Source organism: Macaca fascicularis, chromosome 19 (genome assembly GCF_037993035.2).
Source record: "Macaca fascicularis isolate 582-1 chromosome 19, T2T-MFA8v1.1".
Lineage (NCBI taxonomy): Eukaryota > Metazoa > Chordata > Mammalia > Primates > Cercopithecidae > Macaca > Macaca fascicularis.
This window is the reverse complement of record NC_088393.1, coordinates 46,053,623-46,124,329: the sequence shown is the minus strand read 5'-3', so window position 1 is coordinate 46,124,329 and position 70,707 is coordinate 46,053,623. Positions and strand designations below refer to the sequence as shown.

Here is a 70,707-nt window from a genome sequence, read left to right as displayed (position 1 = left end):
TTACAACTGTGAGAAATACATTTCTGTTGAGTTTAAACCTCCCAGTTTATGGTATTTTGTTACAGCAGCCTGAACAGACTAAGACGGGAACCCAATCCCTGGAACCTATAAATGTTATGTTATACAAAAGAAGCGTCTTTGCAGATGTGAGAAAGTTAATGATTTTTTTTTTTTTTTTTTTTTTTTTTTTGAGATGGAGTCTTGCTCTGTCACCCAGGATAGAATGCAGTGGCGCAATCTCAGCTCACAGCAACCTCCGCCTCCTAGGTTCCAGCAATTCTCCTGCCTCAGCCTCCTAAGTAGCTGGGATTACAGGCGCATGCCACCATGCCTGGCTAATTTTTGTATTTTTAGTAGAAACAGGGATTTGCTGTGTTGGCCAGGCTGGTCTCGAACTCCTGATCTCAGGTGATCTGCCCACCTTGGCCTACCAAAGTGCTGGGATTACAGGTGTGAGCCACTGCACCCGGCCAAGTTAATGATTTTGAGATGAGATTATCCTGAACTACCTGTTAAGCCATATATGCCATCACAAGTGTCCTTATAAATGAGAGGCAGAAGGAGGTTGCACACAGAAGAGGAGAAGGCAAAATCACTCCAGCGGCAGAGATTGGAGTGATGCAGCCACAAGCCAAGGAATGCTGGCAGCCTCCAGAAGCCAGGAGAGGCAATGAATGGCTCCCCCTTGCCTCCAGAAGGCAGGCAGTCCTGCCACTCCTTTGACTCCAACCCAATGAAACTGATTTTAGACTCTGGCCTCCAGAGCAGCAAGAGAATAAATGCCTGTGTTTGAAGCCATGAAGTTTGTGATAATTTGTTACAGCAGCAATGGGAAACTAATACAGGACTCCAGCAGAGAGGCTGAGCTGACCAGCCCTCCTGGAGCCTGCATACAGTTAACAAGTCACAGTGACAGGGAAGGTGGCCATGACCAGTGGCTGGATGAGTGGGACGGTGAGAGGGAGCTGTGAAGTCTATGGAAGGTTTCTGAGAAAATCAGAGTAGGCAAAGGGGGTAAAAGGGGCAGGGTGGTGGCCAGGTGTGGTGGCTCACACCTGCAATCCCAGCACTTTGGGAGACTGAGGTGGGAGGATCACTTGAGGCCAGGAGTTTGAGACCAGACTGACAACATAGTGAGACCCCCATCTCCATAAAAAATTACAATTATAGGTGCTGTGTGTGCACCTATAGTCTCAGCTCCTTGGGAGGTTGAAGTAGGAGGAATTGCTTGAGCCTAGGAGTTCAAGGTTGCAGTGAGCCACGATCACGCCACTGCACTCCAGCCTGGGCAACATGACTAGACCCTGTCTCAAAAAATAAAAATAAAAATAAAACACTAGGAGTTCAAGAAAAGGCAGGGTGGTTAAAGTATTAAAGGCAGTGGTCAGGGGAAGCCTGACTGGGAAGGCAATATTTGAGCAAACTTTGGAAGGAGGGTAGGGAGTGACCCACAGGGAGGGACAGCCAAGCAAAGGCCCTGTGGTGGGAACAGAATAATAAGCAGCGGCCGGGCTGGGTGAGCAAGGAGCCCATGGGAGGCCACAGAGTCAGAGCAGGGCGGGGCAGATCATGTGAGACCTGGTGGGCCCTGGGAAGGACTTTGCCCTTTACTCGGGGCAGGATGGCACCCCAGGCGGATTCTGGGCAGAGGAGTGACACAGGTGTTCACAGGCTCCCTATGGCTGTGGAACAGATTGCAAGGGTGGGGTGGGGAGGAGCAGGGAGTCTGTGGATGGGAGTGATGGTCCAGATGGAGACAAGGGTGGACGGATCCAGGGTGGTGGCCATGGTTGGGGGAGAAGGAGCAGGTGCTACGCTGGTTTTGTGCAGCTGGAGCTGCCTGGGTTTGCTGAAAGGTTGGGTGTGGGCATGAGAGATGGACTCGGCCTGGGCACCGCAGGATGGAGCTGCCTGGTACTGCCCAGGGCACAGGCCACAATGAGGCTGCCTGTGCCAGCCCTGTGGGGGCCGTGCTGCCTTCTGGTTCCAGATTGTGAGCCAGGATGCAGCATGGTGTCCTGGGTGTGGACCGGCTGAAGATGACTGTTTGCCACTGTCCCCAGGTGGATGGCAATTTCCCAGCCTCTCCCACAGGCCTTTGTATGGGGACCAAGCAGGACCGGCGGCACCTGGGCTGGGTGGGGCTGTGGCCAGCTGGGTTACAGCAAGGCACAGAGGCAGGAATGGATGGGAATGAGTCCTGTGGCCCCTTGGGGGCAGGCAGGAAGCCCCCAGTGCCCTGACTCCTAGAAGGAGGAGGGAAGTGGGCAGAGGGAGGCTCGGAAAAGCCTGGCCTGGGGCAGGAAGGGTTTAAGGTGGTTCTGTGAGCCTAAAGTGGGCTTGGGCTCAGAGCACACTAAAATCTGCCTCCTCCTCTGTCTAACGCCTTGGCAAGGTCTTTCTAAGCCTCCCTTTGTTCCCCCTAAACAGGATCAAAATGCCCATTGTTGTTGAGACTAAATGAAGTCATTTATGAAAATGTTTAGTATCATCAATGCTTTACAACCTCATGTGGAATTGGGGCAGGCAACACCTGGGGGTTATGAGGGAAATGGTTTCACATCCTTGCTCTGTGCTTCTGGGCTTTCCTGAGCCTCATTTTCCCCAAAATTAAGCCCCGATTTTCCTTTTCCTTCCCCTAATCCTGCCCCATTCCCCTTCCCAGTAAATGGCAACATGGCTGGAAATCTTGGAGAACTCCCGAGTCTGGAAATGCTGGACTTCGCTGTTTCTCTCACACCCACCAGGAACATCGTTGGACCAGGCAAGTGGGGGTCCTGCACTGTGTGGTACTTTCCTCTAAGTCCCTCTCCAGTAGCTGGCGCCAGCCAAGCGACAGTGCTCTCAGGGCAGGGCACGCCCAGTTCAGACCAGGACCTGTGCAGGCCCGTCCCGTTTCTCCCCTTTAGGGTGCTCTGCAGAGATCTAGTGCCACCTCCACCACCGCCCCTGTGGGCATAGGCTGGAAGCCGCCAGGAACTCTAGGACTCTTGCTCTGTGGCTGGACCCCAGTTCCAGGACTGCTGCCTGGCAAGCACATGGCGCCCCCTGGTGGCCACCAGACTGGTGCCGCCACGAAGATTCTGGACGTCCCTGGGCACAGGACACATTCAGGGCATTGGGTCATCAATGGTCTATGACCATCTCTTAGAGTGGAGCCAGGTAGATGGGTCTATGTATCAACTTTCTTTTTTCTTTTTTTGAGACAGAGTGTTACTCTGTCACTCAGGCTGGAGTGCAGTGATGCGATCTCGGCTCACTGCAACCTCTGCCTCCCAGGTTCAAGCGATTTTCCTGCCTCAGCCTCCCAAGTAGTTGGGATTACAGCTGCGTGCCACCACGCCCAGCTAATTTTTGTATTTTTAGTAGAGATGGGTTTTTGCCATATTGGCCAGGCTGATCCCGAACTCCTGGCTTCCAGCAATCCACCTGCCTCGACCTCCCAAAGTGCTGGGATTACAGGCATGAGCCACCATGCCCAGCTAAAATACAGATTATATACACATAGGATGTCTTCTGGTACTTCATATTTAAATAGCCTATTATCTCAGAATTGTACTTTCCCCAGTGTTTAGACTGAGGCTAGTTACTTCGTAAACTTTGGATTTACAATAAGGCAATGCCCCTATTTTATTTTATTTTATTTTATATTTTATTTTATTTTTTATTTTTTATTATTATTTCTTTTGAGACAGAGTCTCACTTTGTTGCCCAGGTTGGAGTGCAGTGGCATGATCTCCACCAACTGCAACCTCCGCCTCCCGGGCTCAAGCAGTCCTCCTGCCTCATTCTCCCCAGTAGCTGGGATCACAGACGGGTGCCACCGTGCGCAGCTAATTTTTGTATTTTTCTGTAAAGACAGGATTTTTGCCATGTTGCCCAGGCCAGTCTTGAACTCCTGAGCTCAAGCGATCTGCTTGCCTTGGCCTCCCAAAGTGCTGGGATTACAGGCGTGAGCCACCGTCCCTGGCAGGCAATGTCCTTTTAGAAAGGAGCTATTTTATTTCCTTGCTATCTGCGAAGATTCCTTCGTTTCTCCCGCAGAAACTGGTATTCATGGCCTGTAACTCCTGCTGCCGGGAAGAAAGACATCAGGCTCTTGAAGAACTGGCCAGTTTCTTCTCCATAATGGGCAAATTGTGCCTCTCCCCTCCCCTGGGCCAGATGCTGTCCGGTCAGTCACAGCTGGGCTCCAGGAGGGACAGACACGTGGTCACTGTATCTGCTTTGCTTATTCTCACAGGTTGAAGGGGTATTGAAGGCTAAGACAAGGTCCGTGTTGAAGGACTCTAGTGGCCAGGCACGATGGCTCACGCCTGTAATTCCAACACTTTGGGAGGCTGAGGCAGGAGGATCGCTTGAGCCTAAGAGTTCGAGATCAGCCTGGGTGACATACTGAGACCTCAGCTCTAAAAATAAAATTGTAAAAAGTTTTTAAAATCTTGGCTGAGTGCAGTGTCTCCCGCCTGTAATCACAGCACTTTGGGAGGCCGAGGCAGGCGGATCACTTGAGGTTGGGAGTTTGAGGCCAGCCTGGGCAACATGGGGAAACGCCATCCCTACTGAAAATACAGAAAAATTAGCCAGGCGTGGTGGCGTGCACCTGTAGTCTCAGATACTCAGGAGGCTGAGGTGAAAGAATCACTTGAACCTGGGAGACTGAGGTTTAGGTGAACTGAGATCGCTCCGCCTGGGCGACAGAGTGAGACTCTGTCTAAAAAAAAAAAAAAAAAAAAAAAAAAAAAAACTTTATGAATGCAGGGATGATGGCCTAAGGACAGACTTGGGTGGAAGGTGTGTGGTTCTACATTTCTATCAGGAAATTCCAAATATGGTCATTTAACATGACCAGAAATTTCTTGCTCACATTACTCTGGTTAAAACTTTTTGGGGCCACGTATGGTGGCTCACATCTGTAATCCCAGCAGTTTGGGAGGCCGAGGTGGGCAGACCACGAGGTCAAGAGTTCAAGACCAACCTGGCCAACATGGTGAAATCCCATCTCTACTAAGAATACAAAAATTAGCTGGGCGTGGTGGTACGTGCCTGTAATCCCAGCTACTCAGGAGGCTGAGTCAGGAGAATCACTTGAACCTGGGAGGCGGAGGTTGCAGTGAGCCGAGATCACGCCACTGCACTCCAGCCTGGGCGACAGAGCAAGACTCTGTCTCAGAAAACAAACAAACAAACAAACAAACAAAAAACTTGCGTTACGCTGGGTGCAGTGGCTCATGCCTGTAATCCCAGTACTTTGGGAGGCAGAGGTTGGAGGATTGCTTGAGGCCAGAAGTTCGAGGCCAGCCTGGGCAACATAACAAGACCTCGCCTCTGCTTAAAACATCTTTTTAAAATTTTTAAAAGATGCTGAGGCAGGAGAATCGCTTGAACCCGGGAGGCGGAGGTTGCAGTGAGCCAAGATCGTGCCACTGCACCCTAGTCTGGGTGACAGAGTAAAATTCCATCTCAAAAAAAAAAAAAAAATTTTAAGAGACTTGCATTTTATCCTTTTGTAGTTCGTAAACTCGATGATTGGGTTTTCACACTCTTATGTGAGATGCGTGAAATGGTTTGGCTGTGTCCTCACCCAAATCTCATCTTGAATTGTAGCTCCCGTGATTCCCATGTGTTGTGGGAGGGATCCAGTGGGAGATGACGGAATCATCCAGATGGTTTCTCCCATACTGTTCTCATGGTATTGCATAAGTTTCACGAGATCTGATGGTTTTGTAAGAGTTTTTCCCCTTTCACTTGGTTCTTATTCTCTCTCTTCTCTGCTGCCATGTAAGACATGCCCTTTGCCTTCCACCATGATTGTGAGGCCTCCCCAACCACGTGGAACTGTGAGACCATTAAACCTCTTTTTCTTTATAAATTACCCAGTCTCAGGTATGTTTTTATCAGCAGCGTGAAAACGGAGTAATACAATGTGCCTCCCTTTTAAACCCTGTTATGACATTGGCACATTACTGTCTGACAAGAAGAATAAAGATTGGCATTGGCGTTTGTGTTCGTCATCCACCCAGCCCAGGAAATCCTCTGACAAAGTCGCCAGAAGCCGGTACTCATGGATGTCACAACAGATGAAGCAGCCTCCTGAGGCAGTGTCATGAGGAACGATGTGACCAGTGTTAAACAGATAGCCGTACAGATCAGCAGAGGTGGCCAGGGGCAGTGGCTCATTCCTGTCATCCCAGCACTTTGGGAGGCTGAGGTGGACAGATCACCTGAGGTCAGGAGTTCGAGACCATCCTGGCCAACATGGTGAAACCCCATCTCTACTAAAAATACAAAAATTAGCTGGGCGTGGTGGCACTTGCCTGTAGTCCCAGCTACTCGGGAGGCTGAGGCAGGAGAATCACTTGAACCCAGGAGGCAGAGGTTGCAGTGAGCCAAGATTGGACCACAGCACTCCAACCTGGGGACAGAGCAAGACTCCATCTAAAAAAAGAAAAATAGGCATAGATAAATAAAAAATAAATAAAAATAAAATAAATAAAAAATTAAAAAATCAGCATAGGGAAGGATGTTGAGTGTAACAGCAATGCTGCCTCTTTTGCATGCTGAGGGATATTAAGTTAGCCCAAAATGACACAGGATGACAAAAAAGGAATATGAGGAGATGGTACCTGGACACTCTGGAGGATTTCATGGCCATGGGTTCAACAAAAAGTAAGTATCTAAGTATCTCTTCTCTATGCGTTATTCTATGTCATTGATAAATCACTATACCTCACTTGGGTCCATGAATTTGGTAACAAATTTTTCTTTTTTTTTTTAATTTTCCCTTTTTTTAGGGTGCTGGTAATCCCAGCACTTTGGGAGGCCAACGCGGGCAGATCCCAGCAGTTCCAGACTATCCTGGGCAACATGGCTAAACCCTGTCTAGTCAAAAAAGAAAAAGAAATTAAATTGTTTTTTCCTTTTTTTAAAAAAATAGAGATGGGCTCTCTTCGTGTTGCCCAGGCTGGTCTCAAGCTCGTGACCTGAAATGATCCTCCCACCTCATCCTCCCAAAGTGCTGGGATTACAGGCGTGAGTCACCACACCTGGCCACATCTTTCAATCAAATTGTTGCTATAGACAGGGACTTCACAAAAAACATCACCTGATATCCTGAACATGTTCTGTGTGGCCCAGTATCTCATGCCCAATTCTTCAGCAAATGCTCTGGGCACCTTCAAATCTATCCAGAATTAGCCACTTCTCCTGGCGCCTGTGCCCTGGTCCTGGACTGGTCCATCCTTCTGTCTCACCTGTTTCTGAGCAGAGTCCTTCTTTCTCTGTTCCTTACTTCCTCCGGCCCCCACACACAAGAAAAACAAACCTGGTTTCTCCTGCTGCATTCTCACAACACAGAATACTTCAGGGACTCTGGATGTATAGGGGGGTTTTCTCTTCCACACCAAGTAATTCGACAGCAGACACCAGTTGGGTGTCTTCTCATTCAGTTCAGTTCTGACACTCGCTGGGTGTGGTGGCTCATACCTGTAATCCCAGCACTTAGGAAGGCCGAGGAGGGCGGCTCACTTGAGGTCAGGAGTTCGAGACCAGCCTGGGCAACATAGCAAGACCCTGGCTCTACAAAATAATTAGTTAATTAAAAAAATTTCAGGCCGGGTGCTGTGGCTCACTCCTGTAATCCTAGCACTTTGGGAGGCCAAGGCGGGAGGATCAGTTGAGCTCAGGAGTTCAAGACCAGCCTGGGCAAAATAGTGAGAACCTATCTTTGTTGGATTTTGAAGTGAAGGTGAGGGTTAAAGAAAGACACACGCACAGAAGGAGGGTGGCTCGACAGCAAATACAGGCTCTATGTCCAGCATAAAGCCAACAGAAGTGGGGGACCAGCCTAATGCCAGAGCCCATCGCTATTTACAGGCTGGGGCAATTTATAGGTATGGGTGGGAGGGGTCTGGGCAGTCTGGCTTGCTGCCCGGCAGGATATTGTATTGATAATATCTTCCAGTAGGATGTCATCATGGTGTCCTTGGACTTTTGTCCAGCAAGATATGATAAGGATGCTTTTTTTTTTTTTTTTTTTTTGAGACGGAGTCTTGCTCTGTCACCCAGGCTGGAGTACAGAGGCACGATCTCAGCTCACTGAAACCTCTGCCTCCCGGGTTCAAGCAATTCTCCTGCCTCAGCCTCCCAAGTAGCTGGGACTACAGGCATGCATCACCATGTCCAGCTAATTCTTGTATTTTTAGTAGAGACGGAGTTTCACTATGTTGGCCAGGCTGGTCTTGAACTCCTGACCTCAAGTGATCACCCTGCCTTGGCCTCCCAAAGTGCTGGGATTATAGGCATGAGCCACCATGCCCAGCCGACTGTACATACATCTTATTGTAAATCACAATATCACAATGCCTGAATCAGATCATATCCCTCCTTCAAACCCTCCCATGGCTGCATCTCACTCACAGGACAAGTAAGTTCCTACCACAGCCCACAAAGCCCCCACAGTCTGCCCCATCACCTCTCAAAGTGCATTTCCTACCACTCTCCCCTTGGCTCTAGCCCCACGGCCTTCTTGCCCCTTGCTCCTGCCTCATGGCCTTTGCACTTGCTGTTCTCTCTTCTAAAAGCACTCTTTCCCCAGATAGTGATCTTGATGCTGGACAGGAAAGCATCAGAATTGGGGCTTAGCCTGGGAGGGATCTTGTCTTCACTCAGGAAGGAATTCAAGGATGAGCCCGTGGTGTTTGACAGCAATCTTTTAGAGAACACTGCTGCTCCTTGCAGAACAGAGCTAGCTCATAGGCAGTGCACCCAGACTAGACAACTTATAGGCTGTTGGCAACTATTTATACTCACTTCTATCCACTTCAGTGACATGCAAATTAGGGGGCGGGTTAATGCAAATTGAGAGGGTGGGTCATTTAGAACTGTGTGAAATGGGAGATAACTTCCAGGTAGCAAAGGGGCGGTAACTTCCAGGTCGTTGCCATGGCATTTGTAAACTGTCATGCTCTGGTGGGAGTGTCTTAAGCTAATAGACAATGAGAGCAGCTAGGGATTCCTGCCTAGGGGTTGGCTGGTTTCTGCCAGTTTCTTTACTTCATCCCGTCTGGACCAGATCCTGTTTTGGTCAGCAGGGTTGTGACCAGAAAACAAGTCCTGCTGGTCTCCTACCTCAATCTGGCTTAATCCTTTATCCCCTCCAGATCTCAGCTCAAAGGTCAGCTTCTCAGAGAGACCTTCCCTGGGTGCCCTGCCTGAAACTTACAGCTCCCTCCCGCTCTTCCTACCGCCTCCCTGGCTTAGTTTGCTTTCTGCCTCCACAGCACTTACCACCCTCGTAGGTTCTATTTATTTACATCCTTCCTTACTGCCTGTTTTACGCTATAGAACGTCAGTTCCTGGAGGGCAGACATTTTACCCCTCTCTTTCACTGCTGTGTCCCCAGTGCCTAACCCAAAGCCTGGCAAACAGCTGGTGCTCAGCAAATGCTTGCGAAATGTGAGTGAGGATGGCACTTCCTCACGGGGCCATGGTTTCATGTTAACTAGCTTCTGTGTGGGGCTGCCACATGAGGATGGTTACGGGCCATGTCAGGAAATCATTGCGTGGCTATGGGAATAAAGGTGCCAGCCCATGTTTAATTCAGGAAGAAATTTGTTTATTTATTTATTTATTTATTTATTTATTTATTTATTTTGAGATGGAGTCTCACTCTTGTCACCCAGGCTGGAGCGTAGTGGCATGATCTCGGCTTACTGCCACCTCTGCCTCCTGGGTTCAAGCGATTCTCCTGCCTCAGCCTCCCAAGTAGCTGGGATTACAGGCACTTGCCACCACACCTGGCTAAGTTTTGTATTTTAGTAGAGATGGGATCTCACCATGTTGGCCAGGCTGGTCTCAAACTCCTGACCTCAGGTGATCCACCTGCCTCAGCCTCCCAAAGTGCTGGGATTGCAGGAGTGAGCCACTGCACCCAAATTTCTACTTGATTTCTTTTTTTCTTTCTTTTTTTTTTAATGGGGGTCTTGCTATGTTACTGAGGCTGGTCTCGAACTCACAGGCTCAAGTGATCCCCTTGCCTCAGCCTCCCAAGTAGCTGGAATTACAGGCACACACCACCACATCATGCTGCCAGCTGGAAATATCTGATGGGCAGAACTAATGATTCCAAAAGTCCTTATTCCCTTCTGCCTCATCTGTTCTTGCTTCAAAGGTCAGTTCAGCCTTGCTGGGAAGACTCTCTTCTCCCATAAATGATACACATTGGAAAAAAAAAAAAATGATACACATTGGATTATTTTCTCCTTTTTCTACAGATTGTTGTTCCAAAATTATTACACTGTATAGCATTGTTTTATGTGCTTTTTGTTTTGTGTTTTGAGACACAGTCTTGCTCTTTCACCCAGGCACGAGTGCAGTAGCATGATCTTGGCTCACTGCGGCCTCAACCTTCTGGGCTCAAGTAATCCTCTCACCTCTAGCTGAGACTACAGGCACGTGCCACCACACCCAGCTGATTTTTATTTTTATTTTTTGGAGAGAGGGGGTCTTGCTATTTTGCTCAGGCTGGTCTCAAACTCCTGGCCTCAAGCAATCTTCCCTCCTCAGCCTCCCAAAATGCTGGCATTACAGATGTGAGCCACTGTGCCTGGCCAAGGTTGTGGTTTTTGCAGAGTCTTTCGTGATAGTTTTGTGATCAGGCACACAAGTGTGAGAACCCTATCTTCATGGCCTTCCCCAGCTCTGTTTTTCAGGGTTTTCTTAATCTTAGTGACTCCACAGTGACTCTGACAACTTTCACATTTCTCCTTTTTGATTAAGATCTTTCTCCAAAAGCATCACTGATTGATCATCCTGTATTTGGGTTTTGATGTATCTTGGTGCTGTGATGTACCTGTCCCAGTTGCAATTCATGTTGTGGGGAAGTGACTGGTGTCCAGAAGTATCAAAACTGTAGCAATCCCTCCTCCTTTTTTTTTTTTTTTTTTTTTTTGAGACAGAATCTCACTCACTCTGTCACCCAGGCTGGAGTGAAGTGGCGTGATCTCGGCTCACTGCAACCTCCGTCACCCAAGTTCAAGTGATTCTCCTGCCTCAGCCTCCCAAGTAGCTGGGATTACAGGCACACACCACCACACCTGGCTAATTTTTGTAATTTTAGTAGAGATGGGGTTTCACCATGTTGGCCAGGCTGGTCTCGAACTCCTGACCTCAAGTCACCCGCTTCGGCATCCCAAAGTGCTGGGATTATAGACATGAGCCACTGTGCCCAGCCTCAAAACACTTTTAATCTAAAGCCTGAGAAGGAACTGGAAAAAACAATGTATTTGAACAACAAGGGAAGTGTGACGGGAGTGGCTCTCAGACTAAGTCTTCATGGCATCTATTATTAAGTTCAGTTTTATCTGTTCTGTAGTCTTTCATTAACATCTCAAAATGCTGGGCCAACGTTATTTTGTTAGGAGTTGTACTGAATGCAAAAATTTAACAACATACAAAGTTGTTTTGTTTCGTTTTGTGTTTTGTTTTTTAGAGACAGGATCTTGCTTTGTTGCCCAAGCTGGACTGCAGTGGTACAATCCTAGCTCACTGCAGCATCCACCTCCTCGGCCCAGGTGATCCTCCTGCTCGTCTGCCAAGTAGCAAGTGTGGGAAATGTGACTGGGGGCTACATGCATCAGCTAACGGAACAAAAAGTTTTACAATGCTTTTAGAATTTACAGATAACACAAGTAGTTTAGGTCAGGAGTTGATGTTATTATTATTACTTTTTTTAACTCCTAGGGCCAGGTGGTGGTGCCAAGGTTGTCTGGCTATTTATCTTACTTTTGTTTCTTTCTAACTTTTTGCTCTCTCTCTTTCCTCTTGTCTTGTGAACGAAGCAAGGTAGGGGGAGGAGGGCAGCAGGAGTAGCAGTGGTCTCCTTCCTTACTGCCAAATGAAAAGGATAGCATTAAGGGGGTAAAAATCTTATTATGAGTTAGTCTTGTTCCAAATGTCTTGGGAAAAGCCGTCTGCAGTGTGAAAACATCAACTTCTCCCGATTTTCAGTTTGTACGTCTTTGGTCATGATGTCAGACAGTTTGGTGAGCTTTTGTGTGGCCTATACATTGGGCACAAGGTTTGTTCCTTAAAATTGGTCTCATTTCAGTTTATAGAGCTTTGGAAACAGAGCAGCTTTTACTTTATTTATTTATTTGTTTGTTTGTTTGTTTGTTTATTGAGACAGAGTCTTACTCTGTTGCCCAGGCTGGAGTGCAGCAGAGCAATCTCAGCTCACTGCCACCTCCACCTCCCAGGTTCAAGCAATTCTCATGTCCCAGCCTCCCGAGTATCTGGGTCTACAGGTACATGCCACCAAGTGCGGGTAATTTTTGTAATTTTATTAGAATGGGGTTTCACCGTGTTGGCCGGGCTGGTCTCGAACTCCCAACATCAGGTGATCTACCCACCTCAGCCTCCCAAAATGCTGTGATTATAGGCATGAGCCACCTTACCCATCCAGCTGTTGCTTTTAGTTGGAGAGCTGTAGCAATACATTGGAGGAAGTCAGGAGAATTCAGGAACTCATCCAGTCTATAGGTAGATAACAAGAACTTAAAAACAATGCATAGGGCTGCAATCTATTAATAGGTATATTATAGTTTTTCTTTAGAAACGTAAATTTTTCTCTCCACATTTATCATATAGGAATCTCAGATTTAAAAACCTCTTGAGGCTCAGAAGCCAAACCAAGGCAGACTTTAGATTTTACCAATAGGTTCTTAAGGTTCTTAAGGTTCTTGGGCCTGCCAGAAATGGGCCATTTTTACTCATTCACTGTAAGACTGAGAACTCTTGAAGCCAGGCATTTTATGTATATTTTAAAATACAATATTTCAGGCCAGGCATGGTGGCTCACACTTGTAACCCCAGCACTATGGGAGGCCGAGGTGGGTGGATCATCTGAGGTCAGGAGCTCGAGACCAGCCTGGCCAACATGGTGACACCCTGTCTCTACTAAAAATACACACACAAAAAAATTAGCTGGGCATGGGGTGCACACCTGTTATCCTAGCTACTCGGAAGGCTGAGGCAGGAGAATCACTTGAACCTGGGAGGCAGAGGTTGCAGTGAGCCGAGATCACACCACTGCACTCCAGCCTGGGTGACAGAGTGAAACTTGGTCTCAATAAATAAATAAATAAATTAATTAAAATAAAATATGACACTTCAGTCAGAGCCTTGTGATATAGCCAGTGTTTTCTGTTGTATCTTGCTTATAAAGAAAGGGCAGACTTTTTCTGAACTTACATAAATAAAAATAAGAATACTCACAAATGGTTTCCAGATTTTGGAGGAATCAAGTGAGGGGAAAAAGCAAATGCTTTACCTTTGTTTTTTTGGTTTTGTTTGTTTGTTTGTTTGCTTTTTGAGGAGTCTGGCTCTATTACCTGTCACCCAGTCTGGAGTGTAATAGCAAAGTCTCAGCTCACTGCAACCTCCATCTCCTGGGTTCGAGCAATTCTCCTGCCTCAGACTCCCAAGTAGTTGGGATTACAGGTCTGTGCCACTATGCCTGGCTAATTTGTGTATTTTTCGTAGAGACAGGGTTTCACCATTTGGTTAGGCTGATCTCAAATTCCCGATCTCAAGTGATCTGCCTGCCTTGGCCTCCCAAAGTGCTGGGATTACAGCCATGAGCCACCACGCCTGGCCAAGATCTGATGGTTTTATAAGGGGCTTTTCCCCCTTTGCTCAGCACTTCTCTCTCCTGCTGCCCTGTGAAGAAGGGCATGTTGCTTCCCCTTCTGCCATGATTGTAAGTTACTTGAGGCCTCCCTAGCCACGCTGAAGAACTGTGAGTCAATTAAAACTCTTTCCTTTATAAATTATCCAGTCTTGGGTATTTCTTCATAGCAACTTGAGAATGGACTAATACAGTAACCTTAAATTTTAGTGAAAACCTGGGAAGTAAGAAATCTTGAATTGTCTGTCACATATCAGTATTTTATAAATGAAAGTCATTTAATAACTTTACAAACATGTTTTCCCATAATTTTTATATGTATTAATAGACTCCAAAATATTTAGTTTTTATAATTATAAGAAGCCAGCTGGAGCTGGGCATGGTGGCTCATGCCTGTAATGCCAGCACTTTGGGAGGCTGAGGTGGGTGGGTCACTTGAGGTCAGGAGTTCGAGACCACTCTGGCCAACATGGTGAAACCCCATCTCTACTAAAAATACAAAAATTAGCCCAGCATGGTGGTGGGTGCCTATAATCCCAGCTACTTGGGAGGCTGAGGCAGGAAAATCTCTTGAGCCCAAGAGGTGGAGGTTGTAGTAAGCTGAGATCATTCCATTGAACTCCAGCCTGGGAGACAGAGCAAGACTCCATCACAAGAAAAAGAAGAAGAAAAAAAAAAGAAGCTAGCTGGGCACAGTGGCTCATGCCTATATTCTAGCACTTTAGGAGGCCAAAGCAGGCAGAACACTTGAGCCCAGGAGTTCAAGACCATCCTGGGCAACATGGCAAAACTTTGTCTCTACAAAAAATAAAAAATTTAGCTAGGCATGGTGGTGCACACCTATAGTTCCAGGTACTTGGGAGGCTCAGCTGGAGGATCACCTGAGCCCAGGGAGATTGAGGCTGCAGTTAGCTGTGATCATGCCACTACACTTCAGACTGGGTGACAGAGTAAGACCCTGTCTCAAAAAATAAATAAATAAAAATTTAAAAATATAAGAAGCCAAGAACAAACATATATATGTTCAGCAATTTGTTTCTGTTTATCTTATTTAAAAATGACCCAGAAATTTAATGAATATCTATTATTTAATTTACCATAACATAATTTAGAGATTTCAAGTTATATAAAAAGTTCATTTTTAAGCATATATCCCATTTACACTTACCCAAAATTTTTTAACATTTACCTAGATTCCTTAGGAAAATTTAGATATTAGACAAACCTAGCAATCACTTTGTTATTTCTCATTTCACAAAATTTGTAGCCTGTAAATATATGATTATTTTGCCAATATCTCAGAAGACACAGGTATTTTTATTAAACCAACCTTACTTTAAAAAATTACACCAGGATAATTCTATTTTAGACTAGGTTTATAGCTTTATAAACTTTGTGCCAAATCCTGTCATATTATAATATCTAGCAGTGACAAATATAAAACTGACCATTAAACCCAGGAAAAAAAGTTTATACTGACAATTTTGAAGATGTTTATGTTTTTAATTTTACCAATAATTTAAAAACCAGCTTATTTATTAAAGATTTACTTAACTTACATGAAATAAAAGGCATTTGGGTTATTATATATTTTATATTTTGTATTTTATATGAGCACTCTTTTTTTTTTTTTTTTGAGATGGAGTCTCACTCTGTCTCCCAGGGTGGAGTGCAGTGTCATCCCAGCACTGTGGGAGGCCGAGGTGGGTGGATCACTTAAGGTCAGGAGTTCGAGACCAGCCTGGCCAACATGGTGAAACCCCATCTCTACTTAAAAAATACAAAAATTAATTGGACATAGTGGCTCATGCCTGTAATCCCAACTACTCAGGAGGCCGAGGCAGGAGAATTGTTTGAACCCAGGAGGCAGAGGTTCCAGTGAGCCAAGATCAAACCACTGCACTCCAGCCTGGGCAACAGAGCGAGACTCCATCTCAAAAAAAAAAAAAATGTGCACAAGAATAGGCCATAATATGTGCCAGCTGGAAACCGCCCCCCCAACAGAAAACCTGACATGCCTTAATGTTTGAGAATCCCTTTCCACTTCGTATTAATCTTCCAAGAGCAAAGAAAATCCTGTAAATCCTGTCAGGGAACGTCAGGAGTTTAGACAGGTATTTTAGATAATGGTGACCACCCTGGTGGCTGTTAATTAGCCATCACACACCCACCATTTAGAATGTTTATTTTTCACATGCCTATAATCCCAGCTACTTAGGAGGCTGAGGCAGGAGAATCGCTTGAACCTGGGAGGTGGAGGTTGCGGTGAGCCGAGATTGCGCCATTGCACTCCAGCCTGGGCAACAAGAATAAAACTCTGTCTCAAAAAAAAAAAAAAAAAAAGAATTTTTATTTTTGCTCTTGAAAGATTTTTTGGAAACAAGCGAGTGAAGGGTCAAACCAAATCAAAAGAAACCAAGATAAAAGTGTTCACAGAGATGTTAACTGAGGTGTGCAGATCAAACAAAATATGAAACTAGGTGCACAAACCAGAAGAGGCGTGCCTCACAGATAGAACGCAAACTCTGCAGAAACCAAGAGTACGCAATTCACAAAGACACTGCTCTCTATACCGGGAAGGGCTTACCAGAAAAGACAAAAAAGTATTTTATCATTTCAGGAAGGATGTATGGTCCTTTACTAAGGTGGTCTTGTCCAAGCCGGGCACGGTGGCTCACTCCTGTAATCTCAACACTTTGGGAAGCTGAGGCAGGTGGATTACTTGAGGTCAGGAGTTCGACACCAGCCTGGCCAACATGGTGAGACTCCATCTCTACTAAAAATACAAAAATTAGCTGGGCATGGTGGCTCACCTGTAATCCCAGTGACTTGGGAGGTGAAGGCAGGAGAATCACTTGAACCCAGGAGGTAGAGGTTGCAGTGAGCCAAAATCATGCCACTGCACTGCAGCCTGGGTGACAGAGGGAGACTCCATCTCAAAAAAAAAAAAAGGCGGGGGGTCTTATGTAAACCAGATCTCAAATAATATCAAAAAGACTCTAACAAAATAAATCAAAAAGCCTCTTAACAAAAAGAAGGGAGGCTCAGCCTGAGATGGGACTCACCATGGTAGAAAAGAAGAGCCATCCATGTAAGGAGAGAGCTCAGAGAACCCAAGTGAGCTGCACAGCAATTCCAAGAACCACCAATTCCTTCAGATAGTAATCTCATGCAGGTCCCATTTCTGACACCATATATATCAACTTAATCAACAAACAGAAGAGGTTCTATAAAAGAAGAGATGTTTGCCTCAGGCCCGTTGGCTCACACCTGTAATCTCAGCACTTTGGGAGGCTGAGGTGGGCAGATCACCTGAGGTCAGGAGTTCGAGACTAGCTTGACCAACATAGTGAAATCCCATCTCTACTAAAAATACAAAAAAAGTAGCTGGGCGTGGTGGTGGACGCCTGTAATCCTAGCTACTCAGGAAGCCAAGGCAGGAGAATCACTTGAAATGGGGAGGCAAAGGTTGCAGCGAGCCGAGACTGCGCCACTGCACTCCAGCCTGGGCAACAGAGCCAGATTCTGTATCAAAAAAAAAAAAAAAAGAGAGAGAGAGAGAGAGAGGAGAGATGTTTGTTTGGGAATACAGCATTGCAATGAGAATCTGCATGCCATAGTGAACTATGTGCAGATTCAGGCAGGTAAAGGAAGACAAAGGCTCTTACAAGAAAAAATGAGGAGGAGTTTTGAAATAATTATCCTTGGCTACAAAGATCAAGATCAAGGGTGATGCCAATTCGAGGTCAGACAGGCAGTTCTTCCACAGAGGGCTTTGTAGAACCATTTTTTGTGTAAAGTTGTAATGCCCTTAGGGCAAGTTTATGGTTTCTGTAGAGTCTTTTGTAATTGTTTTTGTTATCAGGTGTATAAACGTGAGAACTCTGTCTTCATGGCGTTCCCTGGCTCTATTTGTCAAGGTTTTCTTTTTCTTTCTTTCTTTCTTTTTTTTTTGAGACGGAGTCTGCTCTGTCGCCCAGGCTGGAGTGCAGTATGACGCCATCTCGGCTCACTGCAACCTCCATCTCCTGGGTTCAAGTAATTCTCCTGTCTCAGCCTCCTGAGTAGCTGGGACTACAGGCACACACCACCATGCCCGGCTAATTTTTGTATTTTTAGTAGAGACGGGGTTTCGCCGTGTTGGCCAGGCTGGTCTCGAACTCCTGATCTCAAATGATCCGCCTCCCCCTCAGCCTCCCAAAGTGCTGGGAATAAGGCATGAGCCACTGCGTCCGGCCCACCCAGGAAAAAATTCAAGGGCAATCCAGAGGTAGGAGAAACAGCTTTATTGAAGTGGCAGTGTCACAGCTTGGTGGCCGCTACTGCAGAGCAGGGCTATTCATAGGCAGGCAGTAGCAGCCCAGGGCAGTTCCGCAGTCATATTTATACACACCTTTAATTTTGCATGTAGATTAAGGGGCGGTTCATGCAGAAATTTCTAGGGAAGGGGGAGTCATCATTGGGTCATTGCTACAGAAAGGGGCAGTAACGCTACGGTGTTGCCATGGCAATGGTAAACTGACATGGCATACTGGTGGACCTGTCTCATAGAAAGCTGCTTCCAGCTGAGCGCGCTGGCTCACACCTGTAATCCCAGCACTTTGGGAGGCCAAGGTGGATGGATCACCTGAGGTCTGGAGTTTGAGACCAGCCTGGCCAACATGGTGAAACCCCGTCTCTACTAAAAATACAAAATTAGCCAGGTGTGGTGGCGGGTGCCTGCAATCCTAGCTACTCGGGAGGTTGAGGCAGGAGAATCACTTGAACATGGGAGGCAGAGGTTGGAGTGAGCTGAGCTTGCACCATTGCACTCCAGCCTGGGCGACAGAGCAAGACTCCGTCTCAAAATAATAATAATAATAATAATAATAATAATAATAATAATAAATAAAGCTGGTTGGGTGCAGTGGCTTACACCTGTAACCCCAGCACTTTGGGAGGCTGAGGCAGGTGGATTGCGAGGTCAGGAGATGGAGACCATCCTGGCTAATAGGTGAAACCCCGTCTCTACTGAAAACACAAAAAATTAGCCAAGCATGGTGGCACACTACTGTAGTCCCGGCTACTTGGGAGGCTGGGGCAGAAGAATCGCTTGAACCTGGGAGGCAGAGGTTGCAGTAAGCCAAGATCGCACCACTGCACTCCAGCCTGGCAACAGAGTGAGACTCCATCTCAAATAAATAAACAAATAAATAAAGTAATAAAGCTGCTTCCCACCCTCCCACCCTCCCGCTGTCCCCCACCGCCCTGTTTTACCAAGTCTTCAGTCTGATCTGGTGTCCGAGCCCCACCTCTGGAGTCAAGTCCCGCCTCCTACCTCACTCTAATCTTGTTACAATGGCCTCTAGGGAGAGCTGTAGTCAAGAAAGTCACATTGGTGGAACCTCTAACACCCTTGGAATTATTTGTGCAGCCCACTTCTCTGTACCCGGAGGTCCATGACATTTCTACTTCTGCAAACCGGACCAGCAGGACTTTCCCCAGCTTCCCACCCACACCCCAAGCAGAGAGAGAAGCTTGCAGCCCCTACTCACCTCTTGCTTTGCATCAGTGTTGCTCAGCCTCATCAGAGCCAATGCCCCTGATTTATAGCAAATAATTTCTCATGCCGCCTTTATTACCTTGAAATGAAATACTTAGATAATAAAACCTAGCTCCAAAATGCCCTAACTATAATGTAAAGGGGAAATAAAAGGAGAGAAATTTAAGTTAGCCGGGCGTGGTGGCATGTGCCTGTAATCCCAGCTACTTGGGAGGCTGAAGCAAGAGAACCACTTGAACCCAGGAAGCGGAGGTTGTAGTGAGCCAAGATCGCGCCACTGCACTCCAGCCTGGGCAACAGAACGAGACTCCATCTCAAAAAAAAAAAAAAAAAAAAAGAATACGTGTATCAACATGCAAGGGATGCTTGGCTTGATTCCTGTAAGATTCAGCTACTCAGTGCTTTGTCCTGGAAGCATCAGCTTTGGCATCTTCTGGGAATTTGTCACAAATGTGGACCTGATGATTTGGAATCCCCAAGGGGTTTGGTATAGCTCTAGAACATTTCCCCCTCTGTGTGGAGTCTCTGAAGCAACAGCTCCATAAAACCCACAGCTGGCCCTCCTAAATTAAGAGATTTTCTGGTTTGCTGAACTGAAGAACAACTCTGCTTTATCCATTACAAAGAAGGTAATTTTGAAAGTACCAATCTGTTTTTTTGTTCTCTGTTTCTGCTCTCCTCAGCCCTTTTCTTTCTATAAAGTATAGAGACAAGGCCAGTGTGATGGCTCACACCTGTAATCCCAGCACTTTGGGAGACCAAGGCAGGAGGATTGCTTGAGGCTAAGAGTTTGAGATGAGACTGGACATTGTAGCAAGACCCCATCTCTGCAAAAAATTTTTTTAATTACCCAGACATGGTGGGACTATAGCTGTGCCTATAATCCCAGCTATTCGAGAGGATCACTTGAGGCTGGGAGGTCAAGGCTGCAGTGACCTGACTCATGCCTGCAATCCCAGCACTTTGAGAGGCTGAGGTGGGAGTATGGCTTCAGCCTGGGAGGTCAAGTCTGCAGTGAGCCAGGATCACACCACTGCACTCCAAACTGGGTGACAGAGTGAAACCTCATCTCAAAAGAACTTTTTAAAATTTTTAACAAGTGAAGGGACAGGTGAAACTTTCCATCCACCATCTCTGAAGGCTTGATCATTTGAGTCTCTGAAATAAACTTGACAGTAGACAAATTAACCAGAGAAAAGGCACACAAATCCATTATGTGCACACACAGAGAAACCCCACAAAGTATGAGATTCAAAGACAGGCCAGATGGTTGAAGCTTAAATAGCATTTTGAGATACAGAAATAGATAGGGGCTAGGAGGCTTCTGGACCATGGCGGTGATAAGCTAAGGTAGGGTGAGGGGCAGAACTGCACTGAGAACAAAGGTCATCTTATTTGCAGATAAAGTCTCTCAGGTAGCAGTCCTTAGAGGGATCGGTGAAAGTCTGTCTGGGTGTGGTGTCTTTGGGGTGGAGTCCAAAAGTCTTGCCCTTGGGAGGAGAATTGGGGACTGGAAAAAGACACTGACTTTTCAGTATCTGCCCTTTTGACCTACTTGGATTTTTTTTTTTTTTTTTTTTTTTTTTGAAATGGAATCTTGCCCTGTTGCCCAGGCTAGAGTGCAGTGGCGCAATTTCAGCTTACTCCAACCTCTGCCTCCCAGGTTCTAGCAATTCTCCTGCCTCAGCCTCCTGAGTAGCTGGGACTATAGGTGCATGCCACCACACCCAGCTAATTTTTTATTTTAAGTAGAGATGAGGGTTTCACCATGTTGGCTAGGCTGGTCTCGAACTCCTGACCTCAAGTGATCTGCCCGCCTCGGCCTCCTGAAGCGCTGAGATTACAGGCATGAGCCACAGTGCCTGGCCAACGTACTTGAACTTTTTAAACATTTTAACTGTTAAAAAAAAATCAGGCCAGGTGCAGTGGTTCATGCCTGTAATCCCAGCACTTTGGGAGGCCAAGGTGGGAGGATCACCTGAGGTCAGGAGTTCGAGATCAAGCCATTGCACTCCAGCCTGGGTGACAAAGTGAAAAAAGTTAAAAAAAAAAAAATCAAATACTTGGGTCATCATATCTCATTATCAACAAGATTCCCACTGCTTACACATTACATTAAAACTAATATATTAGTTTTAGTGGGCACAGTGGCTCATGCCTATAGTCCCAGCACTTTGGGAGGTAGAGGCGAGAGGACCACTTGAGCTCAGGAGTTCAAGACCAGCCTGGGCAACAGGAAGACCTTGCCTCTCCTTTAGTCCCAGCTACTCAGGAGGCTAAGGCAGGAGGATTGCTGGACTCCAGGAGTTTGAGGCTAAAGTGAGCTATGACAGAGTGAGACCTGGTCTCAACAAATATATATAAAAGATTTTTTTTTTAGACAAATTTTCACTCTTGTTGCCCAGGCTGGAGTGCAATGGCGCGACCTCAGCTCACTGCAACCTCTTCTTCCTGGGTTCAAGCCATTCTTCTGCCTCAGCCTCCTGAGTAGCTGGGACTACAGGCACACACCACCACACCCAACTAATTTTTGTATTATTATTATTTTTAGTAGAGATGGGGTTTCACCATATTGGCCAGGCTGGTCTCGAAATCCTGACCTCGTGATCTGCCCACCTCAGCCTCCCAAAGTCCTGGGATTACAGGCGGGAGCCATCGCGCCCAGGTTTTTGTATTTTTAGTAGAGACGGGGTTTTACCATGTTGATGAGGCTGGTCTCAAACTCTTGACCTCAGGTGATCCACCTGCCTCGGCCTCTCAAAGTGTTGGGATTACAGGCATGAGCCACCGTGCCCGGTTGAAACGAAATTTTTAAAATGAGAATATATGTATTGAGAAGAAATTAAACCAGCACAATAGTTCATCCATCTCTCCTAATTCAGGGTCTGCCTCTCCTATCCACTCAACCCAACCTCATTATGCCCCATTTTCCCTTGTCTGCTCTAATTTTTCATAGCACTAATCACTGTTTAACACACACACATACTTATTATGTTTACTGTTCATCATGGCAGATGCACATTACAGGCTCGTTTAAAGTGTATGCACTAATACAACTGTTTCATTCTTTTTTTTTTTTTTTGAGAAAGGGTCTCGATGTGTAGCCCAGGCTGAAGTGCAGTGGCAGAGTGCCAGCTCACTGCAGCCTCAACCTCCCGGGCTCAAGCCATCCTCTCACCTCAGTCTCCCAAGTAGCTGAGACTACAGGTGCACACCACTATTTGCAGCTACTTTTTAAATTTTTTTGTAAAGACGGGGTCTCACTGTGCCGCCAGGGCTGGTCTCAAACTCCTAGGCTCAAGAGATCCTCCTGCCTCGGCCTCCCAAAGTGCTGGGATTACAGGCGTGAGCCCCCATGCCGGGCCCCATTTATTTCTTTTCTGCATTTGTGGAGAGGATTCTAAGAGGGTCAAAAGGAGGTTTTATTCTATTTATTTATTTATTTATTTATTTATTTATTTATTTAAGACAGCATCTCACTCTGTCACCTAGACTGGAGTGCAGTGGCGAGGTCTCGGCTCACTGCAACTTCTGCCTCCCTTGTTGAAGTGATTCTCATGCCTCAGCTTCCCAAGTAGCTGGGATCACAGGCATGTGCCACCACACCCGGCTAATTTTTGTACTTTTAGTAGAGACGGGGTTTCACCATTTTGGCCAGGCTGGTCTCGAACTCCTGACCTCAAGTGATGTGCCTGCCTCAGCCTCCCAAAGTGCTGGGATTACAGGCGTGAGCCATCCTGCCTGGCCTGGAGGTTTTATATTTAATTATTTCCCTGATACTATGTAATTTGCTCATTATGCCAACAGTTTATCATGTCTGTCCCTCTAGAAGGTAAGTTCTTTGTAGGGAAGAATCCATGTCTGGTTTTGTTTGTTGAGGTCTTAAATTATGTATACGGCTCACAGTATGTCGAAGCCAAATAAAATATAGAGATATAGAGACAAATCTCTAAATTTAAAATGTTTTATCATGGTGGCTTATGCCTGTGACCCCAGCACTTTGGGAGGCCGAGACGGGCAGACGACCTGAGGTCGGCAGTTTGAGACCATCCTGGCCAACATGGTGAAACCCTATTTCTACTAAAAATACAAAAATTAGTTGGGCATGGTGGCGCGCACCTGTAATCCCAGCTACTCGGTAGGTTGAGGCAGGAGAATCACTTAAACCCAGAAGGAGGAGGTTGTAGTGAGACGAGATTGCCCCACTGCCCTCCAGCCTGGGCGACAGAGCGAGACTCTATCTCAAAAACATAATAAAACGTTTTATTTGGAAAGCAAGAATTGAAATTCGAGGCATCCACACAGACCAGGTGGTCTTCAGTACTTTCAAAGAACAAAGAGGTTAGAGGTTTTCATAAGAAACAGAAATGTTAGGTATTGTTTTGCAAGAAAGATCATTGACACTAGCAACGTTGTGGGGAGCTGGCAAGTTCCGATTGGTAAGTGACAGCAGAGGGAAAAACCAGTCTTAGAGTCGCAGCAGGCTGTTTCAGTACCAGTCAGACTGCTTCCAGGTTACAACAGGCAATTTTAACAGCCAGGCTTGCAGAGAATCACATTCTTGGGGCAATGGTATCTGCCCTAAGTGTTTTTTTTCCCCCTGGTCTCTCAACTTTGTTTTCGTTGGATATGACAAGAAGGATCCAATTCATATGATCAACTCTCACAATAGTTTTTTTCCTGTTTGTTTTTTGAGACAGAATCTCACTCACTCTCTTGCACAGGCTGGAGCGCAGTGGTGCAGTCTCTGCTCACTGCAACCTCCCACTCCCGCGTTCAAGTGATTCTCCTACCTGAGCCTCCAAATGAGCTGGGATTACAGGTGCGAGCCACCACGCCCAGTTAATTTTTGTATTTTTAGTAGAGATGGGGTTTCACCATGTTGGCCAGGCTGGTCTCGAATTTCTGACCTCAAGCGATCTGCCCGCCTTGGCCTCCCAAAGTGCTGGGATTACAGGCATGAGTCACCGCACCCAGCCACAATTGTATTTTTATTGGACAGAGCTGATCTAGAGGTTAAAATGAGGTGTTCCGGAGCTCAGCTGGCTGGATTCAAGTCCCTACTAGCTGGTGATCATAGGCAAGTCACCTGGCCTCTGCTGGTCTCAGTTTTTTCACCTGTGAAGTAAAGGGCGTAACAGCACCTACTTCATGGGGTTGCCAAATTGGCTGTCAGCAAAACCGTCCATAAAAGTTGGCTGGTGTTACTACTGGTTGCAGCATTCATTTTTAGCAGCTGGAGCCTGTTTTCTCCTGTGAAGTGAAGATAACCATGCCGGACCTTATAGGTGATGGAAATTTTTTAACACGTTAACGGATATGAGGCCTCCCACTCAGAAGCCTGACCAAAATAACAACAGTTGCTCGGAGCCAGACGTCTCATTGCCACTAACGAATTAGGGACATTTCAAGGGGCCGGCTGGAGGGGAAGGCAGTGAGCGGCATACCCTGGATCCCCACCTGGCCCCCTCGCAGGAAGCAGGTTGGGTCTGGAGAAGGGAAGGGAGTAGGTGGGAGGGGCTGGGGAGTAAGAAAGAGGATGCAGGGGTGGGTGACGCTGGCTAGTAAGAGGGGAGGGGCGTGGGGAGCTTGCAACACAGCTAGGGTATCCCGGGTAGGAGCGCCGCCAGGCCCTGGGGTAGGATTTGGGGTGGGGTGTCGGTGGGGCCGCCGAGGGGGGCTGATTGCACGCAATTCGGGGCATACACACAGACCGCGGGGTCTCCGAGATATCGGGGCTATCAAGGACGGGCTGGGGGAGGGGGATTCGGGGACGGGGCTCTGGGATGGTGAAGGTAGGGGTGCGGCTGGCTGAGTCAGGGCAGGCAGAGGCTGCGCGCCGCGGAGGCTGCTGGTCCCTGACGCCTTGACCCTTCCTCTCCCGCAGCCACAGCCGGGCCTGGCGGGGGGACCATGGGCGCCTGGGCCTCTAGGGGCCGGGCCGCCCGGGTCCCCGCGCCGGAGCCGGAGTCGGAACCCGAAGAGGCGCTGGACCTGAGCCAACTGCCCCCGGAGCTGCTGCTGGTGGTGCTGAGCCACGTCCCCCCGCGCACGCTTCTCGGGCGCTGCCGCCAAGTGTGCCGGGGCTGGCGAGCCCTGGTGGACGGCCAGGCCCTGTGGCTGCTGATCCTGGCCCGCGATCACAGCGCCACCGGCCGCGCGCTACTGCACCTCGCCCGCAGCTGCCAGTCTCCCGCTCGTAACGCCAGGCCTTGCCCCCTTGGCCGCTTCTGCGCGCGCAGACCCATCGGACGCAACCTTATTCGCAACCCCTGCGGCCAAGGTGGGATCTCAAAAGAGGAAGTCCAGGATGCTGGGCCACGGTGGGAGCGGCGGAGGGGCCGGAGGGGCGGGGCCGCAGTGGAACCGGTGGGAAGGGCCGGAAGGACAGGGCCGCAGTCGGACCGGTGGGAGGAGTCGGAGGGGCTGGGCAGCATCGGGAGCCGGTCGGAGGTGTCGGAGGGGTGGGGCAGCATCGGCACGCCGGGTGCGGGGCTGGCTGGGCAGAGCTTCACTGGTTGCCTGTGGGAGGGGTAGGAATGGGGCAGTTCTGGGAGCCAGAGAGAGGGGCTGGAGGGGCAGGGCTTTGCTGCAAATCGGTGAGAAGGGTCAGAGGAGCGGGGCTTTGAGTGAGCTGGTGGGAGGGGCAGGGGGCGGGGCCTCGGTGGGGGGCCAGGAGTCTCACTAGGAACCAACAGGCGGGCGACTGGAACTTGGGCACAAGCCTTTTTTATTTCACAGAAGGCCTCCGAAAGTGGATGGTGCAGCACGGTGGGGACGGCTGGGTGGTGGAGGAAAACAGGACAACCGTGCCTGGGGCCCCTTCTCAGACGTGCTTCGTGACCTCATTCAGGTGAATGCCCCTGCTATCCTAAGGTCTGGCGCCTTGTTGAGAAAGGCCTGCCTGTTCTCATTACCCTGTCTCCTGCATTTCCCAGCTGGTGTCGCAAGAAGCAGGTCTTGGACCTAGAGGAGGAGGGTCTGTGGCCAGAACTGCTGGATAGTGGCAGGATTGAGATTTGTGTCTCTGACTGGTGAGTGTGACGATTAAAATAGCCCCTTGCTAAGCACTGACCACATGTGACATGACCTTTTTATGGGTGACTTAATTTAGGCCTCCTAACCCCTCCTTACAGATAAAAAATCTGAAGTTCCAGCCGGCCATGGTAGCTCACACCTATAATCCCAGCACTTTGTGGGGTCGAGGCAGACAGATCACTTGAGGTCAGGAGTTTGAGACCAGCCCACCCAGTATGGCAAAACCTCGTCTCTACTAAAAATACAAAAAAATTAACCAGACCTGGTAGTATGCACCTGTAGTCCCACATACTTAGGAGGCTGAGGGAGGAGAATCGCTTGAACCCAGGAGGTGGAGGTTGTACCACTGCCCTCCAGCTTGGACAACAGAGTGAGACTCAGTCCTGGAAAAAAAGAATAAAAAGAAAAGAAACTGAAGTTCAGAGAGGTGAAGTGACAAACATACTCACAGTTCTAGTGATTAGCAGAGTACACGCCCTGAACCTCTCTGCTCATGCCCAAAGGGATGTGGATTGGAAAACAGAAGATGAGAGGCCTCGGGCCCAGCTCAGTCTTGTCGGTAAATGAATGAGATGCTCCTTGCCTTAGGAGGAGAAAACATAGCATAGTTGGCCAAGAGCTTAGGTTCTGGAGCCAGACCTCCCAGATTCAAACCCTAGCCTGCGGCTTTGTAGCCTTGGGCAAGTCACAGCATGCCTCTGTTTTCCCTGTTTACAAGATAGGGCTTTTGCAGTGACAATTATTACATGGCAAGCACATAGCAAGTACTTTATATGAGCACCTTTTTTGAACCTTGATCCTGTGGGAAGGTGTATTTCAAGCCCTCAGATCATTCAGAGCTTCGCAGGAAACTGAGAGGTTGAGAAAGGGGAGAGGTTCGGCTCACTGCAACCTCCGCCTGCCAGGTTCAAGTGATTCTCCTGCCTCAGCCTACCGAGTAGCTGGGACTACAGGCACATGCCACCAACTGAGAGATTGGGACAGGCTGGGCATGGTGGCTCACCCCTGTAATCCCAGCACTCTGGGAGGCCGAGGTGGGCGGATCTCTTGAGGTCAGGAGTTCGAGACCAGCCTGGCCAACATGGCAAAACCCGTCTCTACTAAAAATACAAAAAATTAGGCAGGAGTGGTGGTATGCGTCTGTAATCCCAGCTACTTGGGAGGCTGAGGCAAGAGAATCACTTGAACCCGGGAAGTGGAGGTTGCAGTGAGCTGAGATGGTGCCACTGCACTCCAGCCTGGACAACAGAGTGAGATGCCACCTAAAAAAAAAAAAAGAAAAGGAAAAAAAGGAGGAGATGGCTTGCCTGGGTCACACAGCCTGGGCTTAGCAGAACCTGGTATAAGGCCCAGACTCATCTGACTCCGGAGCTTGTCCTCTGTGTCGATGATCTTGAAACTGGGGTGCATGAAGACTTTCCAGGGGGTATATGACCCAGATGGTTTTATGGGAGTCAAATTTCAGGTCCACTACAGCCAGAAACCCCCTATTATACAATTAATCTGTTATAGATTACATCTGTGTGGGAAGCATCATATGGTTCTCCTTCCCCAATCTCTTTCTCAGTGTCCCCCTTCTCTAGTTTTATAGGAAAAAAGCCCCTCACTAAGGTGTCATCCCCAGATGTAAGGACTACTAGGGAGCCAGGCAAAGTGGCCATTGGAAATTTGGGGCCTTAGCAAATCTACTTTTTTTTTTTTTTTTTTGAGACGGAGTCTTGCTCTGTAGCCCGGGCTGGAGTGCAGTGGCCGGATCTCAGCTCACTGCAAGCTCCGCCTCCCGGGTTTAGGCCATTCTCCTGCCTCAGCCTCCGTAGTAGCTGGGACTACAGGCGCCCGCCACCTCGCCCGGCTAGTTTTTTTTTTTTTTTGTATTTTTAGTAGAGACGGGGTTTCACGGTGTTAGCCAGGATGGTCTCGATCTCCTGACCTCATGATCCGCCCGTCTCGGCCTCCCAAAGTGCTGGGATTACAGGCTTGAGCCACCGCGCCCGGCCTACTTTTTTTTTTTTTTGAGACAGTCTTACTCAGTGGCCCAGGCTGGAGTGCAGTGGTGCGATCTCAGCTCACTACAACCTCTGCCTCCCAGGTTCAAGGGATTCTCCTGCCTCAGCCTCCCAAGTAGCTGGGATTACAGGTGTGCACCACCACACCTGGCTAATTTTTGTATTTTTAGTAGAGATAGGGTTTCACCATGTTGTCCAGGCTGGTCTCGAGCTGCTGATCTCAGGTGACCTGCCTGCCTCAGCCTCTTAAAGTGCCAGGATCACAGGCCTGAGCCACCTTGTCTGGCCAGCAAATTCACTCTTAATCAAGGCACCATAACGCTACTCCCCAACTCCATCTCATTAAGAGATACATCTCCAATAAGATTTTAATTTTTATTTTGTATTTTTTTTGGAGACAGAGTCTTGCTCTTTCACCCAGGCTGAAGTGCAGTGGCATGATCTCAGCTCACTGCAATCTTCACCACCCGGCCTCAAGCAATCCTCCCACCTCAGCCTCCTGAGTAACTGGGACTACAGGTGCACACTGGCTAATTTTACGTGCCTGGCTAATTTTTGAATTTTTTGTTTTTTTGAGACAAAATTTCAGTGGTCGCCCACGCTGGAATGCAATGGCACCATCTCAACTTACTGCAACCTCCACCTTCTGGGTTCAAGTGATTCTCCTGCCTCAGCCTCCAAAGTAGCTGGGACTACAGGGATGCACCACCACACCTAGCTAATGTTTGTATTTTTAGTAGAGACGGGGTTTCACCATGTTGGCGAGGCTGGCCTCGAACTCCTGACCTCAGGTGATCTGCCCGCCTCTGCCTCCCAAAGTCCTGGGATTACAGGTGTGAGCCACCGCGCCTAGCCATATTTTTTGTAGAGACAGGGCTTTGCCGTGTCACCCAGGCTGGCCTTGAACTCCTGGATTCAAGCAATCCTCCCACCTCTGCCTCCCGAAGTGCTGGGATTACCAGTGTGAGCACCCACACCTGGCCAGATTTTATTTTTTATTACTATTCATCAAACTATGTGACGTATTTGTGTTGTTTTGATCAGTGGGGTACTATTTGATTGTGATAATCAGTGGCTCCCAAAGTTTGCTGCACATCATAAAGGTAACTTTTTTTTTTTTTTTTTTTTTTTTTTTGAGACGGAGTCTCGCTCTGTAGCCCAGGCTGGAGTGCAGTGGCCGGATCTCAGCTCACTGCAAGCTCCGCCTCCCGGGTTCACGCCATTCTCCGGCCTCAGCCTCCCGAGTAGCTGGGACTACAGGCGCCCGCCACCTCGCCCGGCTAGTTTTTTGTATTTTTAGTAGAGACGGGGTTTCACCGTGTTATCCAGGATGGTCTCGATCTCCTGACCTCGTGATCCACCCGTCTCGGCCTCCCAAAGTGCTGGGATTACAGGCTTGAGCCACCGTGCCCGGCCAAAGGTAACTTTTAAAACATACAGTGCCCAGGGACCAGTCATACCAATTAAATCTGAGTGTCTGAGGGTGAGAGCCAGGCACCAATATTTTTTTGGGTTTTTTTTTTGAGTTTTGAGACAGGTTCTCCCTCTGTCGCCCAGGCTGGAGTGCAATGGCACGATCTCAGCTCACTGCAACCTCCACCTCCTGGGTTCAAGAGATTCTCCTGCCTCAGCCTCCCAAGTAGCTGGGATTACAGGCAGCCACCATGCCTGGCTAATTTTTGTATTTTTAGTAATTTTTGTATTTTGTATTTTAGTAGAATATTTAGTAAATTTTGTATTTTGACCACGTTGGCCAGGCTGGTCTCGAACTCCTGACCTCAAGTGATCCACCCGCATAGGCCTCCCAAAGTGCTGGGATTACAGGCATGAGCCACCATTCCCAGATAGGCATCAATATTTGTGAGAAGTTTAGAGCTCATTACAAAGTTTGGGAATGGAATCCCTTAGACCATCCTCACTTCTGACACAATATGTCACAACAATACAAATATGTAGTTTGATGAGTAATAATTAAAAACAAAATCTGATTGGGCATGGTGGTTCATGCCTGTAATCCCAGCACTTGGGGAGGCAGAGGCAGGAGGATCGCCTGAGTCTAGGAGTTCAAGACCAGACTAGGTGACGTGGCAAAACCCCATCTCTACAACTCTACCAATTGCAAGTTTGGAGGACTTCCAAACCACCTTCACAATTCAATAATTCATTGGAAGAACTCACAAAAAGCTACTACACACTTCTGGTTTATTACAGGGAAAAGATACAGATTAAAGTCAGCCAAGGAAAGGAGGGCATAGAGCAGCATCCAGGGAAAAGATCAAACACAGAGCTTCTGTTATCCTTCTCCCATGGTGTCAGGACGTGTTACCATGCTGGCACTGATGTGTGACAAGATGCATGGAATTTTGTTGACCAAGGGAGTTAACTTGAGCCTCGGTGTCCAGAGTATTTCTTAGGTTCATTACATAGGCGTGGTGGATTGATCAATTGCCCACATGGTTAATCTCAGTCTCCAGGTCAACTGATGTTCCCTGACTCCCAGCCCCCACAGAAAGTCACATGGTGGGTCTTTCTGGAGACTCCCCACTGAGACTATTTCTATGAGTGTGACTGGCCCCTGCCCTAAATCACATTGGTAGACTATCCAGTACCACCTGGGTCACCATTAAAGACACTCCTGTCTGACACAACATTCCAAGGGTCCAGAGATCACCTCCCAGGAGTCCCTTTAGAGGAACTGGATTTGCATACATGGGAAGGGCATTCGGACAAGGCAGGACAAGGTAGGCAGACACCCAAAGAGATGGGGTGGCAGGTCCAGCCTTCATGGCCTCCTTCCTCCCACAGGTGGGGAGCCCGACACGACAGTGGCTGTATGTATAGACTACTTGTCCAACTTCTAGACGCCAACCAGACTGTTCTAGATAAATTCTCTGCTGTGCCTGATCCCATCCCACAGTGGAACAACAATGCCTGCCTTCACGTGAGTCTCCTATGGGGGTTTGGGGAAAGGATGTTGGGGGCCTATTGCTGTGAAATAAATCACCCCAAAACTTAGTGGCTTAAAATCAATGACAGTCTGGCTGGGTACAGTGGCTCACACTTGTAATCCCAGCACTTTAGGAGGCCAAGGCGGGCAGATCACGAGGTCAGGAGTTTAAGACCAGCCTGGCCAACATGGTGAAACCCCATCTCTACTAAAAATACAAAAATTAGCTGGGCGTAGCAGTGGGCGCCTGTAGTCCCAGCTACTCGGGAGGCTGAGGCAGGAGAATGGCGTAAACCCGGGAGGCGGAGCTTGCAGTGAGCTGAGATCCGGCCACTGCACTCCAGCCTGGGCGACAGAGCAAGACTCCGTCTCAAAAAAAAAAAAAAAAAAAAAGTCACTTGGCCAAAGTCACTGAGCATAATTTTCACCACATTCTTGGTGACAAGCAAAGCCACCTAGATTCATGGGGAAGCGAATTAGATTCTACTTTTTTTTGAGGCAGAGTCTCACTCTATCATCCAGGCTGGAGTATAGTGGCGTGATCTCGGCTCACTGCAACCTCCGCCTGCCAGGTTCAAGTGATTCTCCTGCCTCAGCCTCCTGAGTAGCTGGGACTACAGGCACATGCCACCAAGCCTGGCTAATTTTTTTTTTTTTTTTTTGTATTTTTGGTAGAGACGTGGTTTCGCCATGTTGGCCAGAATGGTCTGGAACTTCTGGCCTCAAGCGATCCACCTGCCTCGGCCTCCCAAAGTGCTGGGATTACAGGCGCGAACCACACCGCGCCCATCCAGATTCCACTTTTTGATGAGGGAGTGGAAGATTCTATAAGATTCTAGAAGAACATGTGGCCCAATGGGAGATTTTATAGCCATCCTTGGAAAGTAACCATCTGCCAGAAGGCCCCAACCTCAGCTTTAGAGGGGAGGCTGTGGCACAACGGGGCTGAGCCCCTCCTCTGCCTACAGGTCACCCACGTGTTCTCCAACATCAAGATGGGCGTCCGCTTTGTGTCTTTCGAACACTGGGGCCAGGACACACAGTTCTGGGCTGGCCACTATGGAGCCCGTGTGACCAACTCCAGTGTGATCGTGCGAGTCCATCTGTCCTAGTCCAGGACTATCCTTCTTGCAAGACAGCCTGACTGTGCCTTCCAGGGCCCGGGACCATTGGCTGGGACTCACCATTAACCAATTGACCACTTGTACCTCCCTGGCATACTGAGAATTCCTGGGTCCAATCAAAGGCCCTGACGGGCCCCGTCTTCAGGTTCTAGAAACTACCAGAAGAAGCTTCTTCCATCTTATCTACCTACTGTAGCTGCTGCTTTGGGGGGGCCTACTCTACTGAGGGGAACCCACAGGTGAGCCTGGGGGAACGCCCATCTTGGAGAAGAATTCTCGCCCTCCCCTCTCTTCTCTTCCCACCCAAAACCCTCCGATCCAGCCCCAGACCCCTCTGTCCCATCCCCTCCCCTCCCCGCCATTGACCTCTTGTCTCCTATTGTTTCTGCCATAGGGACTTCTTTGGTCCCTTCAGAGAAGCCCTCTACTCGTCTCTGAACTTAGAGCCTCATCCTTAGGGCTCAGAAAGTCCTAGCCCTAAGGGTGCGAACCTCACCTCCTGGGGCTTCCGAGCTGCAGGGCTGGGACCAGGTCATGCAGCTGAAAATCCACGTTAAAAAAAAAAAGTCTGGGCCGAGCACAGTGCCTCATGCCTGTAATCCCAGCATTTTGGGAGGCCAAGGCAGGCGGATCACCTGAGGTCAGGAGTTCAAGACCAGCCTGGCCAACATGGTGAAACCCTGTCTCTACTAAAAATCCAAAAAATTAGCCGGGTGTGATGGTGGGCGCCTGTAATTTCCAGCTACTCAAGAGGCTGATGTAGGAGAATCGCTTGAGCCTGGGAGGCGGAGGCTGCAGTGAGCCGAGATCGCGCCACTGCACTCCAGCCTGGGCAACAGAGCGAGACTCCGTCTCAAAAAAAAAAAAAAATTGGGCCGGGTGTAGTGGCTCACACCTGTAATCCCCGCACTTTGGGAGGCCAAGGTGGGAGGATCCCTTGAGCCCCAGAGTTCAAGCCCAGCCTGGGCAATGTAGTAAGACCCCCATCTCTACAAAAAATACAAAAGTTAGCCAGGTGCAGTAGTACACACCTATAGTCCAAGCTACTTGGGAGGCTGAGGTGGGAGGATCATCTGTGCCCAGGTTGAAGCTATAGTGAGTCATGATCATACCACTGCACTCCAGCCTGGGTGACAGAGCGAGACACTGTCTCAAAAAAATAAAAATAAAAATAAAAAATAAAAAAAGAATTTGGAGATGGATCTGCCCACTCTGATTTCTCTGAAAAACGAGGTAATTCCCTGAGCCCAACCCCGATCCTCAAGGACCTGTAATTGTGTGGTATTTAAAATTAAAATAACATTATTTTTCATTTTGACTTTTTTTTCAAACAGTAAGAATAATATATCAGCAGCATGTATCTGCCAATCATATGTAATAAATTTCTTATTTTGCCAAAACTGCTTCAGATCTTTTTAGTAGAAATGCAGTGTTGCTGCCTTGGTTGAGAATCGTAAGTAGTCCCAGTTGAGGAGGGAAACCATACAAAAGAAAACACCAGCTGAGGCCGGGCGTGGTGGCTCACACCTGTAATCCCAGCACTTTGGGAGGCCGAGGTGGGTGGATCACTTGAGGTCAGGAGTTCAAGACCAGTCTGGCCAACGTGGTGAAACCCCATCTCTACTAACAATACAAAAAATCAGCTGGGCGTGGTGGCAGGTGCCTATAATCCCAGTTACTCGGGAGGCTGAAGCAGGAGAATCATTTGAATCCGGGAGGTGGAGGTTGCAGTGAGCCAGGATCGCATCACTACACTCCAGCCTGAGTGAAAGAGCGAGACTCTGTCTCAAAAAAAAGACAATAGGCCGGGCGCAGTGGCTCAAGCCTGTAATCCCAGCACTTTGGGAGGCCGAGACGGGCGGATCACGAGGTCAGGAGATCGAGACCATCCCGGCCTACACGGTGAAACCCCGTCTCTACTAAAAAATACAAAAAACTAGCCGGGCGAGGTGGCAGGCGCCTGTAGTCCCAGCTACTCGGGAGGCTGAGGCAGGAGAATGGCGTAAACCCAGGAGGCGGAGCTTGCAGTGAGCTGAGATCCGGTCACTGCACTCCAGCCTGGGCGACAGAGCGAGACTCCATCTCAAAAAAAAAAAAAAAAAAAAAAAAAAAGACAATAGGTCCAGCCTCTGGAGAGCTGACTCCCTGGATCCCCTGGCTGATTTTGGTGAGTGCTGGCTACAATAAGGAAACAAAAAAGCATGGCCCAAGTGACACCTTTGGCTTTTTTCCCTCTGTTCTGTGGGCTGCAAGAGAAAGGGCCAAGACTTTCCCAAAATGAGTTTTTGGTGGGTCAAATACAGTTAACAGTTTATAGGTACCGTCTCCTCCAAGTGGGAGTAAAAGAGATTAAATCCATTGCCGGCCAGCTCAAAGCTTTCGATAAGCCAGATGGAAAAAAAAAAAAGAATAAGAAAAACATACACAGTTGGCCGTCTGTGTGGGTGACTTCTGCATCTGTGGATTCAACCAACTGTAGATTGGAAATATTCGGGAGGCTGGGCACGGTGCCTCACGCCTGTAATCCCAGCACTCTGGGGGACCGAGGCAGGTGGATCACCTGAGGTCACTTCGAGACCAGGCTGGCCAACATGGTGAAACCCCGTCTCTACTAAAAATACAAAAATTGCTGGGTGTGGTGGCTCATGCCTGTAATCTCAGCACTTTGGGAGGCTGAGGCGAGCGGATCACCTGAGGTCATGAGTTTGAGACCAGCCTGGCCAATATGGCAAAACCCCATCTCTACTAAAAATACAAAAAAATTAGCCAGGCATGGTGGTGGGCACCTGTAATCCCAGCTACTTGGGAGGATGAGGCAGGAGAATTGCTTGGACCTGGGAGGCGGAGGTTGCCTTAAGCCAAGATCATGCCATGGTATCCAGCCAGGGCAACAAGAGCAAAACTCTGTCTCAAAAAATAAGTAAAATAAAAATGCAAAAATTAACCAAGCGTGGCAGCGGGTGCCTGTAATCCCAGCTATCTGGGAGTCTGAGGCAGGAGAATTGCTTGAACCTGGGAGGCAGAGGTTGCGGTGATCCAAGATCGCACCACAGCACTCCAGCCTGGGCGACGGAGACTTTGTCTCAAAAACAGACAAACAAACCAAAAAATTAGCCAGTAATGGCAGCACACATCTGTAGTCCCAGCTACTCAGGAGCCTGAGGTGGGAGGATCACTTGAACCTGGGAGGCAGAGGTTGCAGTGAGCCAAGATCACACCATTGCACTTCAGCCTGGGTGACAGAGCAAAACTCTGTCTCAAACAAAAGACGATATTCGGGAAAGACTGGATATGGTGGCTCACACCTATAATCCCAACACTGTAGGAAGCCTAGGCAGGAGAACTGCTTGAGCCCAGGAGTTCAAGACCAGCCTAGACAACATAGTGAGACCCATCTCAACAAAAAAATTTTTTAATTAGCTGGGCGTGGTGGGGGGGTGTGTGCCTGTAGTCTCAGCTACTTGAGAGGCTGAGGTAGGAGGATCACTGGAGCCCTGGATATTGAGACCACAGCACTCCAGCCTAGGAAATGGAGTGAGACCCTGTCTCAAAAAATAAATAAATAGAAATAGAAAATACTTGGGGAAAAAAACTTCCACAAAGTTCCAAAAAGTAAAAACTTGAATTTGCCCCATGCCAAGTACTGTGTTGAATCCATGAGAATGAAGTGATGTGCGAACATTACACGGTTGATCCACACATTATACAGTTAACCCATGAACAACGTGACGGTTGGGGTGCCGACCCTCCTTGCTGTTACAAATCTGAGGATAGCCAGGTGTAGTGGCCCACACCTGTAATCCCAGCGCTTTGGGAGGCCGAGGTGGGTGGATCACAAGGTCAGGAGTTCAAGACCAGCCTGGTCAACATGGTGAAACCCCGTCTCTACTAAAAATACAAAAATTAGCTGAGCGTGGTGGCGCAGACCTGTAATCCCAGCTACCCGGGAGGCTGAGGCAGAAGAATCTCTTGAACCTGGGAGGCAGAGGTTGCAGTGAGCCAAGATCACGCCATTGCACTCCAGCCTGGGCAACACAGCAAGACTCCATCTAAAAAAAAAATTTTTTTGAGTATAAATTTTGATTCCCCTAAAACTTAACTACTAATAACCTACTGTTGACCAGAAGCCTCACTGATAGCATAAATGGTCAATTAACACATACTTCATATGTTATTATATTATATACTGTATTCTTACACTAAACTAAAGAAAATGTTGGGCAAATTGTAAGGAAGAGAAAGTACATTTACTGTTCAGTAAGTGGAGGTGGTCATCATAAAAGTCTTCATCCTCGTCGTCTTCACAATGAGTAGGCTGAAGAGGAGGAGGAAGAGGAGGGCTGGTCTTGCTGTCTCAGAGGTGGCAATAGTGGATGAGGTGATGGAGGTGGAGGGGGAGGCAGGAGAGGCAGGTACTTCACAGAAATACGTCATAGTTTCTGTCTGACTTTTTGCTTTTTCATTTCTCTAAAAATGTTTCTATATGGCACCAAACCTTCTTCCACGGTTTGCTTTAGTGTCAGTTCCTGTATCATAGAAGGGTCCATGTCATGAAAGAAGTCAAAAACATCTTCAATTAACATCTTCTGGCCGGGCACGGTGGCTCACGTCTGTAATCCCAGCACTTTGGGAGGTGGGTGGATCACCTGAGGTCAGGAGTTTGAGACCAGCGTGGCCAACATGGCAAAACCCTGTCTCTACTAAAAATACAAAAATTAGCCGGGCATGGTGGCAGGCGCCTGTAATCCCAACTACCCGAGGCTGAGGCAAGAGAATCACTTGAACCTGGGAGGTGGAGGTTGTAGTGAGCCGAGATTATGCCACTGCACTCCAGCCTAGGTGACAGAGTGAGACTCCATCTCAGAAAAAAAAGAAAAAAAAATATTCTGTTAATTCCTCTGGTGTAGAATCTATTAGCTCTTGAATTTCCCCAAGATCCATAGCTTGAAACCCTTCACCCCTTACTTTTTTTTTTTTTTTTTTTTTTTTTTGCCATATCCACAATCTCTTTAATGATTTCCTTGATTGGCTCTGTTGTAAATCCGGTGAGGTCATGTACAGTTTTCTCCTGCAGGAATTTATTATTTTCACTCAACGGCATTCGTAGCTTTTCTCTAACAAGGACGGCATCTTCAGTGGCGTCATCCTTCCAGACTTTCCTAATGTTCTCTATATCAGTCTTCTCTTCCATGGTGTTGACAGTCCTTTCCACAGTGTGTAATGAGCCTTAAAGCTCCTTATCACCCCCTGATCTAGAGGCTGAAGTAGAGGCATTGTGTTTGGGGGCCATGAGATCACTTTGACACCGTCAGTGTTGAATTCATGAGGTTCTTGGTGGCCAGGGACATTATCTAGTATCAAAGTAACTTACTGGCAAGGTACTTCCTAACTTCAAGGACAAAGCGTCGGTGGAACCAACCCAGAAGAAGGGTTCTCGTTGTTCAGGCCTTCTTGTTGTACAACCAAAAGACTGGCAGCCTTATCTTTGAAGGCTTGGAGGTTAGCAGTTTTCTATGTAAGGGCAGCCTGATCATAAATCTGACAGCATTTGCACACAACGGTAGGGTCAGCCTATCCCTACCTGCCTTAAGTGCTCACCTCTCTTCCTTACTAATAAATGTCCTTTGAGCCATTTTTTTTTTTTTCCAGAATAGGGCACTTTAGTCTGCATTACAAACCTCTTCATGACGGAGCAAGGTGTGGTTCATGCCTGTAATCCCAGCACTTTGGGAGGCCAAGGCGGGCGTATCGCTTGAGGTCAGGAGTTTGAGATCAGCCTGGCCAACATGGTGAAATCCCATCTCTACTAAAAATATAAAAATTAGCTGGGTATGGTGGCGGGTACCTGTAATCCCAGCTACTCAGAAGGCTGAGGCAGTAGAATCGCTTGAACTCAGGAGGTGGAGGTTGCAGTGAGCTGAGATTGCGCCACTGCACTTCAGCCTGGGCAACAGAGTGAGACTCTGTCTCAAAAACAAAACAAAACAAAAACCCCTCTTTAGGCAGATATCTTTCCTCCTCAATGATTTCCTCACTAGCACCTGGGAACTCATCTGCTGCCTTTTGGTTGGCAGAAGCTGCCTCTCCTGTTACCTTGATATTTTTTTAGCCAAACTCTTTAGAATTATCAAACCATCCTTTGCTGGTATTAAATTCTCCAGCTTTATATCCTTCACCTTCTTTTTTCTTTAAGTTGTCATGTAATGACTGCACTTTTCCTAGAATTATATTAGAATCTATAGGTATGTCTTTTTTACAGCAATTCTGCACCCACAGAAAAACTACATTTTCTTTCTTTCGTTTGTTCTTTTTTTTTTTTTTTTTTTTGATGGAGTCTTGCTCTGTTGCCCCAGCTGGAGTGCAGTGGCGTGATCTGGGCTCACTGCAACCTCTGCCTCCCAGGTTCAAGCGATTCTTGTGTCTCAGCCTCCCAAGTAGCTGGGATTACAGGCACCTGCCACCATGCCCAGTTAATTTATGTATTTTTGGTAGAGACAGGGTTTCGCCATGTTGGCCAGGCTGGTCTCAAACTCCTGGCTTCAAGTGATCTGCCCACCTCAGCCTCCCAAAGTGCTGGGATTCCAGGCCTGAGCCATCACACCTGGCCTTGCATTTTCAGTATGAGATAAAAAGATATTTCACAAAAAGTGCAAGGATTTCCTGCCTGCCAGCATAACTGCGACCACTTCGGGAATGTCATTTTCTTTTTTTTACAATGCTCCTCAATGCTGAATTCATCTTGAAATATCAGGCACCTGCAGCTGCAGACCTCAATCTATGATACATATCAAGCAAATCAACTCTTTCTTGTAATGTCATGACTTGTCTATTTCTTGGGAGCACTTTCAGTTTCACCAGTGGCACTCTGTATGGGTCCTGTGGTGTTATTCAGGGTTTACGATATTGCACTCAACAAGATGAAAAATGAACGAAAACCAGAAGAGATCGCTGTATACTGGCTATGCAATTTGCTGGAGAAACGGACTCCTTGGAGACGATTAGCATCACATGGTGTTTAAGCTAATACTCACAACACTTCAGCTCACTGCAACAACAACAGGAGGTGGCTACGAAATTATTACAGTAGCGTTACTTCAGTTAATTTCGTTCAATTATGATTTCACACTGCATCTTTGCATTGGTTTACATTTCTCTCAACTGCAAATAGTACCATGCAAAGTCTGTGTTTATGTGTGTAAGTTTCAGCCAACATGGTGAAACCCCATCTCTACTAAAAATGCAAAAAATTAGCTGGGGGTGGTGGTGGGCGCCTGTAAGCCCAGCTACTTGGGAGGCTGAGGCAGGTGGATCGCTTGAACCTGGGAGGCTGAGGTTGCAGTGAGCGAGATCACGCCATTGCACTCCAGCCTGGGTATCAAGAGTGAAACTCCATCAAAAAATAATGATTAATAAATAAAGTATATGGGAGGATGTGTGGAGGTTATATGCAAATATCACTGCATTTTATATAAGGACTTGAGTATCTGTGGATTTTGGGATCTGTAGGGGTTTCTGGAACCAATCCCATGGATACCAAAGGCTGCCTGTAGATTCTATCCATATCTTTAGCCTACAGGTTGCAGCAACCCTGCCTTCTATTCCAACTATTAAGTGTTTAATTTATTGATAGACATTTGAGTAGATTTGCAATGAGAAAAAAAAATGGAGAAATTTGAAAAGCTCCTTTGTATTTTGTGACTGTTTCATCTAGATGTATGATTTTATTTTATTTTATTTTATTTATTTTTGAGACAGTGTTGCTGTCACCCAGACTGGAGTTCGGTGGCTCAATTTCAGGTCACTGCAACCTCCACCTCCCAGGTTGAAGTGATTCTCAGACTCCCAAGTAGGTGGGATTACAGGCACGTGCCACCATGGCTGGCTCATTTTTTTGTATTTTTAGTCAAGACAGGGTTTCACTATGTTGGCTGGGCTGGTCTCAAACTCCTGACCTCAGGTGATCCACCCGCCTTGGCCTCCCAAAGTGATGGGATTACAGGCGTGAGCTACCACACCTGGACTAAATGTATGATTTTTTTAAAAAATCAATGTAAAATGTTTATGCTTGCAATATACACTATGGAGATCATCTGAATTAGAGAAAGCTGCAAAAGTCGTTGTGTGTATATAAAACAACTCCCTTGCTTTTTGCCAACAATGGGAGGATTGGAATTTTAATTCCGAGTATTGGAAACAGAACAAGTACAGTCTCTGTAAATGATGATTTTTGCCATGATTTTGGCTTACTGAAGGCTTTGGAGAAAGCAAGAAGCAGTAAAAAGAGCGACGCAATCTCTGGATGGAAATAAACTTTTGGAGTTTCACTTTAAAACAAAAATTTATTTTTTGAGACAGGATCTCACACTCTCACCCAAGCTGGAGTACAGTGGCGCGATCATGGCTCACTGCAGCCTCGACCTCCTGGGCTCAAGTGATCCTCCTGCTTCAGCCTCTGAGTAGCTAGGACTACAGGCACGTGCCACCACACCCAGCTACTTTTAGAGTTTTAAAAAACACTTTTTAGTCTGCTAATAAGCCCTCGTTAAAATCAAGTGCTGGACCCTTAAAGGCAGCTGATGGGGCAGCCTGGTGTGCATATTTTTTTGTATGTCTGAAAAAGTTTTGTTTCTTTAATATACTTTTTGTTTTTTTATTTTTTTGAGACGGTCTCACTTTGTTGCCCAGGCTGGAGTACAACAGTGCGATCTCGTCTCACTGCATCCTTGACCTCCTAGACTCAAGCAATCCTCCCACCTCAGCCTCTTGAGTAGTTGGAATTACAGGTGTGTGTGCCACCACACCCAGCTAATTTTTTGTTTACTTGTTTGTTTGTTTGTTTTGACAAATTAGAGACAAGGTCTCACTATGTTGCCCAGGCTGGTCTCGAACTCCTGAGTTCAAGTGATCTTCCCACCTCATCCTCCCAAAGTGCTAGGATTACAGGCGTGAGCCACCGCACCCAGCCTAGACTTTATTTTTAGAGCAGTTTTAGGTTCACAGTAAAACTGAGCAGAAAGTATATAATTATCCTATATCCTCTGTTTCCCCCAGCCCCTCACACACACACACACACACACACACACACACACACACACACACACACTCCCGTCCCCTATCAACATCCCCCACCAGAGTGGTACATGTTATAATCAATGAACCTATGTTGACACATCCTTATCACCCAAAGTCCATCGTTTGCATTAGGGTCAAACTTGGTGTTGTACATTCTCTGGGTTTGGACAAATGTGTAACGACATGTATCTACCACTGTGGTATCACACAGACTAGTTTCACTGCCCTAAAAGTCCTCCGTGCTCTACCGATTCACTCCTCCCTCCCTCAACACCAGATGACCACTGGTCTTTTGTTGGTTTTGTTTTGTTTTTGTTTTGAGATGGAGTCTTGCTCTGTCACCCAGGCTGGAGTGCAGTGGCACGATCTTGGCTCACTGCATCCTCTGCCTCCCGGGTTCAAGAGATGCTCCCACCTCAGCCTCCCGAGTAGCTGAGATTACAGGTGCCCACTACCACGTCTGGCTAATTTTTTTGTATTTTTAGTAGAGATGGGGTTTTACCATTTGGCCAGGCTGGTCTCGAACTTCTGACCTCAAACGATCCACCAGCTTCAGCCTCCCAAAGTGCTGGAATTATAGGCATGAGCCACCCTGCCTGGCCAACCACTGATTTTTATATTGACTCCATAGTTTTGCCTTTTCCAGAATGTCATATTGTTGGAATCATACAGTATGTATCCTTATCAGATTGGTCTCTTACTTCTTGATATGCAGTTAAGGTTCCTCCAGGTCTTTTCATGGCTTGAAAGATCACTTTTAGAGACAGGGTCTCACTCTGTTGCCCAGGCTGAAGTGCAGTAGCATGATTAGACCACGGCTCACTGCAGCCTAAAACTCCTGGGCTCAAGTGAGCCCCCTGCCTCACCTCCCGAGTAACTGGGACTACAGGCGTGTGCCACCACACCTGCCTCTTTTTTTTTTTTTTTTTTAAGATGAGGTCTTGCATTGTTACCCAGGCTGGTCTGAAACTCCTGGGCTCAAGCGATCTGCCCACCTTGGCCTCCCAAAGTGCTGGGATTACAGGCATGAGTCCCCAGACTCAGCCTTTTTTTAGAGACAGAGTCTTGCTCTGTCACCCAGGCTGGAGTATAGTGATGTGATTATGGCTTACTGCAACCAGTGCCTCCCAGGCTCAAGCAATCCTTCTGCCTCAGCTTCCCGAGCAGCTGAGACCACAAGGGCACACCACCACATTCAACTGTTTTCTATTTTTTGTAGAGATAGGGTTTTGCCACGTTGCCCAGGCTGGTCTCAAACTCTGGGATTCGAGCAATCCACCCACTTTGGCCTCCCAATGTGCTGGGATTACAGGTGTGAGCCACTGCACCTAACCTCTTTTTTTTTTTAAGACAGAGTTTTGTTCTGTTGCCCAAGCTGGAGTGCAATGGTGCGATGTCAGCACACTGCGAACTCCGTCTTCCAGGTTCAAGTGATTCTCCTGCCTCAGCCTCCCAAGCAGCTGGGATTACAGGTGTGTGCCACTCCTATTGAGTTTTTTTTTTTTTTTTTTGAGACAGAGTCTCGCTCTGTCGCCCAGGCTGGAGTGCAGTGGCCGGGTCTCAGCTCACTGCAAGCTCCGCCTCCCGGGTTCCCGCCATTCTCCTGCCTCAGCCTCCGGAGTAGCTGGGACTACAGGCGCCCGCCACCTCGCCCGGCTAGTTTTTTTTTTTTTTGTATTTTTAGTAGAGACAGGGTTTCACCGTGTTAGCCAGGATGGTCTCGATCTCCTGACCTTGTGATCCGCCCGTCTCGGCCTCCCAAAGTGCTGGGATTACAGGCTTGAGCCACCGCGCCCGGCCTCCTATTGAGTTTTAAGAGTTCTTCGTACATTTTGAATAACAGTCCTTTATCAGATATGTCTTCTGCAAATACCTTCTCCGAGTCTGTGGTTGTCTTCTCTTTTTCTTGAAGGTATGCATTTTTGTTTGTTTTTTTTTTTGTTTTTGAGACAGGGTCTCACTCTGTTGCCCAAGCTAGAGTACAATGATGCAGCCATGGCTCACTGCAGCGTCGACCTCCCGGGCTCAAGCAATCCTCCCATCTCAGCCTCCTAAGTAACTGGGACTGCAGGTGCCCACCTCCATGCCCAGTTAATTTTTAATTGTTCTGTTCTTTTTTTTTTTGTTTTGGTAGAGACACAGTTTCACTATGTTGCCCAGGCTGGTCTTGAACTCCTGTACTCAAGCAATCCTCCCCGCTCATCCTCCCATAGTGCTGGGATTACAGGCACGAGCCACTGCGTCCAGCCCGTGCATGTCTTTGAGTGCATCATTTCCAACTCTAAGACTGACAAGGGAAAAGGGCTCAGGAAAGCCTTGTTTGTCACTTGCACTTGAAACAGAACCTTCTAGCCTGCATCGTCTTGGCTTTGCTGCAGCCAAAGAACAGCCACTGATTTGTGGCTTCTTGAATGCACAGATCCTAATGGCCTGGACCTGACTGTAAGCCAAAACCTGATACTGCTCTCTGTTCTGTGCTGTTTCAGTCTCAGCATGTGCTGTGCTAAATTGAAAACGGGCACACACTCCAGGAACAGGACTTTGACTGTGAGACCATTGCAGACTTAGGGCACCCTCTGTGGGACCTAAACTGAAAACATCATGGATGCTGGCTGGACCATCTGGATCACATACAAATGCCCACAGGAAAGGGCTTCTTATTCTTCTTCTTCTTTTTTTTTTTTCCTAGACGGAGTCTCACTCTCTCACCCAGGCTGCAGTGCAGTGGCCAGATCTCAGCTCACTGCAAGCTCCGCCTCCCGGGTTCACGCCATTCTCCTCCCTCAGCCTCCTGAGTAACTGAGACTACAGGCACCCGCCACCACACCCAGCTAATTTTTTGTATTTTTAGTAGAAATGGGGTTTCACGGTGTTAGCCAGGATGGTCTCGATTTCCTGACCTCGTGATCCGCCCACCTTGGCCTCCCAAAGTGCTGAGATTATAGGCTTGAGCCACCGCACTGGGCCAAGGAAAGGGCTGCTTCTTTGAGGAAACCATCTACAATCAACTGACTTCTTGACTTCTTGGCTCTTTATTTCTTTCTTTCTTTTTTTTTTTTTTTTTTTGAGGCGGAGTCTCGCTCTGTCGCCCAGGCTGGAGTGCAGTGGCGCGATCTTGGCTCACTGCAAGCTCCGCCTCCCGGGTTCCTGCCATTCTCCTGCCTCAGCCTCCCGAGTAGCTGGGACTACAGGCGCCGCCACCACGCCCGGCTAATTTTTTTGTATTTTTTTTTTTAGTGGAGACGGGGTTTCATTGTGTTAGCCAGGATGGTCTCGATCTCCTGACCTCGTGATCTGCCCGTCTCGGCCTCCCAAAGTGCTGGGATTACAGGCTTGAGCCACCGCGCCCGGCCTATTTCTTTCTTTTTCTTTTCTTTTCTTTCTTTTTTTTTTTTTTAGACAGAGACTCCCTTAGTCGCCCAGGCTGGAATGCGGTGGTGCGATCTCGGCTCACTGCAACCTCCGCCTCCTGGGTTCAAGCAATTCTCCTGCCTCAACCTCCCGAGTAGCTGGGATTACAGGCATACACCACCATGCCTGGCTAATTTTTGTATTTTTAGTAGAGACAGGGCTTCACCGTGTTGGCCAGGCTGGTCTCAAACTCCTGACCTCAGGTGATCCTCCCACCTCGGCCTCCCAAAGTGCTGGGATTACAGGCGCGAGCCACCACGCCCAGCCATTGAATGCATTTCTAACCTGTGATTCCTGCCAAAAGCTGTAAGTTCAAGGAGGGCACCTCTCAGGGACTGTGACCTCTCTGGCTGCTTCTGACAGGTTGGACACTTGGGAGATGCCTCATTTCTGTTGCCTTGTGCTCAACTTTCTGGATTGGTTGCAGTTTGCAACCGTGGCCTGTAGCCTGACTCTACTTCCCCACTTCTCTCCTGCTACACACACCTTAGGAAGGCAGTTTGATTACTGAATGCAGCTGTCCCCAGAAAGGGACTGAGCTTTTGCAGGAAGCTCATTGGATGATGATCAGTTAAGAGGTTGTAGGAAACCATTTTGAAAATTTAGGATTTTTGTGGGTTTTTTTGTTTTTGTTTTTTGTTTTTTGAGACAGGGTCTCACTCTGTTGCCCAGGCTGGAGTGCAGTAGTGCCATCTTGACTCACTGCAACCTCCGCCTCCCAGGTTCAAGCAGTTGTCCTGCCTTAGCCTCCCAAGTACCTAGGACTACAGGCCCACGCCTCCACATCTGGCTAATTTTTGTATTTTTTTTTTTTTTTTTTTTTTTTTGTAGAATCGGGTTTTCACCATGTTGGCCAGGATGGTCTCAAACTCCTGACCTCAGGTGATCCAGCCTCCTTGGCCTCCCTAAGTGCTGGGATTACAGGCATGAGCCATCGTACCCAGCCTCTGTTCTTGATATATAAGCTGGTAACAAAAAAAAAAAAAGAAGAAGAAAATTTAGAATTTCATCCTGACCAATTCCTGGACACGATGTGTCTTTCTAGTCAACCTGTATAAAAATGTTTTTTCTGTGAAATGCTTCCATCCCTTTTGTACCCAACCCTTCTGGATGAAACATTTAGATGAGAATTTAAAAATGAGGCTTGGCGCGGTAGCTCACGCCTGTAATCCCAACACTTTGGGAGGCTGAGGCGGGTGGATCTCCTGAGGTTGGGAGTTTGAGACCAGTCTGGCTAACACAGAGAAATCCTGTCTCTATTAAAAACACAAAATTAGTAGGGTGTGGTGGCAGATGCCTGTAATCCCAGCTACTCAGGAGGCTGAGGCAGGAGAATTGCTTGAACCTGGGAGGCGGAGGTTGCAATGAGCAAAGATCATGCCATTGCACTCCAGCCTGGGCAACAAGAGCGAAACTCTGTCACAAGAGAAAAAAAAAAAAAAAGAGTTAATAAATTCAGGAAAGTTTTGGGATACAAATCAATATTGAAAATTAGGGCTCAGCTCAGTGACTTATGCCTAGAATTCTCAATACTTTGGGAGGCGAGATGGGAGGATTGCTTGAGGCCAAGAGTTCAAGACCAGCCAGGGCAACAAAGGGAGACCCCCCCCATCTCTGCGAAAAATAAGAAAAGAAATTAGTTGTATTTCTATACACTAGCAATGCCAATCTGAAAATGAAATTAAGAAAACAATTCCACCTGTACACTGAAAACTACAACATTGCTGAAAGAAATTAAATAAAAGCTAAATAAATAGATACCCCATGTTCATCAATTGGAAGGCTTTTTATATATATATTATATAATATATATATTATATATATTTATTTTATATATATATTATATAATATATATTTTTTATATTATATATATATATATATATTTTTTTTTTTTTTGAGACAGAGTCTCACTCTGTCACCCAGGCTGGAGTTCAGTGGCGTGATCTCGGCTCACTGCAAACTCTGCCTCCCAGGTTCACACCATTCTCCTGCCTCAGCCTCCCAAGTAGCTGGGATTACAGGCGCCTGCCACCACGCTCGGTTAATTTTTTTGTGTTTGTTTTTTTTTTTAGCAGAGACAGGGTTTCACTGTGTTAGCCAGGATGGTCTCGATATGCCGACCTCAGGTGATCCTCCCGCCTTGGCCTCCCAAAGTGCTGGGATTACAGGTGTGAGCCACCGCGCCCAGCCTATATTTTTAAGATGGCAATACTCCCTAAATTGATCTACAGATTCAGTTGCAATGCCTATCAAAAAAAATTTTTTTTGAGAGAGAGAGTTTCTCTCTGTTGCCCAGGCTGGAGTCCAGTGGCACAGTCTCAGCCCACTGCAATCTCCACCTCCCAGGTTCAAGCAACTCTCATGCCTCCGCCTTCCAGGTAGCTGAGATTACAGGCAAGTGACACCACACCCAGCTAATTTTTTGTATTTTTAGTAGAGATGGGGTTTCACCATGTTACCCAGGGTGGTCTCAAACTCCTGACCTCGGGTGGTCCACCCGCCTCAGTCTCCCAAACTGCTGGAATTACTGGCATGAACCAAATTTTGATAGGTGCCTGGCCACCTATCAAAATTTTAAGAGCCTTTTTTTTTTTTTTTTTTTTTCAGAAATGGGCAAACTGATCACAAAATTCACATAGAATTGCAAGAGCTTCCAAATAGCCAAAACAATCTTGAAAAAGAAGAACAAAATTGGAGGATTCATACTTTCCAGTTTCAAAACTTACTACAAAGCTACAGTAATCAGAACACTATGGCCCTGGCATAAGTGATGCTGGACAGGTGAGCCCCAAAGTGGGACTTAGCCCATGAGGTTCTTGGCTTTGCCCAGGAAGGAATTCAAGGCCAAGCCAATGGTAGAAGAGAACAGCTTTACTGAAGGGGCAGTGTTACGGCTCCAGCCCTGTTACAACTCTGACTACTCCTGCACAGCAGGGCTGTAGGCAGAGACTAGCAGCTCAGGGCAGTTTTGCAGTCATTTATATCTACTTTTAACACATGTAAATTAAGGGGCGATTTATGCAGCAATTTCTAGGGAATGGGTAATAACTTTTGGGTCATCGAGTCATTGCCATGGAAGAGCGGGGGATAACTCCCTGGTGGTGTGACGGCAACAGTAAACTGACATGGCACACTGATGGGCGTGTCTTATGGAAAGCTCCTTCCACCCCAGCCCTGTTTCAGCTAGTCCTCAATTTGGTCCAGTGTCAGAACCCTGCCTCTGGAGTCAAGTCCCACCTCCTACCTCATAGGGAGAGACGTAAATCAATGGAATAGAATCTAGAGTCCAGAAGTAAACTCATACACCGATGATCAATTGATTTTCAACAATGGTGCCAAGACCGTTCAATGGGGGAAAGAATCATATTTTCAACAAATGGTGCTGGACAGTCACATCAAAGGAGTGCAACTGGGTCCCTATCTCACACCATATACAGCAATTAACTCAAAGTGCCTCAAACACCTAAATGTAAGAGCTAAAACTATAACATTCATAGAAGAATACAGGGATACATCTTTATGACCTTGATTTGGTGATTGATTCTTAGATAATACTAAAAGCACAAGCAACAATAGAAAAAAAAAAAAGGAAATTTGACCTCATCAACATTTTAAACTTTTAGGCTGGGTGCAGTGGCTCACACCTCTAATCCCAGCATTTTAGGAGGCTGAGGCAGGAGGATCACTTGAGCCCAGGAGTTCGAGACCAACCTGGCCAATATGGTGAAACCCTGCCTCTACAAAAAATATAAAAATTAGCCGGGTGTGGTGGCAGCCACCTGTAGTCCCAGCTACTCAGAAGACTGAGACCTGAGAATCACTTGAACCTGGAGGGCGGAGGTTGCAGTGAGTTGAGATCACGCCACTGCACTCCAGCCTGGGTGACAGGGTGAGACTGGGTCTCAAAAACAAACAAACACACAAACAAACAAAACCACAACTTTTGTGCATCAAAGGATGCAACAAAATAATGAAAAGACAACCCACAGACTAGGAAAGAATGTTTTGCAAATTATATATCTGATAAGGGTCTAGTATCCAAAATATATAAAGAACTCTTACAACTCAACAAAAACAGACAAGCAACTCGATGGTGGTGATGGTTGTACAACATTGTGAATGTACCAAAGGGGCAAAGGACTTGAATAGGTATTTTTCCAAAGAAGATATACCAATGTTCAGTAAGTACATGAACAGATGTTCCACAGCATTAATCCTTAGGGAAATGCAGATCAAAGCCACAGTGAAATACCACTTCCTACCCACTAGGATGAATATGAGTAAAAAGAAAAAAAAAAATAAGAAAATAAGTGTTGGTGATGATATGGAGAAATCGCAATCCTCACACATTGCTGATGGGAATGTAAAATGGCGCATCTGCTTTAGAAAGCTGTTTGTCAGTTCTTCAAAAAGCTAAACATAGAATTCTACTGTATGACACAGCAATTCCACTCCTACATATATACCCAAGAGGATTTAAAACAGGTGTTCAAATAAAATCTTGTACACGAATGTTCGTAACTGCATTATTCATAAGAGACAATGAGTGGAAACAGCCAAATGTGCTTCAACTGATGAATGGATAAACCAAAAGTGCTCCATCCATACAATGGGAAATTATTCCATCATAAAAGCAATAGGCCAAAACACAGGCAGGGTGCGGTGGCTCACACCTGTAATACCAGCACTTTGGGAGGCCGAGGCAGGCAGATTTCTTGAGCCCAGGAGTTCGCCCAGCCTGGGCAACACAGGGAAACCTCATCTCTACAAAAAATGCAAAAATTAGCCAGGCGTGGTGGTGCGTGCCTGTAGTCCCAGCTACTTGGGAGGCTGAGGTGGGAGGGTCACTTGAACCTGGGAGGCAGAGGTTGCAGTGAGCTGAGATTGCACCACTGCACTCCAGCCTGGGTGACAGAGCGAGACTCCATCTCAAAAAAAAAAAAAGAAAAAGAAAAGAAAGAAAAAGAAAAATAGCTCAAACACAAACTTGGCATCTGAGGAGGTGCAGTTAGGGGTGGGCAGTAGTGACTTTTGTCTTTCAGAGCTACTCCTGGAAGCTTTCCCCTCCTCCCAAAGAAAAATAATAAGAAACACCCTGTCTTGCCTTTCCAAGCGGCTGGACTGCTTTGAATTCAAATTGACTGCGACCCTCCGCTTGACCCCTATCCTTCCACCTGCTCACCTGCTGCCTGGGGCCGCCCAGCTCCCGGATATTCCACCAGAACGCCCACCTGGGGTTGCTGTGCACACCCCTCAGGCAAAGATACTGTTGTGATGGACATGCAAAACCCGTCTGGAATTGACTGCCTTGGGCATTCCCTCTGACAGCAAGGACTGAGCAGAACGGTTTGGACTAGTCTGGCAACTTTAGGGCTGAAGGACCCAGGCTGCAAGACCACACTGGGGCCCCTGAGCCTCTAATGGATGCACCTCTGGCCTGGAGTTCCCTAAAAACTGTCAACTCTCCGTCTCCAGGGGGCACCACGTGTGCCCTCTGGGATTGTACTTTTCTCTCACCTTTGTTTTTTTTTTTTTTTTTTTTTTTTTTGAGACGAGGTCTCACTCTGTCACCCAGGCTAGAGTGCAGTGGTACGATCTCAGCTCACTGCAACTTCGAATTCCTGGCCTCCAGTGATCCTCCTGCCTCAGCCTCCCAAGGAGCTGGGACTATAGGTGCGCACCACCATGCCTGGCTAATTTTTGCATTTTTTGTAGAGATGGAATTTCTCTATATTGCCCAGGCTGGTCTTGAACTCCTGGGCTCAAGTGATCTTCCCGCCTTACCCTCCCAAAGACATAGGCATGAGCCACCACGCCTGGCCTGGGATTGTACTTCCTGTGCTTATTGTCCCCTGATTATTAGGACACTGTCTCAGCCCTGAACACTATTCAGATCAACTTCAACTTAGTGGACAGCTGTATCTGCTGTGCCTGAGTCAATGTCTTGAACCATATAATTCATAGAGAAACAGGAAGCCACCTGGCTTTCGAAGACAGATCTCTATGGTTACTGGGATGTGCATTTTTTTTTTTTTTTTTTTTTTTGAGACGAAGTCTTGCTCTGTTGCCCAGACTAGAGAGCACTGGCACAAACTTGGCTCACCGCAACCTCCACTTCCCAGGTTCAAGCAATTCTCCTACCTCAGCCTCCCGAGTAGCTGGGATTACAGGCATGCACCACCGTGCCCGGCTAATTGTTCATATTTTTAGTAGACACAGGGTTTCTCCATGTTGGTCAGGCTGGTCTCAAACTCCGAACCTCAGGTGATCTGCCCACCTCGGCCTCCCAAAGTACTAGGATTACAGGCATGAGCCACATGCCTGGCCAGGCCAGTTTTTCTTTGTACAATGTCTCTCCTTTTGCTTCTGTCTGATGTTTCTTTGTAATTAGATTCAGATTATACCTCTTTGGCAAGAATATCACAGAAGAGACTTTTTTGTGTGTCCCCACTGCATTTTTCATGTGCTGCAAGGTTTCAGTTTGTCCCAGTATTGATGACATTTCACTTTGATCACTTGATTTAACCATCACTGTCAAGCTACTTTCCTCTTTGTAATTAGTGTTTCGTAAGTTCTTTAAAACAGTGTAAATATCCCATTCTTCATCAACCTTTCCATTCATTCATTTATCTATGTATATCAGTATTTGACTTGTGGTTTCCTATTTTATTCAGTGGGTTAAAATGTTATTCTCTGTATCCATTGGCCGGGGCTCCCGGAACAAAATTCACAGACTTGGGGGCTTCAACAACAGAAATTTACTTCTCACAATTCCAGAAGCTGGAAGTCCAAGATCGGGTGTTGGCCTGGCCAGGCGCAGTGGCTTATGCCTGTAATCCCAGCACTTTGGGAGGCCGAGGCGGGCGATCACTTGAAGTCAGGAGTTTGAGACTAGCCTGGCCAACATGGTGAAGCCCCGACTCTACTAAAAATACAAAAAATTAGCTGGGCATGGTGGCTCATGCCTGTAATCCCAGCCACTTGGGAGGCTGAGGCACAAGAATCACTTGAACCTGGGAGGCAGAAGTTGCAGTGAGCCAAGATCATACCACTGTATTCCAGCCTCAGCCTGGAGGACAGGAGACTCTGTCTCAAAAAAAAAAAAAAAAAAAGAAAGGTGTTGGCAGGTTGATGTCTTTTGTTTCTTTTGAGTGTCATGCTCTATTACCCATGCTGAAGTGCACTGGTGTGACAATAGCTCACTGCAGCCTCAACCTTCCGGGCTCCCTGGGCTCAAGCTATCCTCCTGCCTCAGCCTCCCGGAGTAGCTGGGACTCCAAGGCGTGCACCACCACACCTGGCTAATTTTTTGTTTTTTTTTTTTTCTTGAGACGGAGTCTCGCTCTGTAGCCCAGGCTGGAGTGCAGTGGCTGGATCTCAGCTCACTGCAAGCTCCGCCTCCCGGGTTCACGCCATTCTCCGGCCTCAGCCTCCCGAGCAGCTGGGACTACAGGCGCCCGCCACCTCGCCCGGCTAGGTTTTTTTTGTATTTCTTAGTAGAGACGGGGTTTCACCGTGTTAGCCAGGATGGTCTCGATCTCCTGACCTCGTGATCCACCCGTCTCGGCCTCCCAAAGTGCTGGGATTACAGGCTTGAGCCACCGCGCCCGGCCACGCCTGGCTAATTTTTAAAATTTTTTTGTAGAGATGGGATCTCCCTTTGTTGCCCAGGCTGGTCTAGAATTCCTGGGCTCAAGTAATCCTGCTACCTTACCCATGAGCCACGGTGCCCAGTCTGGCAGGCTTGCTTCCTCTTAAGGCCTTTCCTTGGCTTGCAGATGGCCGCCTTCTGGCTGTGTCCTCTCTCTCTCATGGCCTTTCCTCTGTGGCACACATCCTTGTTCTCTCCTTCTTACAAAAACATAGCATAATTGGCCGGGCGCTGTGGCTCACTCCTGTAATCCCAGTATTTTGGAAGGCCAACGTGGGCAGATCACCTGAGGTCAGGAGTTCAAGACCATCCTGGCCGACGTGGTAAAACCCTGTCTCTACTTAAAAATACAAAAATTATCCAGGCATGGTGGTGCATGCCTGTAGTCCCAGCTACTCGGGGAGTGAGGTGGGAGGATCATTTGAGCCCAAGAGGCGGAGGTTGCGGTGAGCTGAGATCAAACCACTGCACTCTAGCCTGGGTGATGGAGCGAGATTCCATCTCAAAAAAAAAAAAAAAAAAACAGTGCCGGGCGCGGTGGCTCACGCCTGTAATCCCAGCACTTTGGGAGGCCGAGGTGGGCGGATCATGAGGTCAGGAGATCGAGACCATCCTGGCGAACACGGTGAAACCCCGTCTCTACTGAAAATACAAAAAAATTAGCCAGGCGTGGTGGCGGGCGCCTGTAGTCCCAGTTTCTAGGGAGGCTGAGGCAGGAGAATGGTGTGAACCCGGGAGGTGACAGAGCTTGCAGTGAGCGGAGATCGCGCCACTGCACTCCAGCCTGGGCAACAGAGCGAGACTCCATCTCAAAAAAAAAAAAAAAAAAAACCCAAAGCATGATGGAGTAGGGTTCCATCCTGATGACCTCATCTGATCTTAATTACCTCTCTAAAGACTCTGTCTCTAAATACAGTCACTCTAGAGATTAGGATTCAACATATGAATCCGGGACAGAGGCACAATTCCGTTCATCACACTCTTCTTATTTATTTTGGTTCTAAAATTAGCCGAGAGTGGTGGCTCATGCCTCTAATCCTAGCACTTCGGGAGGCCGAGGAGGGCGGATGACCTGAGGTCAAGAGTTCAAGACCAGCCTGGCCAACATGGTGAAACCCTATCTCTACAAAAATACAAAAATTAGCTGTGCATGATGGTGGATGCCTGTAATCCCAGCTACTCGGGAGGCTGAGGCAGGAGAATCACTTGAACCCAAGAGGTGGAGTTTGCAGTGAACCAAGATCATGCTATTGCACTCCAACCTGGGTGACAGAGGGAGGCTCCATCTCAAAAATAAATAAATAAATAAAATTGCCCCAGATTCGGCCATTTAGAGATCCTTCAGGCTGATTCCTGTGTCCTTTTAATACGTCCTCATCATTCTTCAAGCACTTCCTTACTTTTCTGGCACAACAATACGTGCCAGGTTCCTCTCATACTTCCATAGTGGAGGGATGTAGAAGCCAGTATCTGGGTGCTTGGTGTGTTCATTACTACTGGGGTGTCATCGCTCCCAGACCCTCTCAGTGGACAGAACTAGGGAGTGTGTGTATGTGTGTGTGTGTGTGTGTGTGTGTGTGTGTGTGTGTATAATGTTGATAGATGAATACGTGGATAGATGGAGATAAACACACATTCTATCTATATTTATTTTCATTTTTTCTTTTTAATTTTTCTTGCCTTTTAACAGTCCTACTGCAGAATATATTTATTTATCTAAATCTTTATATACATATATTGACAACCATAAGTTGCCACTGCCCTGTAGTAGAGCCAGAGATGTGCCACTCAGATCCCATTCCAAGAAAGAGCTTGCAGTGAGGTGTGATGGCTCACACCTATGATCCCAGCACTTTGGAAGGCTGAGGCAGGAGGATCGCTTGAGCCCAGGAATTCAAGACCAGTCTGGGCAACATAGCAAGACCATATCTCTACAAAAAATACACAAAATTAGCCAAGCATGACGACACATGCCTGCGGTCCCAGCTACTCAGGAGGCTGAAGTGGGAGGATCACCTGAGCCCAGGAAGTTGAGGCTTCAGTGAGCTGTGATTGCGCCAGTGCACTCCAGCAAGACCCTGTCTCAAAAAACAAAACAAAACAAAACAAAACAAAACAGAAAAAGAGAAAGAAAAAAGCACTAGCCCCTCAGCTACATAGAGTTTGCTAAACAATGACCTTCTTCCAGTGGCTCCTTCAGGGTCTGCTTCGGCTTGGAGCCAAGTCAAGCTCTACTTGTGGTGGTTTCCAGTCAATGAATGAACAAGGTGGTAACAGCTGAGCTGTGGCAGCCAAGCCATTTCCACACAATGCCAACTCCTCTAACAGGCAGCCTTTGCTCCAGAGCTCCCCGCCTGGCTGCCAGAGATGTCCTCAAGTTTGCATCACGGCCTGATAGCTTCCCTTCCCTTCCCTTCCCTTCCCTTCCCTTCCCTTCCCTTCCCTTCCCTTCCCTTCCCTTCCCTTCCCTCCCCTCCCCTCCCCTCCCCTCCCCTCCCCTCCCCTCCCCTCCCCTCCCCTCCCCTCCCCTCCCCTCCCCTCCCCTCCCCTCCGCTTCGCTTCGCTTCGCTTTGCTTTTTTTTCTGAGGCAGAGTTTTGCTCTCGTTGCCCAGGCTGGAGTGAAATGGCGCCATCTCAGTTCACCACAACCTCTGCCTCCTGGGTTCGAGCAATTCTCCTGCCTCAGCCTCCTGAGTAGCTGAGTTACAGGCATGCACCACCACGCCCAGCTAATTTTTTGTATTTTTAGTAGAGACAGGGTTTCACCATGTTGGTCAGGCTGGTCTCAAACTCCTGACCTCAGGTGATCCGCCCACCTCGGCCTCCCAAAGTGCTGGGATTACAGGCATGAGCCACCGCACCTGGTTAATACTTTTCATTTCACAAGTGTTACTCCTTGAAAATGCTTTTGCACTTTTTTTTTTTGGAAGCAAGGTCTTGCTCTGTCACCCAGGCCCAGGAGTACAGGGGCACAATTATAGCTTGCTGCAGCCTCAACCCCCTGGGCTCAAGGGATCCTCCTGCCTTAGCCTTCTGAGTAACTAGGACTACATGTCAACCACTATGCCCAGGTGATTTTTTATTTTTTGTAGATACAGGGTCTCACTATGTTGCCCAGGCTGGTCTCAAACTCCTAGCCTCACATGATCCTCCCAAAGGGCTGGGATTATAAGTGTGAGGCACCGTCTCTGGCCTGCACTTCAAAATCCAACTCAGGATTGCTTCTTAGTGAAGCAGAACCACACAGCTTCTACCAGGAGTGGTCTGAGAAGGCAGATGGTAACATGAGGCTTGGGAACCAAATCTCTCGGCGCCTGGCTGACAATGAGAACACCATCCCAGGGGCTAGGGGAAGCACAGTCCCTGGCACAGGCGACAGTCCAGTTGTTCAAACTGTCACCAGTGGAGGTTTAGGAGAATGTGCTGGTTGAGGAGATGCATGGGCAAATGAGTTGATTCAGCCTTTTGAGATATACGACAGGAAAACTAAATACAAGGAAAATGGAACTGGATGATTATTACCACATTGCCTGATATCCTCAGGCATCAAATGAAAGACTGGGGGGTGAGGCTGAGCACAGTGGCTCACACCTATAATCCTAACATTTTGGGAGGCTGAGGCGGGTGGATCACTTGAGGTCAGGAGTTCAAGACCAGCCTGGCCAACATGGCGAAACCCCATCTCTACTAAAAATACGAAAATTGGCCAGGCATGGTGGCTCACGCCTGTAATCCCAGTACTTTGGGAGGCTGAGGCAGGGGGATCACCTGAGGTCAGGAGGTCGAGACCAGCCTGGCCAACATGGAGAAACCCCATCTCTACTAAATATACAAAAATTAGCCGGGTATGGTGGCACGCATCTGTAATCCCAGCTACTCAGGAGGCTGATACAAAAGAATCGCTTGAACCCAGGAGGCGGAGGTTGTAGTGAGCCAAGATTGCACCACTGCACTCCAGTCTGGGTGACAGAGCAAGATTCCGTCTCAAAAAAAAAAAAAAAAAAAATTAATGATTAAATGAGTTATCACGGAAGTGAGTGCGTTATCACTACAGTGGGTTTGGCATAAAAAGCCAGTTTGGCTCTCAGTGCGCCACTCTTGGCCGTGATGCCTTTTGCCATATTATGACGCAGTACAAGACCCTCACCAGAGGCTGACCAGAAGAAAACCCTCAGCCTTGGACTCCCCAGCCTCCAGAAGTGTAAGAAATAAACCTCTTTTCTTTATAAATTACCCAGTCTCAGGTATTCAGTCACAGCAACATAAAATGGACTAAGACAGTTCTTTAAAGGTAATTTTTCTTTTTTCTGTTTTTTTTGTTTGTTTGTTTGTTTGTTTTAGACAGAGTCTCGCACCTTCACCCAGGCTGGAGTGCAGTGGCGCGATCTCGGCTCACTGCAAGCTCCGCCTCCTGGGTTCACGCCATTCTCCTGCCTCAGCCTCCCAAGTAGCTGGGACTACAGGTGCCCGCCACCACCCCAGCTAATTTTTTGTATTTTTAGTAGAGACGGGATTTCACTGTGTTAACCGGGATGGTCTCAATCTCCTGGCCTCGTGATTCGCCCACCTCGGCCTCCCAAAGTGCTAGCATTGCAGGCGTGAGCCACCGCGCCTGGCCTAAAGGTAATTTTTCTAATTAAGTTGGATACGTGTTACAGGATTTTGGTAGGTTCCTTTTATCAGATTGAAGACTATTATCATGGCTTATTGTAGCCGCAAACTCCTGGACTCAAGCAATCCTCCTGCCTCAGCCTCCTGATTAACTGGGACTACAGGAGTGTGCCTCCACACTTGGCTAATTTTTTAATTTTTGTAGCAACAGGGTCTTGCTTTGTTGCCCAGGCTGGTTTCAAACTCCTGGCTTCAAGTGATCCTCCCACCTTGGCCTCAAAAAGGGCTGGGATTAGAGGTGTAAGCCACTGTGCACAGCCTAGAGTGTCAAATTTTATCAAATGATTTTTATCCTTTCATCTGTTAATATGATGTATTACATGAATATATTTTCTTTCTAAATTTTTTTTTTTTTTTGAGATGGAGTCTCTCTCTGCCACCCAGGCTGGAGCACAGTAGCAAGATCTCGGCTCGTTGCAACCTCTGCCTCCCAGGTTCAAGTGATACTCCTGTATCAGCCTCCCAAGTAGCTGGGACTGCAGGCCCCCGCCACCACATCCGGCTAATTTTTGTATTTTTAGTAGAGACGGGGTTTCACTGTGTTGGCCAGGCTGGTTTTCAACTCCTGACCTCAAGTGATCTGCCCACCGCAGCCTCCCAAAGTGCTGGGATTACAGACGTGAGCCACTGCGCCTGGCCTCTTTCTAAATTTTTGTTGTCAAATACATCGTAGGTACAAAGGCGTGCTGGATGCTGTAATATGCCACCCACATCCGCCTCTTCAGGACTGAGGCATTCTTTCTGCCAGCTGCCTGGGGTGTTGGTAGCTGATGGCTTACAGCTGCACCTGTCTTGGGGACTTCAACTGAAGAAAGCCATCTGGCTCAAGGTTATCCCCAATCCCCAGGGGCAGCCCACATTCTACATCTGGTTCATAAGGAAGTACAAAGGCCTGGCCCCATGCCTCAGCCAGGGATCCCTCGGACAGGCCACCCCAGCTCCGCATTCTCTGCTGTCCTGGCTGAGGCTCTGGTGGCAAGCACATCACGCTTCCATGTGTCCCTCTGCCCACCTTGCCCTCCTCGCTTCCTTAGATGTTTCCCCCCACAGAGCACTCCCCCAAAACCATCTGCCTGCAAATCTCCACCTCACAGTCTGTTTCCCAGGAAACCCCACATAAGTAAAAAAGTATGTGTGCTTGTATATTTATTTTTAAACGATAATAAAATACTTATCTGTCTACCAACTAAGTTCTGAAATGGAATATTACCAGTGCTTTAGGAGCCTGCTTTCCTTTCCCTTCCATTGTACTCAGAGATCATCAATAATCTGATTTTTTTTTTTTTTTTTTTTTGAGACAGGGTCTTGCTCTGTCACCCAGGCTGGAGTGCAGTGGTGTGATCTCAGCTCACTGCAGCTTCTGTCTCCTGGGCTCAAGGGATCCTCCCACCTCAGCCTCACAAGTAGCTGGGACTACAAGTGTGAGCCAGAACACCTGGATAATTTTTGTTGTTTTTGCTGTTGTTGTAGAGATGGGGTCTTACTATGTTGCCCAGGCTGGTCTCAAACTGCTGGGCTCAAGTGCTCCTCCTGCCTTGGCCTCTCAAAGTGCTGGGATTACAGGGGTGAGCCACCATTCCTGGCCTCTGATTTGTTTTATAATTTTTATTTATTTAAAAAAAATATATATATATACACACACACATTTTTTTTTTTTTGAGATGGAGTCTCACTGTCACCCAGGCTGGAGTGCAGTGGTGCAATCTCTGCTTGATCTTGGCTCACGGCAACCTCCGCCTCCTGGGTTCAAATGATTCTCCTGCCTCGGCCTCTCGAGTAGCTGAGATTACAGGCATGTGCCACCACGCCCAGCTAATTTTTTGTATTTTTAGTAGAGATGGGGGGGTCTCACCATGTTGGCCAGGCTGGTCTCGAACTCCTGGCCTCAAGTGATATGGCCACCTCGGTCTCCCAAAGTGCTGGAATTATAGGTGTGAGCCACTGCACCTGGCCTGATTTGTTTTTTTAGAGAGGTAGAACTGAGAATGATAACTTTCAATTTTTAGGTCATGACCCATGGATAAAAGTCACAACCAGCACAATTTTTTAAAAATGAAATTCAACAGGAAATATCAGATTGCACCGCACACAGCAAGGGGTAAATATTGCTGCAGAAATTCTACTTTTAGGTGTATTGATTGTTGTGTAAAATACATTTCTGTTTTTGTTGTTGTTGTTGTTGTTTTGAGATGGAATGTTGCTCTGTCACCCAGGCTGGAGTGCAATGGCGCGATCTCGGCTCACTGCAATCTCTGCCTCCCAGGTTCAAGTGATTCTCCTGCCTCAGCCTCCCGAGTAGCTGAGATTACAGGTGCCCACCAGCACACCTGGCTAATCTTTGTATTTTTGTAGAGACGGGGTTTCACCATGTTGGCCAGACTGGTCTCGAACTCCTGACCTCATGTGATCCACACCGCCTCGGCCTCCCAAAGTGCTGGGATTACAGGTGTGAGCCACCATACCCGGCCAGAATGCATTTCTTACTCAGGTTATGGTTACAAAATTTAGAGAAACATTGGCCTGGAAGTTCATAGCACGTGCCCAGAAAGAACTGATTTTGCAACCTTCTGAACCTATTCCGATTCCGCACGCCATCTTCAGGGAGCGGCACTCTGATTTCACCAGCTGCCAGACCCAAGAGCCTGGCTTGTCCTGGACTCCTCTCTCTCCCCATTTCTCACACTAAATCCAGTCCAGCAGCAAATCCTTTTGTCTTTCCTTCAAAGGACATTCAGAACACGCCTGACTTCTGCCATCACCCCTCAGACAGGATCACCGCACAGCTGGGTTATCACTCCTCCACCTTGGAGACAGCAGAACCCTGAGAGAGCGCCCTGCACATAGCAGGTGTTAGGCTGGGCGTGGTGGCTCACACCTGTAATCCCAGCACTTTGGGAGGCTGAGGCAGGAGGATCACTTAAGCCCGGGAGTTCAAGACCAGCCTGGGCAACATAGCGAAACTGTTTCAATTTAATTAAAAAAAAAAAAAAAGGCCGGGCGCGGTGGCTCAAGCCTGTAATCCCAGCACTTTGGGAGGCTGAGGCGGGTGGATCACGAGGTCAGGAGATCGAGACCATCCTGGCTAACACGGTGAAACCCTGTCTCTACTAAAAATACATAAAAATTAGCTGGGTGTGGTGGCGGGCACCTGTAGTCCCAGCTACTTGGGAGGCTGAGGCAGGAGAATGGCGTGAACCCAGGAGGCAGAGCTTGCGGTGAGCCGAGATCGCGCCACTGCACTCCAGCCTGGGGGACAGAGCAAGACTCCGTCTCAAAAAAAAAAAAAAAAAAAAAAAAAATTCAAAAAATTAGCTGAGTATGGTGGTGCACACCTGTAATCCCAGTTACTTAGGAGACTGAGGCAGTAGGAATGCTTGAGTCCAGGAGTTAGAGGCTACAGTGAGCTATGATGGCACCACTGTACTCCAGCCTGGGCAACAGAGTGAGACCCTGTCTCAAAGAAAGAAACAAAACAAAACAAAAAGGTGCTGCATGCAGTAGGCGCTCATCTCTGGATTGACTGGTGTCAGGGCTGGGCTTGGAGGCTGCTTGGCCAGCCTCCTCCTTCCATCCTCCTCCAGCCTGCCCAAAGCCTGTTATCTGACCTGACCCAACATGGGCTCCTCGCCCAAGCCTCCAGCCTCTGAGGTTTGTAATCTGAGCCTGGCAGCTGCACACGGTGCCGCCCCTAGGCTGGTAGATGACAGATGAGTTGCATCCCCCTTGCACTCTGTCGACATTGTGAGAGCCGATCCCTCCCAGGAACAATCTACAGCGTCCCCAAGGGGCCCTCTGAGACCTGCCTGTTCATCTCTGGGTCACAACCCCAACATCAGCCTGGCCAGGAGGAAAGCCAGCCAAAGGGGTGACAGGGAGTATCATCTGCACGCCAGGCATCATGTAACTACTCTCAGGGGCCGTGGCCAGGCCAGACGGTCAGATGGAATGCAGAAGGAATGTAGAATAGAGCTGGGCGACAGAGAGACCGGCTGACGCCAGTCCAGCCTCAAGCCACCTGGGTAGCTACAGACATCCCTCTAATGTCACTGGTTAGGAAAGTGAGCTGATGGTACACCATGAACCCAGATCAAAGGCCAGAGGACCAAACCTTTGTAGCCCACGAAGTCCATTTGTTATGGTAACAATTTTAAAAGGGCTCAGCAGGGTTTTTGAAAAGGTTGTTTTTTTTTGTTTTGTTTTGTGACAGCGTCTTGTTCTGTTGCCCAGGCTAGAGTGCAGTGGTGCGAACACAGCTCACTGCAGCCTTGACCTCCTGGGCTCAAGCGACCCTCCCACCTCAGCCTCCCACATAGCTGGGACCATGGATGCGTGCCACCACACCCATCTAATTTTTTAAATTTTTTGTAGAGATGGGGGTCTCCCTAGGTCGCCCAGGCTGGTCTCGAACTCCTGGGCTCCAGTGATCCTCCTGCCTCAGCCTCCCAAAGTGCTGGGCTTACAGGTGTGAGCCACCATGCCAGGCTAAGGTTTTTTTCCATAACTAGAAAGTCAAAACTCCCTTTCCAATAATAAATTATCTGGCCAAGAATTAATCTCACCTCGCTAGCAAAATTGTTATCTTTTCTCTTTTTTTTTTAAGAATAGAGGCAGGAGGCCAGGTACAGTGGCTCACGCCTATAATCTCAGCACTTTGGGAGGCCGAGGTGGGTGGACCACTTGCGGTCAGGAGTTCTAGACCAGCCTGGGCAACATGGCAAAACCCTGTCTCTACAAAAAATAGAAAAATTGGCTGGGTATGGTGGCACGCACCTGTAGTCCCAGCTGTTCGGAAGGCAAAAGCGGGAAGATGGCTTGAGCTCAGGAAGTTGAGGTTGCACTGAGCCATGATTACACCACTGCACTTCAGCCTGGGCTGCAGAGTAAGACCCTGTCCCCACCACAAAAAAAACAATAATAAATAAGAGGCCAGGTGCGGTGGCTCACACCTGTGATTCCAGGACTCTGGGAGGCCAAGGTGGATGGATCATTTGAGGTCAGGAATTCAAGACCAGCCTGGCCCACATGGTGAAATCCCATCTCTACTAAAACTACACAAAAAAATTAGCTGGGCGTCGTGGCAGGTGCCTGTAATCCCAGCTACTCTGGAGGCTGAGGCAGGAGAATCACTTGAATCCGCGAGGCGGAGGGTTGCAGTGAGTTGACATCACACCACTGCACTCCACACTCTAGCCTGGGCAACAGAGCAAGACTCCGTCTCAAAAAATAAATTAATTAAATAAAATAATAATAATAATAAATAAGAACAGAGACAGGGTCTCCCTTTGTTGCCCAAGCTGATTTCAAACTCCTGGCTTCCAGTGATTCTCCTACTTTGGCCTCCCAAAGTACGGGGATTACAAGCGTGAGCCACTGTGCCTGGCCAGTAAAATTATTTTCTTATGTGTGTCTTTTCATGTTCAGCCAGGAAGGCTTAAAATCGAATAGAGAGATGAAGGAAATCAAAGCCCCAGAATTAAGACTTTTATGTTATATTTAAGAATCCTCAGTCTGGGCACGTTGGCTCACACCTGTAATCCCAGCACTTTGGGAGACTGAGGCGAGTGGATCACCTGAGGTCAGGGGTTCAAGACCAGCCTGGCCAACATGGAGAAACCCCATCTCTACTAAAAATATAAAAGCTAGCCAGGAGTGGTGGTGTGCACCTGTAATCCCAACTAGTTGGGGGGCTGAGGCAGAAGAATCATTTGAACCTGGGCGGTGGAGGTTGCAGTGAGCCAAGATCACACTACTGCACTTCAGCCTGGGTGACAGAGCAAGACTCCATCTCAAAAAAAAAAAAAAAAATCATCTGGGCTATTTGGTATTTTAAGTATTTGTAATGTTTAAGAGAGTTTGGGTCAGGCACAGTAGTTCATGCCTGTAATCCCAGCACTTTGGGAGACCGAGGTAGGCTGATCATGAGGTCAGGAGTTCGAGACCAGCCTGGCCAACATGGTGAAACCCTGTCTCTACTAAAAATACAAAAATTAGCCTGGCATGGTGGCACGCACCTGTAATCCCAGCTAGTCAGGAGACTGAGGCAGGAGAATCGCTTTAATCTGGGAGGCCGAGGTTGCGGTGAGCCAGGATCACACAACTGCACTCCAGCCTGGGTGACAGAGTGAGACTCTGTCTCAAAAATAAAAAATAAAAATAAATTTAAAAATAAAAGAGTTTGGAGGCCAGGCGTAGTGGCTCACACTTGTAATCCCAGCACTTTGGGAGGCCAAGGCAGGCAGATCACGAGGTTAGGGGTTGGAGACCAGCCTGGCCAACAACTTCATCACTATTAAATATACAAAAATTAGCTGGCCATGGTGGCGGGCGGGCACCTGTAATCCCAGCTACTCAGGAGGCTGAGGCAGGAGAATCGCTTGAACCCGGAAGGCAGAGGTTGCAGTGAGCCAAGATAGCGCCACCGCACTCCAGCCTGGGCGACAGAGCTAAACTCCATCTGGGGAAAAAAAAAAGAGTTTGGCATATTAGGAAATGTGACACGTTTATCCTGTAAATTTAAGTCTTCCAAGGTAAAATGTAATTGTGTAAATTCACTGCTGTGGACTTGTAATTTTTCACCGAAGCGTGAGTAAAAGAATTTTACTCTAGGTAAGTAAATGCTACTGGGATGTTTTAAAGATTTTGATATGTTTAATTTATTATAAGAGTTAAGTACTGGCCAGGCGCGGTGGCTCATGCCTGTAATCCCAGCACTTTGGGAGGCCAAGGTGGATGGATCACACGGTCAGGAGATTGAGACCATCCTGGCTAACACAGTGAAACTCCATCTCTACTAAAAATACAAAAAATTAGCCAGTATGTGGCTGTAGTCCCAGCTACTCGGGAGGCTGAGGCAGGAGAATGGCGTGAACCCAGGAGGCAGAGCTTGCAGTGAGCCGAGATTGCGCCAGTGGACTCCAACCTGGGCAACAGAGCAAGACACCATCTCGGAAAAAAAAAAAAAAGTTAAGTACTTGGAAAGGTTTTGCTTCTTAGAAGCGTCTGTTGAGCTTCCCAAAAAAATCGAACCGTCTAAATTTGTGAAAGCAGAGCACTGAACAGAATGTAATTAAGATTCTAAATGGAATGTGAAGCTGCTGCAACTGGAATTGGTTGGACATTAATCAAAGGCCTCCGTAAAAGTGACTGCTAAAATGTATTAGGTTTATAAATAGAATAGTATCTGTAAGTAGAACTTTGAAGCTTAAGGAAAACAATGTTTACATTGGTAGCTTTAATACATTGAAAATTAATTTAAGGGCTGGGCGCAGTGGCTCATGCCTATAATCCCAGCACTTTGGGAGGCCAAGACCAGTGGATTGCCTGAGGCCAGGAGTTCAAGATCAGCCTGGGCAACATGGAGAGACCCTGTCTCTAAAACATAAAAATAAAAATGAAAGAAAATTAACTTAAAACAGGAAGTCATACAAAATACAAAAGTGAGCCAGGTGCGGTGGCTCACGCCTGTAATTCTAGCACTTTGGGAGGCTGAGGCAGGCGGATGACCTGAGGTCAGGAGTTTGAGACCAGCCTGGCAAATATGGTAAAACCCTGTCTCTATTAAAATACAAAACTTAGCCAGGGTCTGAGGCAGGAGAATCGCTTGAACCCGGGAAGCAGAGGTTGCAGTGAGCCGAGATCGCATCACTGCACTCCAGCCTGGGCGACAGAGCAAGACTCTGTCTCAAAACACAAAACAAAACAACAACAACAACAACAACAACAACAAACACCAGGAAGTCATTGGTCTTTTTTTTAATATATATATAGAGTCTCACTCTGTCACCCAGACAGGAGTACAGTGGCGAGATCTCTGCACTCGCCACTGTACTCTGCCTCCTGGTTACAAGTGATTCTCATGCCTCAGCCTCCCAAGTAGCTGGGATTATAGGCATGCGCCATCACACCCACCTCATTTTTCTATTTTTAGTAGAGACAGGGTTTCACCATGTTGGCCAGGCTGGTCTCGAACTCCTGACTACGGGTGATCCACCTGCTTCAGCCTCCCAAAGTGCTGGGATACAGGCGTGAGCCACCGTGCCCAGCCTCATTAGTCTTTTCTGTGCACAAATACCTTCCCCAGTGCCCCCAGAAAGTTCACAGAGACACTCTGTCCTCCATTGGTGTCTAGAAGCCATCCCCTCACCAGTATAAGTTTAACTGCCCTTCCCCTTAGAGATGCAGCGCTAGACACAGTGAATTGTCCCCAGCCTCCATCTCCTCTTTGTCCTGAGTTGTGGGAGGCAGCCTCTGGGATGGCCTCCGATGGGCCTTGCCTCCTGGTGTTCACAGTTCTGTGTAATCCCCTTCCCTCGAGTGTGAGTGGAACCTAGGGATTCACTTCTAGCAAACAGAAAATGGCAAAAACGAGCTGGGCAAGGTGGCATGCGTCTGTAATCTCAGCAACTCAAGAGGCTAAGATGGAAGGATCCCTTGAGCCTAAGAGTTTGAGATAGATGAGCAACATAATAAGACATCATCTCAAAAAGAAAAAAAAACCGAAGGAAGGGAAGGGAAGGAAGGAAGGAAGGAAAGAAGGAAGGAAGGAAGGAAGGAAGGAAGGAAGGAAGGAAGGAAGGAAGGAAGGAAGGGAGGAAAGGAAGGAAGGAAGGAAGGGAGGAAAGGAAGGAAGGAAGGGAGGGAGGGAGGGAGGGAGGAAAGGAAGGAAGGAAGGAAGGAAGGAAGGAAGGAAGGAAGGAAGGAAGGAAGGAAGGAAGGAAGGAAGGAAGGAAGGAAGGAAGGAAGGAAGGAAGGAAGGAAGGAAGGAAGGAAGGAAGGAGGCCAGGCATGGTGGCTCACATCTGTAATCCCAGCAAGACTTAATATATACAAAGTCTTAGGAAACCTCTGCCCAGAGAAGGGGGCATCTAAGTGTAACTGTGGTTCTTTTTTTTTTTTTTTTTTTTTTTTTTTTGAGACGGAGTCTCGCTCTGTCGCCCAGGCTGGAGTGCAGTGGCCGTATCTCAGCTCACTGCAAGCTCCGCCTCCCGGGTTTACGCCATTCTCCTGCCTCAGCCTCCCGAGTAGCTGGGACTACAGGGCGCCCGCTACCTCGCCTGGCTAGTTTTTTGTATTTTTTTTAGTAGAGACGGGGTTTCACCGGGTTAGCCAGGATGGTCTGGATCTCCTGACCTCGTGATCCGCCCGTCTCGGCCTCCCAAAGTGCTGGGATTACAGGCTTGAGCCACCGCGCCCGGCCAACTGTGGTTCTTGTGCTTGTACATGGGGTATCCTGGGGTGGTGATTAAGGGCTCCGGGGTCAGACCAGACTTCTTTTTTTTTTTTTTTTTTTGAGACGGAGTCTCGCTCTGTCTCCCAGGCTGGAGTGCAGTGGCCGGATCTCAGCTCACTGCAAGCTCCGCCTCCCGGGTTCACGCCATTCTCCTGCCTCAGCCTCCCGAGTAGCTGGGACTACAGGCGCCCGCCACCTCGCCCGGCTATTTTTTGTATTTTTTTAGTAGAGACGGTGTTTCACCGTGTTAGCCAGGATGGTCTCGATCTCCTGACCTCGTGATCCGCCCGTCTCGGCCTCCCAAAGTGCTGGGATTACAGACTTGAGCCACCGCGCCCAGCCTCTTTTCTTTTTTTTTTTCTTTTTTTTTTTTTTTGAGATGGAGCCTCACTCTGTCACCCAGGCTGGAGTGCAGCGGCACAATCTCAGCTCACTGCAACCTCTGCCTGCCCGGTTCAAGCAATTCTCGTGCCTCAGCCTCCCGAGTAGCTGGGATTACAGGCATATGCCACCACGTCAGGCTAATTTTCAGAGCCTCACTTTGTCACCCAGGCTGGAGTGCAGTGGAGCAATCTCAGCTGACTGCAGCCTCCACCTCCTGGGTTCAAGCAATCTTCACACCTCAGCATCCCAAGTAGCTGGGATTACAGGAATGCGCCACCACGCCAGGCTAATTTTTGTATTTATATTTGTATTTTTAAATACTTATTTATTTTTGAGACAAACACTTGTTCTGTCATCCAGGCTGGAGTGCAGCGGCACGATCTCAGCTCACTGCAGCCTCTGCCTCCCGGGTTCAAGCGATTCTTCTGCCTCAGCCTCCCAAGTAGCTGGGACTACAGGCGTCCGCCACCACACCCAGCTAATTTTTGTATTTTTAGTAGAGACGGGATTTCACTATGTTGGCCAGGCTGGTCTCAAATTCCTGACCTCGTGATCTGCCCGCCTTGGCCTCCTAAAGTGCTGTGATTACAGTCGTGAGCCACCGTGCCTGGCCTAATTTTTATATTTATAGTAGAGATGGGGTTTCACCATGTTGGCCAGGCTGGTCTCAAACTCGCAAGTTCAAGTGATCCACCTGCCTCTACCTCCCAAAGTGCTGGGATTACAGGGATGACCCACTGTGCCTGGCCCATTGCACCATGTTTAAAACACAGCACCTGACCAGTAAGTACAGAAAAATGGGCAAAGGTGACTAACAGATAAATTATGGAGAAATCAATGCAAATAGCTCTTAAACACATGAAAAGATGACCAATGTCCTCACCTTAGGAAACATGCGAAGGAAGATACCAGGACAATACCTCTTTTTGTTTTCTTTTCACTTCTTAGATAGGCAAAGATGTAAACTTTGTTTGTTTTTGTTTGCTTGTTTGCTTGTTTGTTTTGAGACGGAGTCTCGCTCTGTTGCCCAGACTAGCAGTAGCACAATCTTGGCTCAGTGCAACCTCCGCCTTCCGGGTTCAAGCGATCCTCCTGCTTCAGCCCTCCTAGTAGCTGGGATTGCAGGCACACGCCACCACATCTGGCTAATTTTTGTGTTTTTACTAGAGACAGGGCTTCGCCATGTTGGCCAGGCTGGTCTGAAACTCCTGACCTCAGGTAATCTGCCTGCCTTGGCCTCCTAAAGTGTTGGGATTATAGGCGTGAGCCACTGACCCGGCCTGTTTGTTTGTTTCGAGACAGAGTCTTGCTCTGTCACTCAGGCCTGGAGTTCAGTGGCACGATTACAGTTCACTGCAGCCTTACCTCCCAGGCTCAGGCGATCCTCCTGCCTCAGTCTCCCGACTAGCTAGAACCACAGTCACGCACCATCATAACCAGCTAATCTTTAAATGTTTTGTAGAGATGGGGGGTCTCACTATGTTGCACAGGCTGGTCTTGAACTCCTGGTCTCAAGTGATCCTGCTGCCTCCCAAAGCACTAGGATTACAGGCATGAGCCGCTGTGCCTGGCCAATGTAAACATCTGATAACACATCAGATTGGCAAGTGTCAGGGCCTCCTAGTTCAGTTCTTCATGGTTGACGGGAATGACAGTTGGGGTTTTATTGTGATGGAAGGCTTTAGATTTAACTGGGTAGAAACAGGCCTTGCTTAGCAGAAAGAGCTGCAGAGTAAGCACATCAGCCTGCACCACGTGAGGAGATACCAGGAACAAATGTGACTCCGAGGGAAAGCACGACCGAGACCATAAATAAAACCTCCCTTCCTGTTCAGATCCAAGCATGTGGACAGGCTCGAGTGACAACCACATTCAGTGGGCTGCCCTGCTAGAGGCTCCCCAGGCCTCGCCACCGGCCCTGAATCATCAGCCTTCCTGACACTGGCTCCGACCTACAGCCAAAACCTCAGCAAGTCCGAGGCAGTAACCGGGGCTCCTTACGTTGGGTGAGTCAAATCACACTCCCTGCAGGAAAGGAGCCTAAAAGCTAGAATAGCAATAATAAAGAAACAAGGCCAGGTGCAGTGGCTCATGCCTGTAATCCCAGCATTTTAGGAGGCTGAGGCAGGTGGATTGCTTGAACTCATGAGTTCAAGACCAGCCTGGGCAGCATGGCAAAATCCCATCTCTGCAAAAAATACAAAAATTAGCCGGGCGTGGTGGCGTGCCCCCTGTAGTCCCAGCTGCTTGAGGGACTGAGGTGGGAGGATCACTTGAGCCCAGGAGATCAAGGCTGCAGTGAGCTGTGATCGTGCCACTGCACTCCAGCCTGGGTAACAGAGCCAGACCCTATCTCAAAAATAAATAAATAAATGAAAAATAAACAATTCCACTTTTTGTAATAATAACAATAATAAAGAAACAAGCTCAAATCCATGGGTACCAGCACACTGGTGACACGTGTCAGCACAAGTATGCATTAGCTTTGTAATCATTATAATAACACACAATTGCTTTGTCTATTTGTTAAGGTATTTACAACAATCGCAAACATCTGACATTAGATTTGTGAACGCTTTAAGCGATGGCCTTTGGAAGGAATGTTGAAATAATTAGGGAAGTCTGGTTTGGAGGAAGATTTAGAGGAACAACTGTTTAATGATTTTATCAAAGAACAAAGATTAGTTAGTACTCTTGTCCTTACATACGCAAGCCCCTGGATGTTAGATGATTGAGCAGCATGAAGAAATGGCTACTTATGGCCGGGCGTGGTGGCTCACACCTGTAATCTCAGCACTTTGGGAGGCCAAGACAGGAGGATCACCTGAGGTCAGGAGTTCAAGACCAGCCTGGCCAACATGGCCAAAAATCCCCTGTCTACTAAACATACAAAAATTAGCCGGGCGTGGTGGCACGTTCCTGTAGTCCGAGCTACTCAGGAGGCTGAGGCACAAGAATCGCTTGAGCCCGGGAGGCAGAGATTTCACCGAGCCAAGATCCAGTCACTGCACTATAGCCTGGACAACAGAGCAAGACTCTGTCTCAAAAATAAAAAAGAAACAATAAAATTAATTAATTAAAATAAAATGAGGAAGCTCCCTATGTAGTGATATGGAAAGAGCATCAAAATGTATTAAATGGCCAGGTGTGATGGCACACACCTGTAATCCCAGCACTTTGGGAGGTTGAAGCAGAAGGATCTCTTGGGCCCAGAAATTCAAGACCAGCCTGGGCAACACGGCAAAACCCCATCCCAACAAAAAATACAGTGCTATGGTCCCAGCTACTCAGGTGGCTGAGGCAGGAAAATTGCTTGAACTGGGGAGGTCAAGGCTGCAGTGAGCTGAGATCACACCACTGCACTCCAGCGTGGGTGGCAGAGCGAGACCCTGTCTCAAAAAAAAAAAGAAAAAAGGCAGAGAGGATGGGCTCAGATGAGAGTCTGTCTGTCTGAGCCTCCTGTGCCCTCTTCTCACCCTCCTCCCCAATGAACAGGCCACCCAACATTCATGTGTAGGAAAAACAAGAACTGAAGGGTGGTTCCCTAAAGAGATCCAACTCTGACAGCTTGAGGTGGTAACTACAGTAGATGCTGGCATCTGAGATGGAAAAAAAAACAAAAAAAAAGCAGCCAGTCCTACCCTGGCACTTGGGGCAGAGGGGAGGGGAAGCTGGAAGTGGGGTTCTTGGACCCTTCTCTGCCCACAAGTGAGACCAGCCTGTCAGCAAGCCCCCCAGCCCGAGACACAAAGCTCCATTCATGCTCTAATGCAGGCCCAAGATGGCGGGAAAATTGTCTGATATTTAGAATAGGAAGTGCACCCCTATCACCTACAAACACCAGCTTATCCCTTGTTTGGGAAAGTCAAGAGACAAGCAAGTCTGACCAAATAGGAAGAGAAAAATCAGCACCCAGCAATGGAACCCAAAGTCAACAGCTAATTC

The 70,707-nt window shown here is 47.8% G+C and overlaps 2 protein-coding genes and 1 pseudogene across 30 annotated transcripts in view; all 3 read left to right on the top strand.

Annotated features, from left to right (window-relative positions):
- Positions 1–5,501: 5,501 nt before the first annotated feature.
- LOC135968701 (small nucleolar RNA U13) lies at positions 5,502–5,562 on the top strand (annotated as a pseudogene).
- A 19,258-nt stretch (positions 5,563–24,820) lies between these two features.
- On the top strand, positions 24,821–58,335 carry FBXO27 (F-box protein 27). 29 transcript variants are annotated; one of them, XR_012427581.1, is made up of 8 exons: positions 24,821–24,867; positions 25,117–25,512; positions 25,974–26,082; positions 26,168–26,263; positions 31,079–31,214; positions 47,435–47,608; positions 56,984–57,101; positions 57,823–58,335. XR_012427581.1 is itself a non-coding variant. In XM_074023460.1 (7 exons), exons 2-7 carry the CDS (start codon positions 25,143–25,145, stop codon positions 47,464–47,466), a joined length of 861 nt encoding a protein of 286 aa, XP_073879561.1. In that variant the 5' UTR covers positions 24,821–24,867; positions 25,117–25,142; the 3' UTR covers positions 47,467–48,154. The 29 variants fall into 29 exon arrangements, 18 of the variants coding, with proteins under 18 accessions (XP_073879561.1, XP_045234957.1, XP_045234952.1 ...); XR_012427584.1 differs by lacking the exon at positions 47,435–47,608 and having other exon boundaries at positions 56,981–57,101; XR_012427585.1 differs by lacking the exon at positions 31,079–31,214 and having other exon boundaries at positions 25,971–26,082.
- A 10,266-nt stretch (positions 58,336–68,601) lies between these two features.
- Positions 68,602–70,707, top strand: part of FBXO17 (F-box protein 17) — a 42,426-nt gene continuing 40,320 nt past the window's right edge. The window contains exon 1 of the mRNA XM_074023475.1: positions 68,602–68,768. The gene's annotated coding sequence lies outside the window, so the exon portion shown is untranslated. The remainder of the gene's footprint in view (positions 68,769–70,707) is intronic.

Coding starts and splice junctions, on each gene's coding strand:
- FBXO27 (XM_045379017.3), top strand. CDS start 25,143: ATGGGCGCCTGGGCCTCTAGGGGCCGGGCCGCCCGGGTCCCCGCGCCG. Junction 25,513..25,970: donor TCGCAACCCCTGCGGCCAAG/GTGGGATCTCAA, acceptor TTTATTTCACAG/AAGGCCTCCGAAAGTGGATG. Junction 31,215..57,822: donor ACAACAATGCCTGCCTTCAC/GTGAGTCTCCTA, acceptor AATACATCGTAG/GTACAAAGGCGTGCTGGATG.